The following is a 67,244-nucleotide window of genomic DNA, read 5'->3' as shown; positions in this document are numbered from 1 at the left end:
AAAGAGAACCATTCTTCCCCTTTCACATAACATCTAGAAAAGACAAAACAAAGGGGAAGGGAGAGCCACCTCCACCCAAAAGTATTGAAGACTTGTATATGACTGACAATTTATGAAGCACTGTGTTGGATACACTTAATAAATTCACCCATAGCAGGTACATTCTACTGTCAAAATACTTGCAGGAATCTTACCAGAAACAAAATCAGTGTATGTTAAGAGCAGTAATATCGATAGCAACAACAGCGTTTAAAAAGAATTAAATAAGCTAAGAAAGGGTTCAAGAAAACCCCATAAACAATGCAGACAGGTATTGTAACATATAGGGATAAAAAAAAAAAAAAGACTGTCGGAAACTTTTAGAAAGTATTATAGCACTATAAAGTACTATATAAAGTAAAAGTACTATATAGAAGGTACTACAGTACTATAAACTATAGCACTTTAGTACTATACTGCTGCCATTGTACATCTCCTTTCATTTTAAATGCTCTGATACTGGATGAGTTAATTTTTGTGTTGCTGCATTACAAATGTAGACCCTTAATACAAACCCCGGCTGACAGTCAGCAGCAATGCTGACTCACAAGTTAGCAGCTCCCTCCCCTCTGCCTCTCACTCCTGTTCCCACCCTGTCCCCTACATGGGGCCAACACAGCCCGACCAAAAGGTCGGGTCAGGGGCTGTGCAAAAGCTAGGCCAACAAATGCACATTTATCACTGCAAGGTGGTAAAACCATTTGGGTAATTCCCAGCTCCATAACCTTGGGGTGATAGTTTTTGGTGCAAACACAAATGAGGAAGGCACTTTCATAATTTATTTGATGTTAAGTTTTCTCTCTTTGGCACCGTACAAAGACCACTTTGAAATTGATTTGGATTAGTTTTCGGAAGTACAAAGTATAATGGAATCTTTCAGATTTTTTGGCTCTCTGCCTAGCACTCTTCCCTACAGAAACAGCATGCCTTGGAGGGACAAGCTCTGGGAAGCAGGAAGGCACGTATGCCATACTGTACTGAGGAGTCTTGATAAGAAATAATGCCTCCTGCTCCCTTGAACTTTCTTCCTCTTAAAAGATCACTAACAACTCAGCATTTTAATAAAAATTTAAATACTATCATCCTTCAGTACATTATTTTTACTAAAGCATGAGTTTGGCTGGATAGACTGCTCAGTGATTGATTCTTCTCCAGGGCATGAGCAATTAGGGGAAGCAGGGCTGTATTTCTATCTCAGAGGTCACAGACACTCCAGATCAGGAAAGAGCACTTGACCTGGGTCTGGCATCTTCTTCTGGGAAACACTGAGGAATGGACATGCATGAAAGTATTGTAGTACCCAGGGCGCATGATGAGATTATAAAAAAAAAAAATCTATTTGGAATTCAGATTAATTATTTAAAGAAAGTTGTGTGAATGATAACTGCTGCCTGAGAAATAATAAGAGAAAAGGATATGCAAGGAAATAAATAATTAGGACTTAATAAACCCATTTCCTCTTGAAGTTTTTTATTATTTTTTTGAAACAGATTACATGTAGCCTAGCAACAGACTATGCAGTTGTTAAGAAACAGGAAATTGTTATTAAGCAGGCTGTACCACAAGAACAGCAGCATAACTAAAACACCGGACTATGGGACCGGTGGACTACCTAACCAAAAAACTCTCTAGACCTTTTCTTTGAGCCGCATGTTCTCCTCTGGCCTCAAACCCGTGTTTTGGGTGGGGCCCCTTCCTGTTCCAGCACCCAGGGTTCATAATGGCACGGCTTTCCTTTTCCTATTACGGTATTTGTAAAATAAGGATGACAGTCCTGGACACCATTTCCACAGAGTTTCACCCAACCAACAGAAATACCAAAAAGCCCCCTGCCTTAATAAAATAACAATAATAAAAAAAAGGGACTAACAATGATCATAGCTATCACAGTATGCCTAATGTATGGGAGAGGCAATTGTTTCGTCTGCAGACTACGGAGCGGACATTCATATAGCCCGTCACAGCTAACCTCCACTACTGACAACTGAACTTCCAAGCAGTTGTACCGCAGGGCACAGAAAACCCCATTACTGGCATTGCAAAGCCAGGCTTTCCAGTAGGTACTAAGTCAACTTAAGACTGAAAGTTGTCCCCAAAAACTTAATTTGATCCCCTTGAGCATTCCCATACTACCTATTACGTAATCATTAACTGCTTTCCCCCTTTGTTCTGTATTCACAGAAGTCGGATGTTTGCGTCCATTTACGTGCCCTTAAGTAGTTCAGTTTTCCATTTATGTGCTGCTAAAGTAATTCAACATGTACGGGAGAGACAGCGCCTGCTTTTTGGTCTGGGCAACAGCCCAAACAGCAAAAAGCAGCTGGGAGCAACCAGTATGCAAGTCCTCCTTCTGACCTGCGGCCTTCATCAGAGGCATTCACCTAAAACAATAATACCTCTGGCCCCACACCGGACCTGCAAGAGGCTTAATCCCCCTCAATGAGAGCAGGCTTAAGATAAGTTAGCTTTTAAGGTCTAGCAGTGACCACAAGCAAACATATTTTCAAAGATAAACAGCTGAGCCAATTTGGACAGATTTTCAGGGGACTACAAATGCATCTTTGTATTTTAAGCAAATTCCTAGTGCTTGTTTGAAAGCAGGAAACGCCAGGGTAGTTTGAAGAAAGGCCCACAAGAATTTACTGTAAGCAAGTAGCTTTTGCAAATTTGTTTCCGAAAACACTAAAATTAAGGTGTTTTTTTTCTTTTTCTTTTTTTTTTTCTTTTTTCTTCTTCTTCTTCTAGAAAGAGTCAGAGAGCTAGCATGGAAGTTGGAGCCAAATTGCTAGGGCATGGTGATAAGTAAAAGATAACACCACCTTACCCTAGGAAGCATCAGGTAAGCTTTAAAGTAGGACTGTCAATTGAAAACATAGAACAAGCATCTCTCTAAATAACCTCTCAGTAAATATAGCAGAAAAGTGACTTTTCCAAGAATAGATACGAATACAGAGGATAAGCAGAGAGCAAGAATGCTGGCAAATCAAATACCAATTGAATCAGGGTGCAATCTATCTGCAAATCTACAAGTATAACCTCAGTGTCATTTCCAGACAACAGTGCACCTAGTTTTCAACAGCACGGAAATATCTAAATATCTTACTAACCTGGCAATTATAACAATGGGTGGAGAGGCTAGCACTTCTTAAGTAATCTCCTTACATTCAATTACAGGAAAAATACTTACTCAATGCTCCTTGGTTATTGAGAGCAAGCCAAATGTTATGTGAGAATTGGCAGTATGCCTACAGCCAATGTGCAAATTCGGGACTCAGTGTTTGTTGTTTTCTAGTGTCTGTCCTGCAGTTGTGTGTAGGATGTTCAGAAACAACCCAGAGCACTTATCTGTATCTAGATCCATCTGATCACTTACACTGACTCACATGGTTACTGCAAAATAAACTATAGCTTACAAGGTATGGGTGTTTGGGGAGGTAGTTAAGCAACAACGGAAACCTGAGTGAAAAATAAATAAGTAAATAAATTTGTAGACAGACAATGGGCCCCTGGGTTTCTTCTTTATTGAAGGTGGTGTCAGAGAGAAGGTACTTAACAACCCTCTACAAGAGATTTTTCCAGACTTCTGAGGCTTCAACGCCTTGACAAACCCAGTCTCTACAGCCCTGAGAGGAATCTCACCCAGAGACTAGGAGAAAGCTGAGTGCTGTTACCCGTAAGCCTGAAGGTAGTCATCACACAAGTGAGGACAGTACACTGGATATTTATGATCACTTTGGTTACCTTAGAACACTTTTGTAAAAAGAGCTTACTCAAGAAGAAGGCTATTATCTGCTCGTCTACAATTTCGCAGTAGAATCCCTCCTTATGCAGTTATGAGGATTTGTGGTATTTTTGCTACAATACCTTTTGTACAACAACATGAAGTCGGTCTTACAAAGCTCACCTTTGCTACACCATGCCCACATCCCCTTGGTTCTGCGGCTGAGACATTGGCACCTGTTTCTGGCACCTCAAATACCCACAGGTGCAACTTAGCCTTCATAATACCGTATCTGTCAGAAGACAACATACGAAGCTAACGGTTAGCTTCCAGAATGTCAAACTAAAACTTCAGCATTTTTTAATGTATGTTCAGGTGTGGAGAACTGGACTAACTTTGTGACCTAGCAAAGTAAATGTCATGCATGATGAAATTTACCTAGCTAACACAAAATGAGGAAAAGAAAAAAGTTCAAATCAGGTTGCCCTGAATTCAGTGGAACTCAGAATAGCCCTTAATGATTTCAATAGTAAGAGATTCTTCTCTGAAATTGCTTTCAGGGGACAAAACAATGCTGCAGAGACATCCTACACGTACACATTTGATTGCTCGTAGGAGCATATCACCTTGTGTCTTGGCTCACTAAAAAGATGAGTTTGTTGAAGTCAAATACAATACTCACAGATTCATTAACAAGCTAACCAGGCAGGCTAGAAAAAAAATAGTATCACATACCAAGAAAAAAAATCACTATTTCAACATACTGTTTTTAATTGCTTTATCTGGGAAATAGTTTTCAAATCTCATCCATTTGCCTCATGTTATGGTTAGAAGCGTATCTACTGTACATAGACACTTTTTTACTAAAAACAAAAAACATTTTCACATACCCACAAGACTAACAGTAGGTGGTAACATTATTAACTGCAGGACATAAAAGTTAAGGCTCTTTTTGACCCGAGAATACCCGTTCATTCAATTTGACCTATGTGATCTGTTACTTACATGTTCTCAGTACTCTTACTGCTCAGTCACTGTAAGACTTCACAAATTTAGCCTAATTTCTCCAAAGTAGGAAAAAACAAACACACCAAACAAACAAAAAAACACAAAACCTTGAAGATTTATGAGTATTGTACACAGGCAAATCACAGAATGTTAGGGATTGGAAGGGACCTTGAAAGATCATCTAGTCCAATCCCCTTGCCAGAGCAGGAAGAAATGTTGCTTTGCTCAGGAAAATGATGTTAAAGCAGGCTGCTCTGAGTAAATAAACTGTTTCTGATCTGCTGCACCTGTTGGTTACTCTGTAAGTAATTGATTAGTGGGGAAAAAAAGGCAAAACTGATTGTGGTAGCACAAAGTGGGAGCTTTGGAAATATTTTCAGCATATGACTCAAATGTATGTAAAACTTTTTCCACTTCCTAAGTTTCCATTTGTGATCACACCATGCCCCACCATTTTTCAAGTCACTCTTTATCACCTGTACAAACACAGTTTAAACATTATCCAAAAATATATATTGATTGCAGTGTATTATCTTCTTTGGCAGAAATTCAGTTGTTTGTTCTTTTATTTCTTCTTTATTTCATCTCTGCTATAGCATTCTACCCTTCATGTTCCTCTGTTACAGGCCACAATTGGCATACCCTCTTCTTGACAAATTCTACCACTATATATATATATATATATATTTCCCCCTGTTGTTTTTATACTTTTCCCTCTGAAATTTACAGATTCTTCTCTCACATTGTTTCTTCTTTATACCTTTTCCTGATTGTGTTCAGCCATTTGGCATTTCATTTAATTTCATGGCCAATATTTCAATCTCATGGATATCCAGGGATCTCAATTTGATTTTCTATTTCTTTGGCTCATAATAGAAAGGAATTTATTTCTTCTCTTAAATATCTGAGTAAACTTTTATATTAGGACTGCAATATTGTGAGTAAATTCTTATATTAAGTCTGCAATATTGTCAGAGTGGCTTTCTTACAACTACCTGCTACTTCCACTTGATTTTTTCAATAAAAAAGATATTTTGTTCTAACTCTTACCTCCTTCTCCAGCTGCAGTTAAAGACTACTTGTTTAGTTCTAATAGCATGCTGCTTTCAGGTTGAACTGAAACAGGGTAGAGTCATACGTGTTATTCTCTTGCATCATTTTTATGCCAATACTGGCATTTTCCTCGCTTAAGAATTGTGTAACTGCGCGGGGGAATCAGGCCGTATACGTCTAGAGTAAACAAGCTGCTGTCCCAACAGAAAAAAGCGTGTAGTGCTCCTGAAACGAGGGACCATAACCAAACACACACGATCAAAGTTTCTGACAGTTAAATAACAGGACCACAGCTTGTGAACTGGGAACTGCTTATCATACCAGCGGTGGAACAGAGGTAAAAACAAACAAACAAATAAATAAATAAAGCTCTTTGACATAATTCTTGAGTTTTGACATTGACGTTAAAGCTGCTCCCCTGGCTGCAACGTGCAAAATTCAGCAAAGAAGTCAAAAGTGCCACCTAGCGCCCTCCTCAGCAAACGCCAGCTGCCTTCCAGGGCTGGAAGCGGGGACCGCAAAAAAGAACTCGAGCAAATTCCGAGGCAGGCGTAGATTTAAAGCCAACAACAAGAGGGAAGAGGAAGAAAAGGCGATTAGTTGGTAAATCGTCTAGCTCACGGACCTTACCTTCAAGGTGCTGAGCAGTCAGTGCGGATAACAAGGGTGTTCTGGAAATGAGCTTCTGCACCTGAGCCAGCGTGCACAGCCCCGTGTTGGGGCTGGGGCCTTGTGTACGTGAGGTCTGTGAGCAATGCTGCGGCTTTCCATGGAGCCGTGATTTCGCCTGCTTGCTTGGATAGGGCTTGGCAGACTGGGCCTCTTGGACCCCTGGTTATCTCTTGCTTTGGAAACTAGAGACTCTCATAAAATAAATAGTTTTCTGTACGTAAGACAGAGGGAAAATAAAATCTCATTAAAAGAATATAAACCACAAAAGCTCTAGAAATAAACATTTAGAATAATATTCCCTGGTGATGATAGGAGGGCATATCCTTGCTATTAATCTACTGTACAGAATGCTTTTCCATAACTTACGGAGCCTGTGGTCGCTTAGGGTGCGGTGCTGAGCAAGGTGCCAGGGTGCAGCACTGCTCCTGCACCTGAGGCAGAGGATTCTCAGCACAGAGACACAGGTCAAGACACATCAGACCTTTTCCCACCTGCTTAGCTAAAACCAAACACAAACATACAGGATTTCACACTTTATTGCATGTTTGTACTTGGATTTATATTAAAAAAGTTTGCTGATTGAGATAAACGTTTGTGGTTTTCACCTCTGCTACACAAGGGCCTAGCAAGTGTACAAGGAGGAGGAACGAAGGTCCTGGCAAAGAGATTGTGTGGGGATTCTCTTAAGGCACACAGCTTGATCTTTATTTTTAAAATCAACAACAGTCTGGAATAAACACGACAAAACCACCTTTGATGGGTATGTGGATGATGGCTCAGCAGCAGCCCTGCAGGCCCAGCTGAGGAGAATAAGCTATATATTCAGAGGACACCAGCAGGATCTCTGTGTGTTTTCAAAGGTTCCCAGTTTTCAGAAGGAACCCCAACTACTTGCAAAATAGGAGAAATGAAAGCTGCTATTTTAAATAGGGAGAAAGAAAGAAAGTCAACACAAGGGTTTCAGCACTCAGCAGCAAGGGAGGGCTATTAGGCAGCACAGAAAACATGGGGCTCTGCTGCCTCTGACAAAATGTGGCTTAACAAAGGACAGGTGGGCCAGTACCCACATACCCACCTCAGCTGCAGTGGGTTAAGCCCAGACGCTCCCCTGAGCCTTCTCCTTGCTCTCTCTGCAGGCTCTGTGGCAGCGTGTGCACAGCCTGTTGGTGGTGTCTCCACTTTTATTAAAAGCTTCCTGCTGGAATGAGGAGCAGTCCATTTTCACAGGCCTGTATAGATAGATGGGTGCTTATTTTGAGTGGGGCAGGGTGCGAGATAAACAATTGCTTAAACATCCATCCATGTGAACACAGGGCACTGCCACACGGACAATGTTCTTGCAAACAGCACTCTTACACGCAAGTAAATGCTAAACATAGCCAAAGCAGTCCCCTTTGCAAAGGGATGGTTTTGAACATGGAGCTCTTCAGTGATAAAGCACTGCCCCGACTGCAGGGAGGCATCTGCAGTTCCTGTTTTGGCGAGATGAAGATGAATAGGAACAAACACCCCTTCTTCCTCAGCCCTGTGTCGGCCCTTATCTTTGAGGTTTGTAGGCAGAGATTTCTTTCCTAATCTGTTGTATTCTTTTTTTAAAAAAAAAAAAAAAAGAAGAAGAAGAAAAAGACAAATCAGTTCCATTTTCCAAATGAGAAAGGGATTTAGGTAGGTTAAAACCCAGCAAGCTGGAAAAAAAACTTTTTTTTTTATTTGAGGAAGGAAAAAAAGAATGGTAAATCAGAGAGGAAAACATACAAAAATTAAAGTGATGTACTGTAATGGAGTAGAAGGCTTGACTATTGCACATCATTCATGGTAGATTTATTTTACATTTTTAATGTAGCTTCTGCAGAAGCTGTATCTTAAGCCATATGTATGTTTTAAGATTGAAGTAGCAATTATCTACTATGTTCTGTGAAGTACTATTATCTATCTGCATTGACATTTTGGTGATACTGAACACAGACAACATTGGCAGCAGCCACACAATATATTCTCCATGTTTTAATCAAGGTATTTTTATGACAGTCATCCTTTCCTCAAGATTACTTCTGTACCTGGGTTTACTGTTGAAATTTTTAGATATGTTAACAGCCTGACTGGGAATGCAGGAAAAAAAAAAGGACAGTATCGTAACTGTTTCAAATAATTGTGCTCTAATGCTAGTGACATCAATAGCCTTAGACATTAAAAAAAAAAAAAAACCTTAAATACCTGTTTCCATCATCTATGAAATAACAGAATGAACTTCTAGTTGTTTTTGCTGTTGTTGTTTTTTAATTTGAAAAATTCAGATGGATTATCCATTACAGAAGGAATCCATTACACGTTCTTACCCAGAGAGTTTTGATCATCAAAAGTGAAGGATAACCGCAACTGAGATATTTTGTTTTCCATTAAGCTGCCACCTTGCAGCCTTTGGGGGGCTGTAATACAGACAACAAGCTGCTTTGGCTCATTTGGGGGTGTTATAAAAGGGCTGCCTAGCATGGATCTGACACAGAGGAAGAGTGCACTTACATTGCTGGGATGTAAATGACTGGGCTAATGAAGGCTGTGTTAGAAGATTTCCTGGGTACTGGACAGGCAATGGGAGGGAGACATCGAATAAGCATCTCTTCTGAGACTTATGGCAGCATTAGCGAACTCTTAAGAGGATACTTTCAGGGGTTACAGAAAAGCCAAGTTACAAGCCATGAAGTTAAGTACCAACAAACTGCTCCATCCTCCTACCGCGTGAAACAGTCATTCTGCTCCAAGGTGCCTTTAAGACTTGTAGGTTAGTAAGTGCAGGCAATCTCTGTGCTCACAGGCTTTTACTAGCCCACATTAGTGACAGAAACTATTTGAATTGCTTTTTACTCCCAGCACTGCTGCAAAATCCAGTCTGGAGACAAAGTGCCATTCTGTTTACTTTTATGCTTCACCAAAGTTTATGATTAGCAGTCTGTATTTGTAGAAACACACAGAACAGGCAGCACAGATACCACAGAGGCGTAATGAGCAACAAGTCACAGAAAACGTTACCGAGGCCCAAATTTGCTTTGTATTTTTTTCCTTGTGACATCTTCAAAAGGGGGAGTGAAGCACAGGCACAGCTTTGTTTGTAGATAGCATTTAATGCCTATGGGGAGAAACATTTTTGTTTATAAAAGAACTTATTTGCTTTTACAGTTGGCAAGACTGTGTATGCACCAGCCCCTCAGAGCTTGGAAGAGTAAGTAGAAACTTTGCAGGAGGATTACAGAGAGTCCCCTTTGGCAAGTTAAAAGGATAAGCTCTTTTAAAAGTGTAAAACACAGTTTCATTACATATAAAATAACATTTACAGGAGCTCTAAGAGTGCGACTGAAAATGAAACTTCTTGGAATTGATCTCACATCATGTTGCATGTTTCGTTACTTTTCTAAGTAATACATTAATTGTTGTACAGGCATATATGGACCAATATTTAGCCCCTAAATCAATAATTGGCCAGGACCAGTTGACTATTTTCAATGCAAAATGGAGTCAGACTAGGTAAGAGAGCAGAAGGGAGCAGCCTGTGCACACACGGCAGGAAGGTCACTGGAAACTGTTGAACCATGATCAAAGGAGTTTGATATTTCTGCGTGTGCTGCGTGCAATGTGTGACCCTTCCTGCAACTCCAGAGAGCAGTTCCAAGTTTTACGGTGTTCTTTCTTTCTTTCTTTCTCTCATTCTCTTTCTTTCTTTCTCTCATTCTCTCTCTCTCTCTTTCTTTCTGCAATAGTATGCATTTTGAGTTAAATGGAGGAAAGAATATGTTGTGGTTATGGCTAGGTCACAATATGCTCAGTTCAGTTCCTTCCTCCCAAAGTCAAGCAAATCATTTACCTGCTTCAAAAACCAGGAAGAAGCATGTTTCCTTTGATTAAGCCTAAAAGAGGTATTTCTATTATCTGATCATTAGACTCATAGCTCTGAATTCAAGGCTACTCTGAGTTCAAGGCTACTGCCACTAAGATCTGCAGCAAAGGTCTCTGAGCCTGCTGAGCCAGCTCCCCTGCAGCTCACATGCTCTGACTCCACCCTTCGTGCTTCTTCTACTCACTCACATAGCCCAGGCATCAGGACCAGGTGCCAATCACCACATTACATGTGAGCTAGGGGTTTCTGTGGCCTTTCGGGAAAGTCTCTGTCCCAGGCAGTCTGTAAAATGCAAGTGTCAAGAAGCAGTCCCCATGGTCCTCAAAGGATCCTCTATTTCTGTAAGAATAAACCTGCTGCTGAAGTTTTTGCAAGGTAGGTGAGTTACCATGTAGAGCTTTTTAGATCAGGGTTTTAAATGACCTTCCTAGTTTTGGAGGAGACACTGGAAGCACAACCTGAACTTGAGCCTTCTTTGGACTTTGATAAAAGGGTCTTCCCCTGTGTTGAACCCGGTCCAAATCACCTGAAAAGTTTTAACATCCACAATCAAGAACAGGGCTCTAAAATCAAAAGAAAGGTTTCAACGATTTGAAAATACGTATTTTCTGTAACCCTCTTACCTAGAGAAAGGAGATAAGAGGAACAAAACTCTGTGGTTAACTGAGTGCTGCATTTTCCATGCCACCTCCCCACGGCAAGTGTCTGCCTCGCCTTGCCCAGACCCAGGCCTATGGATTCCACTCACCAGACAACGACAGAAGCAATAGCTACCTACAAGCACAGGGTCACCAACCACATTTTTTTCTAATATTCTTTACACCAAACTACACTCGTGACTTATCTGCAGGTGTCTAATCTTCACCGTATGGTAGCCCAAAGTTCTCCAAGGGCTTCTGCTGTGGGGCTAAGCACTGGTGGGCAGGCAGCGAGGCGAACCCGGCCCCAGCTCCTCCAGCTTGCTGTCGCACTCCTGCTGGAGCCGAGGCGTGTTTCTGTCAAGGAAGCAGCTGTGGTTGTTCTCAATGTAACAGTCTGCACCAGCAATTAAATAAAAGTAAAATTTATTTGGCATAGGACAGAAAAATAAGGAGAAAAAAAAATCACATACAAAATAAATGTTAAGCAGAAAAATATTCACAGAATTTGATTAATATTTTATAAAAAGCTCAAACTTTAAGCATCTGATAAAAAACAGTACTTTCTGCTCAGCCTGTGCTTGAAGTTATGTTTCTCTTTCATAGTCTTGTGTGGCTTTGGAGGTCCAAATTTAGAGTGCCTTCCTTTTCATGTATGGCTTGATGCTAAAGAGCATTTATCACAGACTGTACTTCAAAACGGCAACATGCTGACGCGTTATTCCCTCGTTCAAGACATGCAGTTTCCTTTTAGCCTACCTACCTGCTGCACACTCACTAAGAACATATACGTGTGTCCTGCTTCTGCTGGGTATCTTGAACACTCCCCGGGCTGCCAGTGCCTCGGGTTTACATCTTAACTAAACAGCCCAGGCCGTTTCACCTCACAGGCTAAACAATCCCCACTTTCTCTAGTGGACACAAAGAAACTTTCCATGAATTAGCTTCGCTTAATGTGTTACTGAGTATCTTAGGCAAGAGATTCTCCTTATTTTCTGGTGAATACAACTTGAGAGATTAAAGTTGATATAATATATACTATACACAGTCAATGTACCGCCACAACAGGGTGTTTGCACCTGACTGCGAGACAGCAGCATTCGTAATACTGCCACGTGCTATTACATACACGGTTTGTATCCTGATTTGTGCTCCTGTACCTTCAGCCAATTGGTTTTATTCTCTGAACACTCTTCTCCTTCCCTGAGTCCTGCAGGTGCGGGGCCCTCTCCCCTCTCTAGGTCTCTCGACATTTGACATTGAAACAATCCCGGTTTGATCATAAAACTCCATCCACTCTTTGCTTCCAAGGGAAGAAGTAACCTTCCTATTTGCAAACTTCTGCACAGAAATATGTTGTCTTGCAACGTATGTGAAACGCGATAGCAATTTAGTTCCCTCCCCCTCTGCTCCAACAGGGACCTGCTTCTACAAGTGCCACGTAAACAGTCGCTGCTGCAAGGACACACTGCTGTCCAGCTCCTTCAGTGACCATTTAAGGAACTTCTCTAGTAGTTCAGTCTTGCAGAAAAAAATAATTATTACAATCCTTTTAGTGTTGGGAAATGCTAACTTCTAAACAAGAACCTTGTAACCTTATTTAAGAAGTAGTTCATTTACAGAAATACATGCTTCCTGAATCACAAGCTGAGTTTCCTTTAACAAACTCTGAATATGAATCACTGTGACCTCTTCTCACAGCGGCTGGTGCAGAAAGTCGTAACAGACATAACATGTGCTTTTCTTACAAAAATATTGAGCAGAAAATACTGTCACGTGGTACAAAAGTTATTCCCTTTTTATTTTCTTCGTTGAATCAAACAAAAAAGAACATCTGTGGCCATTGTCATGCAATGCAGGTCTTACTGATGAAACAAAAAGATAGTTTTCAGGTGTGAGTGTTTATAAGACAATGACATTAAAACAAAACCAGTAAATCTCATATGCAAGCAGTGAATCAAATTCGGTCTTCAAATAACCTCTGCAACCACGCTGAAGGCAGCTGGGCTGTACAGACAGCGGTGTGAGACACTGGTTTTGGGAGAGGGGTAGGTTTCCAGAGCAATACCAACAACGGATCGTGTATTGTGTAACCGGTACCCACTTACATCTCACCTAAGGACTGATCTAATAGTCTCTCCCCACATTCAGCTCAATCAGGAGTTAGCAGACTGAGCACATTACAACAGCAGGACTTGGCTCAAACTCTGTGTAATGCTACTATCAGCACTATTTACATCAGGACGTGGAAGAACAACGCCTATTAATTTTTCTAGTGAGACAGAAAAGTTGACTAAAAGTCATAAGGCACCACTGGATCAACCTGTTTTGTATTCTTCTCTTTTTAAGACTTCATAGTGAAATAAATACTTTAATACTGATCATATTGTAAGAAGCTACTGATACATGAAGCAATACATTGCAGGTAAAATGCTGCATTGTTCTGGAATATATCTAGGGAATTTTATAGCAAAAGATATAAATAGTCATGTTGTTGTTTGGTGAAAAAATACCTCTTTCTGCATTTTTAAGGCATTTTACCTACATGACAAACAGCCAGAAGAGGTTTCTATAGAACAACAAAGTGCTAAAAAAAAAAAACAGCTCTGGTTTCTTGGCTTGTTGACTGAGGGCTTTTACACAACATATTTTAAAGTGAGATTGAAGCTGATTTGCCAGGTCTTTGGTAATGGTCCAGAACTTCTGGTCAGCAAATCTTGCCAAAAAGATAAATACAGGATATTCTGAATGATGCAGAAGGCTGGCAGAACAATTGCAGCTTTTCTTTGACTTGAAGTAAAACAGTCATGCTGGAAGCAGGTAAGTTACAAAAAATGGTAGAGCTTTTGGATTTTTTTTTCTTTTTTTTTTTTTTTTGGCTGCATAGCTGTTTGGATATTAATAAGGATTTGGTAGGTCAATGTATTGAAAATATTGGATTCTTAAATTCAAAATGTTGCTCCTCATAGTTGTAAGTGCTTCAGTTTAATAACATGAATACAATAATTTATCCTTTAAGTTATTATTCTAAAAATCTTACTTGGACTTCTATTCACATAATAATATGCCAAAGAGACAGGCACTTTGCATAGTGCATATGTTTAAGTGACACCCATAAAATACATACAAATTCAGTACTGAGCTAGCCTTGATCCCAAGGTGCACCTGTCACATGGAGGTCCCACTAAGATCTGTTTAAGAAACTCTTACAGCCACGACCCTGCAATTAGATGTAGATACATCCCTGCGCCTGCGCATTGAATTGCAGGTTCAAGACCATAAATAGTAACTTAAAATATGTCCTTAGATACAAAAATGTAAAAACTGGTACGTAATCAAATGCTATCACAGCTAACAAGATTTTGTAAACAAATACTGAAAAGGCCAAATTAACATTGATCTGGCCAAATCCAGCTCTGCCTCATGCTCTTCATGTCCAGGTGGCGTGGCAGGGATGGTCTCCTCCCTCCGTGCCCACTAAAAGGGCAAAAAGCCCCACGCGCAAACACTTCAGTGGGGTTCAAACTCTCTTCAGCTACATTCCCTGGATTTTCTAGGACTGACCTCATTCTAGCATCAGTGTATACTTCGGATCGTATCTCCCACACTAGAGAAACACTTTCTTAACTCACATGGCTTGTTTTTCCTTTTTTTTTTCTTTTTTTTTCTTTTTTTTTTAGCAATACCCTGTGAAACATGGCTGCTGATCCAGGCTTAGTAGGGGTCCCAAGGAGTATGCTGGAAAAAAACTGTTGAGGAGACAGAGGAGAAGTTTTTCAGGGCTAACCTTCAGAAATCCAATTAAAAAAGAGCTATTATTTGGCAATAGTTCAAATTCAGAATGATAATCTTCCTCTAATTTCCAAAGGCATTTTACATGCATTTAGATCCACTTACAAAATGCACTCACTCAATGAACTCTTTTCTCAAACACAGAATTCAAAAGCCATTAAACATCTTAACCAATTGTCACAACGTTAGAATACTTTACACTTTCTTCTATTAATGTAAGCCTTGCAGCTCTCTGCTGAGACTTGTTTCAGCAAAGGTTGAAAGGACAGGCTTCATGGTAAACTCAGAAGGCCAAATCTTCCCATTCCTCTTGAACCAGTGCAGACAGCAAATTTTGGAGCTCACGCTCCGACTTGCGTGCACAAACCCCAGACCTCCTTCACTACATCAAAGGGCTTTCACTTACACACATTTTTGACCTCAGCTGCTCTGCTGTAATGCAAGTCAAATACAATCTCTCTGAGACTTGTGACCTAAGCCCCAGGAAGCTTTTAAAGTCAAAAACCCATCATTTAATTGTACCAAAGAAACAACTGGAAAGCAGTCTGTGGAGCGCTGGTGTTAGCGATGCTTTACAGAAAGAAGAAACAACTACAATAATTGTTGCATTTGCACTAAGGCTACTTCCTGAGGACTCTTTGCGGGTAGTCTCAGGCAGAGGGTATTACAATAATCCAGGACACGGATGACTGTGGGTTGGTCCACATCAAAGCAGGAAAGAATTAAGTGACTAAAAACGTAACGCTATTACAAAAGGAGGAAAAAGTTGTAAAGAAGACATTTTCATGCTGATGAATTCTTCATTTGTGCTTTTCTTTGGAAGATTCTCTGCAGATAAAAAACACAGCCAAACACAGTCCATCCCTGGGGCAGGATGTGCCATCTATTGTATAAAATATGATTTGCTTGGCTAAGCTGAGGTTAAAAAGACTTAGGATGAGCTCTCGGTCCCCACGTAGTAGGAATATGGCTTGCAGAAGCAGTTGGGCCAGGTCAGGCACACAAAGCAGGATCCAGGGGACTCTCAGCTACATGGTATTCCCTGGCAATTGGTTTTTAAACAGCAAACAGATTGTACTTGATGATTCAAATAATACAGCCACTGTACCCCAAATGAATGAAACAGCTTTGTTCCAGCTCTTGTTAAATTCAAAGCCAGACCTCCTGTGGAACTCTCAAGGGGACAGGGCTGGACCCGGTAAGCACGATGCACGAATGTTGCGCGTGGTCCACAAAATGCCTTTCCTGACAGCCTGCAGCATAAGCAAACAAAATTCATAGCTTTGAGCAACTATAGTTCATAAGCTGTGTCTACTACAACTGTAATAGACACTGAAGTTTATTCCAGCTGACAAGCCAAAAGTGGAAATAAAGCAAAACAGACAACTTTCCAATGATGTGGACAGGAGAGCTGACTCGAAGGAAACCTTGTGAAACAGATGTTGCCCAAAGATGAGCCAGAACCCACTTCACCTTGGTATAGGCGGAAGCGGGGGAGCACCTCTTTCTTTTCGTCCAGAGCCACCTAAAAGAGAAAGAAAGATTTTTGTGTTACTCCTGGCTTCCTTTAATATTGGGAGTTCACATCCAAGCCATGAATTGAGGTGAAGATCTACTCATTTCCTTGTCTAACCATTTTAGAAAATACCTTTGTAGAGTTTCTGGTTAGTTTACTAAACAACATAAGAACCTTGAACAGTGTAAAATAAAGTTTTTAACTAACATTATCTCCTTAAAAGCCTGAAAAGGATACATACTTCAGTTCTTAGGCCCCTTCTCAAAACAGACTGATCACTCTTATTAGCCTTATTGTTTTATGTGAACACACACAGTATCAGTGCTACTTGCAACACATGCAAATTTCAATGAAAGTGGCAAGCGCTAAACTCAGTAGCATTTCAAAGCTCTTCATGTATTTCCCAATATGAAGATTTTCATTCCAAACTCCTGCAAGTAAATATAAAAAAGTGCATACATTTCTTTGCCTCTCCTTGTGGAGAAATAGGAATGGGCAGAAAGCTAAGTGCACAAAGTGAAGGGTCAGAGACTAACAGGAATTTCTGCTCCAAACCAAAACCTCAACATTTGGAAACAGGAGAGACAGAGAAACATCTGAGTGTACAGATGATTACAGGATGACTATGAGCCACTGATGTGACCGGTTGTGAAAGAAGTAAATTGATCCTTGGGTGTACCTGGCGAAATACCACTAATGGTGATAACTAATGGAAACATTTATGCTGCTATAGAAGACATGGCCGAGACCTCAACTGGAACAGCACGTAACACTGATTGGAAAAGACAAAAGCAAACTGAAATGTATACAGAAGCAACACCAATGATCAGAGAAACGGAGAACTTAGCTTGGAAGAAGAGTGTAGTACATCCTGATTTAATCAACTCGGCAACCCAGAAGCTAAGAGGAGAGTAAGACTGTTGTCTTAAAAAATAGTAGGGGCTTAACATGTCAAGGAAGGAGGATAACTGAACTCAAGGATGATGTTGGCACACAAAAAAACCAAGTCATACATGGATTTGGATGGAGAATGAGAAAAGTCCTAGAACGGCATTCCAAGAGGAATAACAGGGACAAAAACAGTCAAACAAAAGTCACAGGTGAAGCTGGGATTTTGCAGTTCTGCCTGCCTGTAGCAGAAGGGAGCTGAATATAATATCAGAAGTGGTCTCTTACAATACAAATTACAACTTAGAAACCAAACAATCCCTCACCCAACCTATCCCAAAATACAAGCCTAAGAGAACTTATGCCTGTGAACCTCTATTTAAGCTTTTTCTGTGTGGTGAGGAAGGGTGTGAAAAGGCTGTTGGAGAAGTTTTCAAATCTTAGCATTGAATATCTTCCCCATCCACGTTGTTAATAGGAGGATACGCTGAAATTCTAATACCAGAAGTGGAACAAACTTACCTCTGCTTTCATTTCTTGCTAATTTACTGGGATAACTTCTGTTCACGGGTACATATGGCTCTGGAGGTGGTAAATCAGATATAGGATGAAAAGAAAATCTGCTTTCCCATTCATCTGAAAAACAAACAAACATGCATTTTACTGGTTACCTTTGTGATACAGCTTCAGAAAATTCAACTGATATTAATATCATGTTTAATACATGTTTTATATTGCAAAATGCTTAGATAACTGAATATTGAACCAGCATCCTACTGGGAAGTCAGGGAAGATGATGCTTTAGGTTAGTTTAAGAATGAAAACTCTTAATTAACTTTAACCGATCATTTAGCCAATGTAATGCAAAATCACAGATCAGGAAAATGGCCATCATTCTACTGGTTTTTGTTTTTAAAACACGTATATGTGTGTATATATATATGTGTGTGTGTGTCGTATAGGAAATGCACAACATCTACTACACCAGAACAGAATTTTGTTTCTGGGTGTAGAATTTTCTGATATTCACATTTTGTTGATAAACGTAGCTCAAAAGCATAATTAAAAGCATTCTAACTTGCAAGGAGTGTTTTTTTTTGTCTCTTAATTTTTGTACAGGAAAAATAAAATTTTGGGGCCACTAAAATAGAATGTATGATGACAGAAAAGCAGTGTCAAAAACGGCAAAATACATCAGTACCTCTTGAAACTACTGGGACGCTATTGACGTTCTTATTGACTGTATAGAACTGTAAAGAATATATAAAGCTACTCAGTTTCTTCATTAAATTGTCAGGAAAAGTATTTTTATGTAGCTCTGTTCTGCACTTGAATTTGGATGCCCAAGTGTGGGCCATCTTAAACTTTGTCATTTCTTCAGTTGGCTGCTTCAGGACTTTGCAACTACAACTTTCTTGCGATATTGTTTAATTTTATTGCATAATGTAATGAACAGCTGAGTAACTTTTTTCCCAGCGGTTGAACATGTGGTTATTTGCTGGGATCCAGTTTTTCTTATGTTTACTCCCAATGGTTGCAATTACAAACCAGCGTGTAAAGGAGCTGCAGGTTCTGAACCCTGCAAATGACTTAGGCAGGAAAAAATGTGTTTGAGACCCACCTGCCTTATCTGATGTACAAAGATGGTTCAATAGTGTGGGTTACAGTTTTATTTTCTGCTTGCTTTTTCTAACTTTATAAATGTCAGAAATACAAATTTTGGCCTTCCATAATTAGCTGAAAGCTGTATCTGTCCTTTGCGAATAGAAAACAAAAACAGGATGAATCTTTAAAACCCATCTGTCTTGGACCTCACCTTTTCAATAAACAACAGCAAGAAGAGAGAAACTTGACATTTTCAGCACTGTTCTGACAATTTCTTCCATTCCCTGTTTTTCAGCTTTAGGTTTTTGAGTCATCATCTAACTTGTTCTGACTTACAAAGAGTCTTAGTGTAGCCATGGCGTGAATTCATGTTACAGTCAGAACAATCCCCTTTGGCCTTCTTTATGTATTGTAGGAAAGCCGAACATGGTGAATGCATTTCTTTTTCTTTTTTTTTTTCAGGCTATTTTTCAAAGGGTTATTTTTGAGCTTATATACTGACAAGTTTGCAGTTCTGTCTTACGCATAACTTATTTACTCCATTCGTACCCAGCAGGATTAATCAAGACCCACACGATACCTCTGCGGACCAGAAATTCAAAGCTTGCTTTAGAAACAAGGCCTCTCCCCCAAACCTTTTTTGCTGTGTTAAGGCCAAAAGCCACCACACATTTTCTACCGAAGGCAAGTAACTGGGAGCACGGCTTACCATCGCCCGGATCCTGGAAGCCGTTTCGGAGTGCTGATGAAGGTGGCGGTGGTGGTGGCAGGGCTCCCGATCCCGGCCGGTCGGGGGGAAGCGGTGGTCGGGTTCCACCTCTCTGGTTCTCCAGCCCGGCCCGGGAAGGCAGCTGGGGAGCAGCGGGCAAAGCCCTTGAGGTGCTTCCATTCCTGCTGATGGGAGGAGGTGGTGGGAGGGGGCCTGGGGAGAGAAGAGAGGCAAGCACACAAATGCTGTTTACACCGAGAATTGTTCTGCCAGCGGTAAGCTGCTGCCTGCGACCCACGGCCTCCCGCTAACAGGAGAGGGCGGGCTGGTTGGGCCCCCAGGGTGAGCGTCCCCCAGAGCCACCTCCCTGCTCTGCAGGGCTCCCTGGGGAGCTCACGCCGGCTTGCAGAGGAGCACGGTATATCTAACTTAAACACACCTCAGTGCCTATACTCCCCTTGCTCTCAGGTACGTTAACCTCCATAGAGGGGCTGCTCCTTGAAGCCACTTTTGAACCCCTCTGAATGACACTGGCCACGATGGCCAGCGGTTACAGCTGGAACCCAGGGTACCGCGGGAGCCCAGGCCATACTGCATCACGTCTCCACGTGCCCTCATGAGGCAAGGCAACACGGAGCAGAGGAGCTCTGCTGCCTGCACAGGCTCCTTCCCCACCGGGGTGGTCCCCTGGGGGCATCACAAGCAGCGCTGTCAGTGGCACACCGGGGATTCAGCCTGGGGGCGGCAGCGTTAAGCAGCGTGGTGGCATCAGCGCTCTCGTTTATAGATGCTTGTGCCGCATGCCAGTTTATTCCTGTAGCTGGAGCACATCCACCTCCCGCTAGGCTGGAAACAGACCTCACACGTAGACTTGCATTTCCAGCGTCTGTGCATCGGGGCGGCTGGCAAGGCGACATGAAGGCAGAGCCCACATAGGCAGGGGAAAGGTGCTTCTCCCAGAGGCGCCAGTAAAGGAGGGCAGGCGAGATGCTGCTGCCAGAGAGAGAGGAATCCCTGCCTAGGGCAGGAGGAGACTAAGCGGAGGGTGTGGAGGGCTGTGCACGTCCAAAGGTCTCGCTACCTCTCTGCTTGGTGCAGTTGGGCAATTGACCATTATGTTCATTTAATGAAATGCTTCCTTGTTCTGATGAAATCTAGTTACAGATGTGCATTTTGAAAAACTTCCAAAACAGTTTTGCTTGCTCTCTCTCTAAACGTACCTAAACCCCGTGATATATCTCAAACCGCTGCAAAACAGTATTTACATTTAGAGTTACAGCTACAGCTTCCTTCTAATTATGAAATCAGCAGAAAAGTAGCGCAGATTTACCAAAATCTTCTGCATTAGGAAAGAGCCAAACAGGAACCTCCTGGAGAAGCAGAGGCCATCCCAAGAAAAGTTCCTGAAACATCTGAATAATCACAGCTGCCCCCTGCAGCTTTGATCCACACTCCCCAGCCAAAGGTGACAAGGTTCCTCCTGTTTGTCTGGGGCCCGGCAGGCTGTGCTGGCACGGTGCCCCCATTTTGGCTCAACGGGCTGACGTGCTGCTCCTCTTAATCCAGAGGATGGAAAGGCAACTCCACGGAGCTTCCCTGGGCTGCTTTCCATGCAAAGCTTCTCCCTTTCCGATGCTACAGGGCCTGGCTCTTTGTGCCTCGATTCACTCATCTCCAAACAGAAAGCCATCGAGCATTAAGGGTCACGATGCACAGTTCTTGAAAGTTACGAATGATAATTATCAGATGACAAAATAAGTGATGAAATAACTCGATGGAGACAACTCTTATTTTCAGTCTCATTTGAAATCTGCACACAGCAAGTAATGACAATTAGTCATGCTGTAGCAACTCCCACTTAACACCTGTCAGATCGGTCTTTTAATAAAATAATTTGTATTTTCCTGTAAGCGTGCGTGTCTCCCAACACGTAGAAGGTCAGGCTCTGCAAACCTCCGCTCGTGACAGCACTACCATTACCTTACACCGGTTGACTCAGTAAGGTGAATGCTGTCACCGAACAGAGGCTGGGTTATACAGGTGCCCTGCGTTACAGCACGTAATGGGCAACCCTCTGCTTGCAACCCCTTCCTTATCGCAGAAATTGTAACAGAAACTGCCAAGATCTGCCCAAGAGCATGTGAGTTAGCAGGTGGGGCACAACGGCTTTCCTTGAGCCACCACGACACCCACAAACCCTCATTTTCCATTACAGAGTCCCCCGTGCGCAACAGCATCGTTTCTGGCACCTGCGAATCAGAGCTGGCTGGGAAGGTGCTGCCTCACCTCGCACAGCCTAAAACCCCCGCCGGCTGGGGCCCTGGGCGCTGGCTCACGTCGCATTTGATGCGAGCGCTGACACCGCTGGCTGTGAGGCCAGGCCAAGCCACGACGGCCAAAGTCTGGGGTCACCTCCCGCTGCACAAGGCCAACAGCCGGTGCCACCGCTCGCACCCGCCGCTCGGCAGGGCGCTGCCACCCAAGGGTGCCACGCAGAGCACCCCCCGCACCTACCTGTCCGGCTCGGGGGGTCCCTGACGGGCGGCGGGGGCCTCTCGCTGGGCGGGGGCGGCAGGGGTCCGGAGCGGCCGCCCGCGGTGCCGGGGGCGGCGGGGGGCACCAGGGACAGGTTGCGCTGGGGCAGCCGGGGCATTTCGTCGCCGCCGGCGGGGCCGGGCGGCACGGGGGGCGGCCCCGGCCTGCTGGGGGGCGGCGGGGGCGCGGGGGCGCCGAGGGGCGGCCGCGGCGAGGCGGGCACGGGCGGCTTGCTGTTCTGCGGCGGCGGCGGCGGCAGGGCGGCCTCCCGGGCGGCGGGCGGCCGGTGGCCGGCGGGGGGCGGCGGGGGCGGCGGCGGCGGCTTGTCCTCCGCCGGCCGGCCGGGCGTGGGCGGCAGCGGCGGCCTGCCCGAGAAGGGGGGCGCCGGGCCGGGCTGCCGCAGGGAGCCGGCGGGCCCCGCGCCGCGGCTGCCCGGGAAGGGCGGCGGGCAGGGCCCGAGGCTGGGCTGGCGGCTGACGGCCGGCACCGGCGGCGAGCCGCGGCCGTGCGGGCTGGAGGCGACGGGCCGCGGCGTGCTGGGCACCGGCGGCGGCGCGGCCTCGGGCTTGGAGCCGGCGTCGGGCCGGGGCGGCGGCATGCGGCTCCTCAGCGGGTCGGCGGCCGGGCTCCGCTGCCCCGACGGCGGCCCCGGGAAGCGCGGCGGGCCGCCCGGCCCCGCGAAGGGCTTGGCGGCGGCAGAGCGGGCTCCGGGCGGCAGCGCGGGCGGGCGGGCGGCCCCGGGGTCTGCACGGGGAGACAGAGAGAGAGAGGGCATCAGGATCCGCGGGGCGGGAGTTTTAAAGGGTGTTTTACGAGTACCGTCCAGCCAAAGGCACCTCTCGGCCCTTCCCGGTAGGTGTTAGCTAAGGACACGGTCGTGTATGTCAGGGAGAAGGCAGCCGGTCTTGCACTTGAAGAAACGTTCTTCTGTTGTGCCAGGAACTTTTGCATTAGTACACGCTCCCAAAATAGACTGTGACACAATAGAAAATACCAGCTCCGAGAGCCTCTTTTGTACGAATGTGCTGAAAAATTACGTTGGTCTATAAAACATGCAAGACTCACAACGCTCTACGGCCCCTGTTGCCCAGTCCGCCTTCAACAACCGTGAAATGCTACGTCCTTAGCTCTAGGAAACTCACTGGTCCCAGGTCTCTGTTGTTTCAAAGGGCACGGGGCTTTGGGCAGCTGTTTTGCCAGCTCAAAGAATACAGCACATGTCCTAGCCAAGCCTCCAACTGCAGCGTGCGCACCAGCCAGCTGGGGTGCCTCCTGCACTCCCAACGTGGTAAATCATGCTGGTGCGGAGCTGGCACAGATGTACTTTCCAAATGGAAAGGAGACCCTTTTTCCTGGTGCACAAGGGAGAATTAATAGGAATCCTCTTGTGCTCCCCTCCAGTCCTGCACACCCCCAGCCAAGGCAGAACCTAGTCTGACTGACTGCTTTGCAGGCAGCCACTTGACATTGCCAAGACCTTTAGTTTTCATTAGGAGGAGGGGTGGAAGAGTCTTGCTTCTTCATAAAATCTAGTATTAAGAATAAAACAAGATTCAAGGTCAAAATTTCATTTCCTAAGAGCCTAACATATCTGAAGACATACTTAATCTCAGCAGGTAATTTACTGCTGTAGCATGAAGGTTTTAATAAGTAACCTGCCATTTACTTGTTTGTGCTGAAACCGCAAGGTCTTTCTTACCAGCATCTCGACTCGCAGCAGATCTGAGCTTTGGCATTCCCGCTTGGAAAAGGCCTCCAAGGCCAGGTGGTCCACCACCACCGAAGCTGCCACCACCGCCGCCACCACCAAAACCCCCGCCGCCGCCACCGCCACCTCCACCAAAGCCACCACCACCTCCACCAGGTCCTTTGGGTTCTGTTGGGAAAAAAAAAAGTCCCCCGTGTTATGCAGGGAAGCGAGGCTGATCCTGCAAAGTACTCTGAGTAGAGCAACACTTGTAACTGGGGAAAAAAGGACAAGCTTTCAAAATACACAAGCAAGCCTTTGTTCAGGTTGGATCATCACAGCTACCACTACCACCACTATTGCACCATGGAAGAGGTGGCGCAATAAACATAGCTACTGAGTTTTATTAAGCCACCACTTTCCTTTAGTCTATTCTGGACTGGAAAGCAGAGAAACAGTCACTCTGGAGAATTTGGAACTGAAAATGGATAGGGCCTCTGAGAATATCATGTTCTCTTTCTTAACATCGATGTAGCTGCTTTCTATTTCTTCATACCTTTGCTCTCATCCTTCACCTCCATCTCTCCATAAGCAAATTGAAAGACAGAGCAAATGAGGAAAATGGGAAATTAGAAAGGAGGGAGAAGGCAGAGGCATTCTTCCTCTTGGAGGCATCTCTGGTGATCACTTCTGAGAATACACAGACCTCTGTCACTACTGATTTAGTTGCAACACATCTACTTATTTAAACAAAGCCTAGTGGGGAAAGAGATTTCCTTTCTGATTACTTTCCTGTAGGTCCAGAAATGCAGTGATATGATCATAACCTGCCAATTTTCCCAATAGGAAGGAACTACTTTAATCAGTTCCCTCCTTCCTCTCCTGTTTTTCCTCTAATATCAATATTTTTGCTGTGACAACACTGGAGCACTAAAGGCAGAGTTAAAGCATTTCCACAGTTACAAATACAGGGAAGAGCCCTGTTTAGAACATCAGTGCAAAATGATCAGGCCCACAGGTTGGGATATCTGTGGAGATCAGCTCCCCAGTGACAGGGCTACATGGCTGAGGATCAATTGCTTAATTTCTTGGCATCTCGATTTCTACAACTTTGGGTGGGTAAAAATTTCACTGACTTTAAAGTAATTAAAACCTGTAGATGAAAAGCACTCCTAATAATCCCACCCAGAAAAAAAGGAGGAAGAATGCGTTCATGGGGGAATGTTTCACATGACCCTTCTCTTTTCTTAAGCATGTTAGCTCAGTTCGGTTCTGACTCATATAGGGTGTGAACCTCTGGAGAAATGCTGCTACTACGTTTTAGTCTTTCATCACGATTTGTTAATTCATGTAAACAAGATAATAGGCCACATAATTTTAATCTTACCATTTAGCCCTCCTTTAAACTCCTTAACTGCTTTTCTCCAGCTCATTAGATTAGCTAGAACGTGTAAATTTGATTGCAGAGATGATATTCAAAAGTTTAAAGCTAGGTACATGGCTGGCTGCCGAACTGTGCCTTTTTTTTTTTTTAAATTCTTATTTGGTCACATTCCTGTTGGTGTTTCCTTCTTTCCTCATCGTCTTCCCATCACAGTCTAGCCTATAATTGCATGGCTGGACCTGGACTGAGTTGTATCACATTTGCTAATCGGTCTGTGGAAACGTCTCCTCTCCCCGGGCAATAAGTGCTGTGCTACCACCACAGCAGGCCTTTGTCCCTTATCCGTCTCCTGTTTCCCTTCCATCTTCCCGATGCCTTTGCTACGAGGGCTTTCCCAGGCTCCTCTCGGCACACACCAAGGTGTGCAGTGAGGCCCAGCGGCAGCTCAGCTGGACGGAGGCCTCTCCTGCACCAAGGCCTGCTGAGGTGCCGCACCATGCCAGGGCACCGCGGGGCAGGCTGAGCAACCAAACCTGGCCAAAAAGATACCAGCCCTGAGTCACCCCTGCCCAGCGACACCCAGCTGGGGCTTTGCTTGATCAGCACCAGGTCCTTAAACAAGCCAATGGTGCCATGCCAAGTCTGCCTTTATTTTTGTGCACTTTCTCTGTGCTGTCCTCAGTCCTGAAGGGGGTTTGCCTGCCTGAGCCGCTGCAGCTTCTCGGCAGGTCTCCTAGCAGGGTTGGCATGGTGTTCTGATTTAAGTGACTGTGAGAAAACAAACTGCTTTATGAGAGTAAGCAAACAAATTGACACTCACACGTCATAAGCAGTACTTGATTTCTCATGTGACTTAACCCATGAAGAACAGAATTTATTTTTATGCCAATTCTGGGCATTTTGTTTTACCCGCTTCTCCCATGTCAGTTAATCTGACGACAGCTAAAACAATTTTCTGCATTCAGACACATAGAACCATTAAAGCATACAAAAACACAGACACGTAGGATCATACTCACTGTCTAGAATTGGAGCACTTCTGTCATTAGTAACAGTCTTCTTTAGCTTTTTTCCTTTGGTAATATCAGATAGCAGAGCATTTCGCCCCGCTTGTTCTGACCTGCTTAGGGTTGGCTTTTCAGTATTTGCCTGCAAAATAAAATGAAAAATGAGGAGGTAAAATAAACCTCAAGTTCCAGCTACAAAGTTCTGCTCAAATACGGTAGTTACCTGAGACCTAAGTTTCTGCTTTAACAGCACTAGACTGGGTAACCTGCCTTATCTGGTTTTGTGAATGACGTTATGAGTAGCTGGCCTTCTCACTGACTTGAGGCCCCGAACAGTGCTGCTACTCTAACCCACACAATTCAGTGGAAACACAACACTTTTTTTTTTTTTGAATATTTTTGAATTCAAGAATCTAATTTCTGAAAGCCAAAGTACATCTATGGAAAATTGCCATTTTGTAGACTGAGTAGTCTGGCCCTGTTCAATCTGATTGCACCAAAAGATGGACATTCTTGAAAGCTGTAGTGAAACTCAAACTATACAAATTCTGGATAACTCAGAAGAAAGATGGAGTTTTAGATATACACACGTGCATGTATATATGATTTCTTCTACGAAACGGTGGTTCCTGAAAAGTTTTCTAACTTATCAGATCAGTGTCATGGAAAAGTCCTGAAAGGTGTTGAGAGTTGCCACGGAGGGACCAAGCACAGAGCTGGTATCTTGCTGATGGTGGGCAGTGAGGGAAAGACTCTTGTGCAGCAGGGCACAGCCCGGCTTATCTGTGTAACCATCTAGGGCTTTGGTATCAAAACGGTTGAGTACTTTACAACAGCATTTCCAGAAGCCTTTCTTTCTTGTCTGCCCGTCAGAGCAAACACAGCCCAGGGCAGGCTTCGTTCCAGCTTAGGCTGATTTAAGCCAGGTCCAATGTAGTCTCACCCACCACGTTGTGCCAGCAGTGGGTCTCGTACCTTTATACCACAGGCTGGCTGAGGGAGCTATGCTGGTTAAGAGCTATCCTTAAAAAAAATTTAGGATTTTAGGGATTGTATTTTGCCAGCTCAGGATCTCTGAACCAGTTCACCACCAGGTCATATAAGTATTAAAGTGGAACAAGGGAGAAGGTGAGAACACATGGCTGGAAAAAAGCAAGGGGAGAGCAAGACTTCAGTTCCTCTGACTTAGACAAGCTGTGCCTCTCCACCCAGGATCCCTGCACCAGATCAAACCACCAACATGGGAGGAGGAGGAAGATGGAGAGTGAATGTGGCTAGAGACATGCACATGGGCGCTGAAAGGGAATGAAAGTAACGGTCCCTCTTGCAGGATCAATCAGCTGTAAACAAAATGTAGGAAAGCTTTCCCCAGATACCATACCCACCCTTGTCATCTTGCTGCATGTCTCTTCCAACATGACAAGCAGCAATAGAGGACAGTGCATACTGTACATCCACCTTCTGTAAAACTTACCAAGGCCAGCGTTGGGGGTGGAGGGGGAGCGGGAGGGGGAGGCACAGGCATGGTGGAAGGCTGAGCTCCAGCTGATCTTGCTAAGAAACCTGCACAGCAAAACACAGAAATGCAAAGACCCAGAGATTATTAAATCTATCACCTTTGGGTGTGCTTTCTACTCAGCTACAAACAAACCCTGCATCAAACAGGATTATCTACTCAATTTTCTAGGACTAAGTAGTCTGTGAAAAGCACTTCATGTTTCATCGTATGGAAAACAGCTGCATCCTTAAACAGGCACTCCCTACATGATCTCCATAGCCAAGCAGACTCACAGACACACACATCTAGTTTTGCATTTTTGTGCCTTGCCACAGCGAAGAGTATGCAAGGATTGTGTGCATGTGTGCAATATGGTTACATGCAACAATAAACAACAAAACTGAATTTTGTTTAATCCAACAATCCTGTTCCCATGGAAGTATAGCAGGATAATCCCACTGCTACACCACCAAACCTTACTTCAAGAAGGCATCGTCTCACACTCAAAAAGAGATGCTGAACTTTTGAAGCTCTTAATTTGGTGGAATATAACACTGCTCTACTATTATGGGCAGGGTGGAACTGCAGACCTCTAGGGAAGACCCATGCTTCTTCCCCTCTCCCTGCTTGCTCTGAAGGAGCCAGGCTCCATCGCCACCTCTGAATGCACTTTCCTCCTTCTCAGGAGCAGCAAAGGCAGCCATGCTCAGAGCACCTTCCCTGGGGAGGAGAAGCAAGCAGGCAGCCTGTCCTCAGCCGCCAGCTGCTGCAGAGGGGAAAGCCTGGCGGCCAGAGACCAGCCTTCCCCAGCTTCCCTGTCTGAGACCAGGCTCCTGCTCTTTCCCACCCCAAGCAGAACTACCTTGGGTAATCTGAGGACAAGCATACGTGAGAGAGAAATTCAGTGGAACAAAATATTAAAGAGAGAAAAAAAAAATAAGCAAAGCACTAAAGCACTGAGGATATATTTTTTTTTCAAGTCAAAAGGGTTTTTTTCCGGCACACTGCTAGTTGGAAACGTGCCTAATGGAGGGTCCAAGGTTCTCCTAACGGTGCTGTGACATTTCAGCAATTTGGTGCGCTGTCTGCCTCTAAAAATGCTTTTGCTTCAAGAGACCTGCTGACGGGCTCGGCCTTGCTCTTGTGCAGGAGGCGCGCAGAGCATCCTGCCATCAGAGGCGAGGGCCCAGTGGCAATTAGCCACTGTGTGCACCGTGTTTACACGTGGCAGGTCAGCGTGACAGCAATGGGGGTTATTCTCCAAATAACGCCACGCTGATGTCCCCATTCGGTTGCTTACAAGAATACACATCTCTCACTTTCTGAAGTCACTTAATTGGTTTTGAGAAAACTAAGGAGAACGGTAGTAATGCAATCTCTGCCCGATCAGCTTCGTGGTAGGTACAGCATGCTTCAGAGGTTGAATGAACACCAGGAAAACGTTCAGAATGAAACAAAATGGCCCTTGCAGTTATCATCTGAGGTGGGCCCCCACCTACAAAGTCTGTGATACCTCTGAGATGATCTGTGATAGGTGTGTTAGAAAAAAAAATGGTTAGCAGTACAGCTGTATCCTGTCAGATGCTCAGGCTTTGGCAGAATTAGAATATAGATAATAAAGCCACACCAAAAACTGCTGAGCTGCCTTCCTGAGATGAGAATGCTTAGTCTCTAAAAGGAGACTTTAATGGATTTCGTCTAAAATCTTGAGAGAGAAAAGGGCTTGGAGAGGAAACAACCACATCACCCCTAAGTCTAGCTGACTAGCGAGAAAAAAAACAGGAGTTCAGAGTGGCGCGAGGCATTACCGCTATCTCTCGCGTGGCGAGGTTTTATTTTCCTCTGCTGCAGAAGCTGTTGCTCTTTCCTGTTACTGAGAAAGCACGAGCAGAGCAGAGGGGAAGCTGACAGACGGCCGGACTGACAAAGAGGAAACTGTGCGAAGCCAAGTCTGCGCAGCGCTGTGCAAACACACGCACTCACAAAATCCTGCAAACCCACACACGTTTTCTCATCCACCCTGTGGGCAGTTACCTCTCCTACGAATGCGTCGCCAGAGAAGCACAAGGTTCAGATTTGAAGGACCCGCTTGAATCCGCTTGTCCTTCGCACTTCCATATTCCCAGCTCTCAGTCCTTACATAAAACTGCGCAAAGCCCCAGCCTTTCCTGATCTTAGTATCCTAAATTCAGTATTTTAAATCTGAACTCTATTAAAAGAACTAAGACTAATGCTGCTTTGTTCTTCAACTTCCTGTTTAAAAAAATAGTCAACAGGAAAATTATTTCTTGCAGCAGACCACAACCATCCTGTTTCTTAACGCAGCCTTTTCGCAGCTGCAGTTGTCTCTAGCGTAACTGTGCCAGTAAGCTACTTCACCAAGCTTTTAACTCCTTCAACTGCTTAAAACGAGAAAGAGAAACTGCTCCCTGCACTGCTTTGGTAAGAGACTGAAACAGTCCTCGTAACGGACCCTGAATCTTCTTGGGGCTCCACGTGCCAAGGGAAAAGCCCCTTGAGCAGGGAGGGTAAAGTCTGGTTTGTAATCAGACTTTTAATGAATTCCTCAGGCAGCTCGAACCTGCACGCAGCAGGTGAGCTAGCTGGTCTAGGAAGAACCTTCTCCAAAAAGCAGCATTTTCGCAAATGTTTTAACTCACCCACCTCCCTGTTTGTTAACCTCTTGCCTTCTGCATGCTCGTGCTGTTCTTTTCTCCTTTCTTTCCTTTTCACTGGGTTGTTTTAGGTCAGTTTTGTAAGGAATTGATGGCAGTGGAGGGGAAGCAAGGTAGGACCCAAAGCCTGAGCTCTCTAATGGGAAGCTGCTACCCACAGACTCACCCTGCCTCTCCAAAACCCTCCCTGCGCACTTTGTTTGCAGGGGGGCCAGAGGGAAACGGCACCGGGGGCCTCCTGCTTGCCTATGCCTTCTTCCAGAGACCTATAGTAGATAGATACATAGGTATCCATGTATACATAGAGACATCTTTCCATACAGATGTATAGTTGTCTCTCTCCAGATGTGTATAAATCCAAATATAGAGATATGCACCCAAACATAGAGATGTGCTTATATAGAAACATGTATAGATGTATATATAAATCTATACTAGCTCTGTATCTAGTTTCCGCTCTTGTCCTGTCGAGAAAGGATGCTTCTCCGACGTGCCCACAGCGATCAGCTGCAGACTACCTAACACCTCTTCTGGTATCGAAGGGTTTTCTCGGCAGGGCAGGGGTGGAAGCCAGATCTGCAGCTGCATGCCGGTCAGCTTAGCATCTAGCTGCTGCTCAGCAAGCCCTGTGGCCCTGATGCAGCTGCTAGAGGGTCTGGAAAACAGCATTTTGCAGGGCAAGCTTCTGTAGCAGGCCAAACTCGGGAAGCACTGGCCTCAAGTTTAGTGCAAGTATTCTGCAGAATTGTTTGCATGCGGCGTCCTTGCTTTGATAATTTTCAATTAAATTTTCCCAAAAAAAGATCTGCTGAAATGGATTTAATGATTTTGAGTAATTTTGGGTGGACAAATCAAGCTAAAAGCGGTAAGCAAACATAAGTTATTAAATGGGCCTGGAAGCTGCAATATGCCTTTTAGATGACTACGTTTGGTCACCCAGTAAAGGCATTGACATTCCTGCCTAGTTGTTTAGAAACGCAGTGTGTATCGCTAAATACTTGGCTGAGTCAGAAGTATTCCGGAGCCTACCAAGAGGACAGCTTTCCCCTACACAAGTCTGAAATGTGATTCCTAGGCCTCCGATATGTCCTGGAGCATATACTTCCCTCAGGAGCCATCAGGAAAAAGATAATACAGCATTAGTCAGAAACCTGCATGCCCCCACACAGAAGTATAACGCATGCGCTTGCAGAGTGAGTAAAACACACACATTTATGAAATTTTAGCTAAAAACATAAGTCATGCCACAACCTCACTCGTACTTCTGCCCCTCCCTGACTCTGCTTCTGCTACTGAGCAAAAGAGCATCAGAAACTCAAACCGAAACTGCGGCAAGAAACGGCACCACTGCCTTTGAAGCTCCAACTCACCCGTGCCGTTGGGCTGCTAGATTTTTTATCATCTATTTCTTTGATTGACATTTTGTAAGCAAAAACGAAGTCTCTCTCTGGATTCACCACTCCGAGCAGGGTAAGCCTGCAGGAAGACCAGTAAAGCACTGTACAGGGACAGTGACCCGGGGCTTGTGTACACAGCGTAGTGCTGAGGCCGGCCCCAGGGACCCGCAGCACCCCCTGGGCTCGAGCCTGCATGGTGCTGGGCTTGAATCCTGCTGCTGCTTCACTCGCCGCTGCTTTGCAGGATCTGTGTTTTGCACAGAGATGTCCCGGGATGCTAAGTGCAGCTCTGCAGCTAGAGGGAAGCTTTGGCTATCGTCCCGTATGTCAGCAATGGACTCGTGGTTCATTATTTGCTCTTGGTCAGTGGGAAACAGCCTATTTTAAGGAATGGATGTTACGTCCAATCGCTAACAGCTGACACCATAAAATATCTGCAACAGCAACCGATCCGCCCAGTAGTAAATTTTACCTTACTGCTAACAACCAAGCTGCTTGTAACATTCAGCGCTGCAGGGTATTGAAAAAGAACTGATTTCCTAAGAACAAGTCAGGAGGAGCATCAGTACTTTGGAACCCAGTGCGCATGCCCTTGACACTACTGCCAAGAAAATGTGCAATTATCACTGTTTTTGAAAAGCTACTTGGGAAATACTATGTTTAAAGAAATCCTGGTGCTACAGCAGCAAGGATTAAAAAATGCCAGCCTCTGGGCTCCAAACAGAGGCCTAGATGACCAGAAGCAGAGCAGAATTTCCCCAGCTGGCAAACTCGGCATGGCTCCTGCTCCACTGCGCGGAGGTCCAGCAGTGGCCAGGGTCCCCGCTGCGGCCAGCAGACACGCAACCAGCCTCTTTGTGCGTGCTCTGCATCATCTCAATGGAGCCTCTGCTGTGAGGGCAGCCTGCCTGCAGGCCACCACCAGCCCAGGGGGTGCCTCCGTGCGGCTCGGAAAGCCGCCCTGGCCAGTAGCCAGCGAGATGCCCACCTCGCCCCAGGTGAGCCAGACCAGCAGAGCTGCACCAGCAAGCTCTGCATTCTGCACGCTGCCAGGTGCAGCTGGCCCTCATTAGCAGGAGTGGTATGAAGACGCTACGATACGCTACACATTGTGACAAGGGCTAATTTCATGGAAAAACCAAAGCGCAGGAGTGACACCGCGTACATTGCATTCCGCAAGCAGCCCCTTGCTCTGCCAAGCCATCCATAAGCAGCACTAAACTGAAACAAGTTTGGGGCATTTTGGATTTAATTTGGTACCTCAGAAATCTTCTCAGGAGCGTTACAAGTGCTAAAAAAAGTGACATCTGACGTGGGATGGACAGCGCGAGCTGGAGTGCAAGCGCACAGTTTGCATGCAGCCATTTCAAGCCGCTTCGAGGCTCCCCCTCTTACAGGCGTTGAGTCAGAGGCAGACAGACAGCTCTCTGTGGTTAATCATTTCCTGCATGATTAATTTCCAAGCAGAAAAAAGAGGAAGGAACAAACAACTGCAGAAATAAAATAGAATTGATAGAACTCAAGGGGAAAAAAAATGAAGTCACCAATTAAAATGCTGATTGTCCCTCTGTGCAAAAGTGCCCAGCTCAAAAAGGTATTGATTTGGTTCGTTCAGAACGCAGTGCTTCCTGCTAATGAAAGAAAGGAAAATTGAAAAAAAAATCTGAATTTGAGAAAATTAGGCTAGATTACCAAGTACATTAGTACGGTAGCTCTCAAAACAAAAAGGACAACTAACTAAACATGTTACAAAATAGTTGAGAAACAGTTTAAAATCTTATTTTTTCCCCACATAATAATAATAATAAAAACAGTTCCATACAGATGAAAATATTTTTTCATGTTCAACAGAGTAGAGAACTATGGAACCATTTTGAAAAAAAAAAAGTTACCGCGATGCCTTGTGAAACCCGCTCACGCCCCTGTGGGCTCCCCTTCCCCTCGGTGTGCCCGTGCCACCAGTACGCGCCTGCGTCCCCCCCCGGCCGTCGGGGATGTGTGCACCAAGGGGGTCAGTGCAGGGTGCGGAGAGGTGTGAAGGAGAGCTTCGGGGGATGCTGAAGACATCCCACCTGCACAACACCGTGTCAGTAAATCCCACCTGGAAAACGTCAGATATTTTTCTTCTTCTCTTTTTACTAAAGCGAAGGGTTAGTTTCTAAACAAATAGAAACTTGTAAATGCCTATAAATAGACAGACGGTTTTAACCCCCCTAAAGGGTTCATCAAGGACACCAAGGCCAACCCACTGCAGCATGAAGCTACCTGAACAGACTGAAGAGGAATTCCCCTAGACGGTGAAGAAAGAGCATTTAGGAGCCTCTCTGGGCTCAGCCACACACACGCACAGGAAGGCAAAGCCTCTGACAGGCACTGCAGCGGCCCCACAGACGCAGCTGAGGCACTGGAGGGATGCTGTCTGTCTGCCCTTTGCTCAGCTCTAGCAGGAGAGCCCGGGTTTTCCTCCTCTTAACTGCGATAAAGGAGGAAAGTGACACCTAAAAAGCCACTCCTGGTATTTCTGTGTCCTTTAACGTCAACGACTGGTCTTTTAAGAATGGTTTCAGGCTGAAACTACGTTCTTTTTGGTGCAGGGATCACAAGACTGCGTGGCCCAGGAGAGGACACCACAGTGGTGTGAGATGGCAGGTTTTCTCACTCTGCCCCGAGGAAGCTGTGGTAGCAAGAGGAGGCACTACTGTTTCACCTTTAAAGTCACTCGCAGAGAACTAGAGGCCCAAAAGGGAGACAGACAGAGGAGAAGTTACCATGGATGCATGAGGCCCAGGGAAATTCTGGGGAGATGCCGCTGCCAGAGAGAGGAAGCCCATTTTATCCGGGACTTTCGCATTTCAGAGAAACTCTCAGCAGTACCCAAAATGAGCAGTATGAGCACGACTTTCCACCCAGACTGAGAAGTGCCACCCCCTGTGCAAAAAAAGCTGGGGCAGAGAGCACCAGCCTGCAGGACCGACTTGGGCATGAGAGCCCGGAGGTGCCCGGCGGGCGGGCACAGGACTGCAGCTCACACTGGGCAATTCCCCCGGGTCTTAAAATCCCCTCGGTGCTTTTGATCTACTTCTTACCGTCACAGGAAAACAGTAACAACGCCCGTTACTGCCGTCAGTGGCAAGTGAAATGCCAGCACACAACCGCAGGATGCCGAGGGCAGGAGCAGCCCCGTGCGCTCGTGGCCCACGGCAAGCTGTGTCCAGCAAGCCTCCTCTGTCAGAGGCAACCAGGAGTTATACTGCAGAAATCCAGCGGTGCTGCGTCCATGGAAAATTACAGCTAAGAACTAGGCCACTGTGGTGTCAGAATGCTGTTTTAATCCAAGTATTTTAAGAAGTTTTTTCCTTCTCAGTGACATATTTTTCAAGATATGTGGAAGATCACTGGCAGTGGCTAACTGTGGAGGATGGCCCCAGTCACCACTGTAGTCGGTGCTTGGAAGAAAAAGCAGAGCTTTTGGTCATTTTAAGTGTTTGGATGTTGGCTTGAGAAAAGCTGATAATTTCAGAGTGAATACAGTATAGCAGAAAGTACATCTCTGAAAATAGAAATTGCTTCCACCCCATCCATGCTGCTCTAACTTCTTTCAGCCAGTGCTTACAGAAATACTTCCGCCCGCTGGGACTCTGAGGGTTGGTTTCCACCCCAATGAGGGGACCCTGCCTGTGAAGCAGGACCTCAGCAAAGCCGCCTGTGCTTGGAGGGACCCTCACGGCTAACCTACAGCAAGCACGTGTGCCCGTGTGCCACCCCCAGCAGGAGGTAGAGCCAAACGCCGTGAGCACACCCCCAGTTACAGGATGTGTCCCAGCAGGACACCGCCTGCAACCCTGCAGCCTCCCGCAGCTCACTCCCTGCCAAGAAAAGGGAAGCCTTTCCCCTCAGATCCCCAAAAAGAAAAGCCCAACAGCAAAAAGCTTCTGTTCCGGGCAAAAGTGATGCCTAAGGACCAAGCTGCTGGTGTCTGAGCTCTTACTTCAGCTGTCCGGAGCGCAGTTGTCTGCAGTGTTCAACCACCTACCGCCCAAAACAGCTTTAGGTCACCCCAGATGTCTGAAACAATGCAGAAGACTGTATTATCCTCGGGACGCTGCCCAACACAGCAAATGCAGGATTCACCCAGGCTCAAGGCAAGCCTCAGCACAGTCTTGAACAAAGGGCCCCTTGTTTTGGTGCTGCAGAGGGGCTATAGGGACAGCTTCTCCACTTAGGCACAACATACCCAGGGGAACAAGGATCTGACATCTCTCTCCATCGTATTTCCTCACCTGTTCTTCCTTGTGCAGATTTTGTGTTCGCAAAACACTGTTCCTATAAGAAAGTTCAAGAGCTCCTCTCCAATGGGACTGCTTTTTCCAGTGCCTCGCCTCATTCCTACGGAGGTGACCGCTCAGTGCCACGGGGCAGTTCAGCAGCACACACTGAGCTCCGCAGCTTTCTCTCAAAAACTTTAGCAGCCTCAAGGTTGAAGAGCTGTTGGTAGGGTGGACAGCCTGGTTCAGAAATTAAGGTTTTATCAGAATTGCCTCCAGCTTCACTCAGCCCTGAATCAGAAGAAAGCACGGGACTAAGTGATCCACCTGAGGAGCAGGACTTCTGCCAGCACCAGATTTGTGAGCATATCCTCACCAGGCAGTGCTGCTCAGCTTTCCGACATGGGAAAATAACTTCCTCTCACATTGGCTTCCCTGCCTTTCCATCTGAGCATATATAGCATATTGAGCTCTCTCTCTCTCTATTTTTTAGGATGCTGCAGGTCTGACCACTTGTTTACTTTGTGGAGCATGAAAGAAATTCTTCCATTTGAATCAAATTGACAGAAGTCTGCAGGACTTGTTTTCCCTTCTCCACCGTTTCATGGTAAAACAGGCCAAAAAGTGTCAGGAATTAGGAATTAGCCTGAATGTTTTCTTGGACAGCTGAGCTGTTGCAACTTTGAGCCAGCATGGAAAGAAGTCACAGGAACTCAGTTTGGTGAGAGAGCCCCGGGATGTTCCTGGGGGACTTCTGCTGGCCACGGCTGCCCACTGGCATGCCACGGGTGCCCTCAGCAGCGGAGGGCACAAGCAGGGGGGCTTCTCTCCCTGCTGACCCCGAGGCTGGGCTGGAAGGCGGCTGGCTGGAGGTGCAGGTTGTGTGGTGGCAGCTCCAGGACACCCCAGCGCACCCCATCCCACGCCCAGGGCACGGCAGTCGCAGCGCTGCGACCTGCGTAGCTCCGCTCCCGAGGCTGCCCTCGCTCTGAGCAGCAGGAGGACAGGCAGCCGCAGGGGAAAGGAAGGATCTTACTACAGCAAAGGCACATGGAAAAGGAACAAGGATCTCACGCTGTCAGATTTTACTTCTCCATAGGCCTAAGTCTAGAATTCAACTGGCTTTAGTTTTCCAATAGGCTTTTTAAAGTGTTTTCTTCATCGCAACCAGCTAAGTCTTACTAAACCTGCAGTGAACTGTGACTGGTCTGCTACAGCCAGCATCTATAAAACGATATTAAAATGGTGACTACCTCTAAAGGGGAAATATCTGAGGCACATCAGGGCCAGGCATATGGAATCAATTTAAAACTCTGTTTTCCAATCCCTCTCTCTTGTAAATATTGCAGTGCTCCTATAAGGATGTTGAAAAACTACAGTGTTCGGCGATTAGTTCAGATTTCACATCAAAAGCCCAAACAAAAATCTAAGCGGCCGGGGCAGTCAGCAGGGAAAGACAAGCACACAAGCAAGAGTGCATTAGAGTTTTTACAGCCCAGGTGTCGACATGAATTAGAAGGTAACTCAAATACCTGTCATTAGAGGAGCAATCAAAGACTGATCTGTCCAGAGTGTGGGAAAAACAAAACAAAGCACAGCCCCAGATCTGCGTAACGTAAGGCAGCCCACTCAGCCACAGACAGTGCAGAAAAACGAACGCTGCCCCAGTGCCAGATTACCGTCAATAAAAGCCTCTGTTCAGTGTAGCAAGCCCCATAAATCAGTTTTGTGAGAAACAGGTGACCGGGTCTGGTAGAGATTTTAATTAAAAAGAAAAAAAATATTTTCCATCCAGAGAGTTAATTTTGGATGAATGTGAAGCTGCGAAGTGCTGAGACTCCAAACCTCGTTTAAGATGGGTGGAGTTGGAGAGTCTGATTTTACTCTCGTTACAGTAAGCGGAATGGCTCAAGCCAACTTTCAGAGGGGGCTGGATGAGACCCACGGCACCTCATGACTGCTGAAAGCGTTTGAGCTGATTGGGATGAACAGACCTAAAGATTAAGAAGAGCACACCCCAAGAAGTCTGTAGACTTTCTCTGCTGTGCACAGTCGTGCACTGTAGCTTGGGGTTAGTCATGAAAGAGATCATTTGTGAGGCCGTGAATCACATTTGCACATAAGTAATGCATTTGAGGAATGTCGCAGTCAGCAATCCAGGTTCATGTTGGCTCCCACAACACCGTCTTGTGGACACATAAGGCTGGTGGGGCAAGGACCACAGCCACAACTTGCACAGAAATGCCATCGCTTGAGTTTGGCACCGCTGGCATTCTGCTTCATCAGTCTGGGAAGAGCAAGCTTCGAGATGTACTCTCATCTGCCTCAACAGACCGAGACCTACCAAAAAACCCCTTGTAACTTTCCCTTTGGGCCCCGCTCACAGACAACAAACTGAAAAGAAAGTCACACCAGACCTTACAGACTGACTAAATACTAAATGCGGACTCATTCTGCATATGACTTATATCCCATGTTTGCACATCTTTTCTGACCTCTGATGCAAAAAGCATTTGATCTGCCATTTAAACGCTTATTTCAATAATACAACTATGGAAAGTCAAGTTCCTTGTAGACTCTGCTGGGCTGTTGCAAAACAATTGCTCTTTTCTAATTCCCAAGGGGATTAATGAAAGTTTGCAAAGCAAGGTAATAATGGATTATTTTTTTTTTTAGGTTATTAAGGTATAAATGAATATATATAAAAAAATATACCATTACTTTGAATACGTAAGGGTTTTAAGTATTTACTACGATTGGTAGTAGTAAGCCCCCAAACCCTGAAGCATTCTGAAGCTGGGCAGTGTACACCGGGTATCTGCACATTCAGGGAGCTGGATGACCAAGTGTCCATTTGCACAAGCCATCAAAGCAGCTCTCAGCATCCGTTCTTGCTGGTTTGGAAGAGGGCCTCTGCCCTCTGAGGTTTGGCCTGCTGTGTACTTTGTATTAAGTCTCAGAAAGCTTTCAGATGGGCTGCTATGGTTTCAATAATTACTTTAAAAGGTTTTCAGCAATATAAAAACAAATCTGTGGATGGGACTTCAAAATCAGGATGGAAATAATAAAAGGGAGAGTAAAGTGAAGGCAAAAAATAATCTGAAATAAACAGGGTCTGCTTTAGCAAGCAGTCCCCCTGTCACCTCTTCTGCATGCTGGAGCCAGCCTTAGCTCACCCCAAAGTAGGCGGATACTGGGGCCAAAAGGTGACCATCTTTCCAGAAGGGTTTACAGAACTTTAAAAACCATGTCCAAAGCAATAAAAACAATAACAACAACAACGACCAAAATAAAACAAAGCCCAAGGTGCATTAAGGCAAAGAGAGACATTTGAACTTTCAATGTGCTACCCTACAAGTTTTGGGTTGAACTGGTTGCATTTAAAAACGCCAAAGAAAAGCAAAGGTGTGACTGAGAACACGCTATTTCAGGTGTGAATTTACATGCTCACTTAATATTCTGTCAGTACTGGCAAATGATGTCTCACTCTAATCCATTTAAAAACAAGTCCAAAATGTTACATTCCTGCACCATCAGATTATTTGCTTGGCTGGAATCCAGCAAGAAACTTCTCTTGCAACTCATTCCAGAGAAGCGGATAGAAGAAGCAATACATTATTGCTATTAAAATATTGTACGATAAGAAAAGTCAAAAAAAACTTTACATGGCTTGTACAAAACTAACAGACCAGGTAACCGCTAAGTAAAGTACATTTAAGGTTGCCATTATCTCTGTATTGTTTAGTTCTTCGTATTAGATAAAAATTCTACCAAATCAGACCGTCTTTTTCTCAATAAAAAAAGCAAAAGCCAACAACATACGTTTTATAGTATACCCATATTCACTGTGTAAATCCCTTGCCTTTAAAATCAAGCTTTTCTTACTGTAGTAATAAAGTCTATTTTTTTTTATGTGAGTAAAAGATGTATCAGATTTACTTAGCTGATATGAACTGCATTAGTTTCACTCCAAACCTACAGAGACCTGAGGAAGATGCAGTCCAAGAGTAGTAATGTGAATATGCATGGTAAATGATGAGGGCTGCTCTAGGAGTAAAGCAGCCTACCAGCAGGGCAGAAGGAGAACTCTTCCTCCTGCGATACTGAACCCATCACGTGCCTTGCTCTGAGCTGGCCAGCACTTCCCTGCCTCCAAGACCGGTTACTGGACAAAATGAAGGGCTACCAAGTGGAGATACATACAGAAAGCACGCAGAGGATCTCCTGCTCCATACCAGCTTCATGGGAAGAGCAGCTCCAGAGAGAATTAGTGGTTTGGTGACTGCCCTGCGGAAGGTCACCCCCAGTCCAGGGGCCAACCTGGGGGCTGGGTGGAGGAGCAGAGGCCTGGAGACACCCTCACTGCCCGGCCAGCTGGGAGATGAGCTCCAGATCAGCCTCGTGAATTGAAACCACATGAGGGAGGTGGAACGGGAGGACTGGTGTTTATGGAGATCGCCTGGCAAGGATCCTGAAGCCCTGGGCTGCTATTTCAGATTCCCATTCAGGGAAGGACTGGTGGAAGGGCAGACCTGAAATTCTGCCTCCTCTATTCGCCTTTAGTTTGGCTCTGTGTGAAGCAATAAAAATCTAACCCACAGCATGCTGAATACCTCTCCATGCATAATAGGAGTGACCTTAGCTTTCAGCATCTGAGTCTGCGTGTGTGCAAGTCACCCGCAGTGCTCATGTACTGCTCCTCTCACCGACAGTTTCCATTTGGTGCGATCTGGAAAACATCCTGAGTAATACAAGGATGAATTTCTCTGTTAAGTATTTCCAATGCTGCCTTCTGGCAAGAAAAAATGTCAAGAGTTACTTGGAAAAGGAAGGTACAGCTAAGAGATGTTTCAATTACTGTATAAATAAGCTGCCAAATGCAAAGAGTAAAATCCAGGCAATACTAGTAATTCTTCGTATTTATACCACCATAAGCTACGTGGAGATCAGAGTATTGACCAACCACAACTACATTTTAATTCACTTACTGGCACACAGCTTTAACAAAACTAACTCAAAATAACTTTGAAAAGCCATTTTTACACACATCTTGGAGCTCGGTCTACTCTTGCAGCAGGACTTTACTGTATGCAATAAAGCCCCGTGAGGTGCGATAACACTGAAACAGCATGTTTGGTGTTTACACCTGGCACTTTAACTGAACACTCAGCCTTGACATTGGGATTATGAAATTTGCACATATGCACCTGGGTACTCACAGGAGACATCTGCAGTGGATGATGCCAGTGTAAACACCCACAGCAAGGGCACACAGTTATGTTGTCTATACTTAACGTTTTCCTTGTCCAGTTAAAAGCCCCATAATTAAAGATAGTTTCTGAAGATTTCATTTATGACATATGCTTCTCCACTTATTTTAGCAATTTAATAGATGACAAGGTACACATTCTGTTTGGTATCATTCTGTGGTCCTTTCAACTCAGAGCAATTCTAACGTTACATTAAAGACCAACTCAGACTCTGAATTCAGATTTCCTATTTTACTTGGAGAGGCATTAAAGCCTCTATTTGTGTTTGTTGGTATAGTACAGTATTCAACAATGTATTTTCAAAAAAAGAGACAAGTAGGAAGCTAATTTTATATCCTTTCAAAATCTGAGACATGCAGAGACTTCTATCTCAATCGGGATTTCTATTTTTTAAATAATGATCAAAAATAATTTCAGTTTAACTGAACTGAAATTTTATTTTTTTGTTCTTAGGAGTGAAAATTTCAGCAGAGCCTACATTTGCTGTAGGTATTCAAAATGTTTTTTAAAAGGTAATTTCAAAGCTTTCTAATTTTGAAATTTAAAATGTGTGCTGAATTCACCTTCGATCTCAGGAAGAAAAATGGTTTTGATGAACCGATTGTTTTAATTTAAAAAGCATTTCAATAAAAAAGTCCTGAAAAACAATAATGGCAATCACTAACTTTGATATCCAAAGATAAATTTTTAAACTTAAGCATCTAACTCCTATTTATAGAGTCTCAGGCTTTCATGCTCCACTGCTGCACTGATATGGTGCTGCTGACCCAGTGCAGAGCTGACTGCCCGAATCCATCACCACCTGGTACCGGCAGGGACATGGGCTGCGTTGGTGCCACTGGTGCACGAGCAGGGGGCCCCAAGGTCCTGTAAAGGGGACTAGTTTAAAGCATGGCACAAGTCAAACCAAAAGCAACCAAGGACAATGAAGTATAACACACCCTTCTGCTCTCCTCCACATCTCCGATTACAGAAGTCTTTGCTCCAATTTATTTCACTTTGGAAACAACTTTTTACAGCTGCAGATGGCAAACACTGAGCTAGTGAGTGAAGAAGAGAAGCTGGAAAGAACGATTATTAATGGATTCTGCCAAGAAATAAAGGCAGGACAACGTCTTTCATGGATTAATGGCAAGCACTAGCCAACCCTCCCCCAGACTAAGAGGAGGCGTGCTCTACAGCACCCTCCTGGGAAGGGAGCCGCATAACCTGCTGCAGCATCCCCATGGGCCACAGCTCAGCACCATGCTCCGTTTGTGAAGCTGCCAGAGCCCACACATGTTAAGGAGAGCCTCTGCCCAAGTCACTGAAAGCTAAAAGAATGCAATCTCAACCTACTGTCTGCGGTGTATTTTAAATATTTCTACTCCAGCCGTTTTCCATCACCTCCGACAGCCAGGCGCTCTGACGCAGTGAGTGCGCTCAGGGCGAAGCCTCGTGCTGGGCCTCAGGGCGCTGCGCTCCCTTCACGTGTCGGGTCGCATCTGGCAGCCGGCGCAGGTCCCTTCCTACTCTGGTGGATGTGCGAGGCAGGTGGCTCTGCCAGAGGGCCGAGGTGAGATTTTGCCTGCCCTCCCCAGGACCAGGTGCCCCCAGGTACAAGGCCAGCACCTCATCTCCTTCCTAGCAGGCAGCTCTGAGCCCACCTGCTCCACAGCCTGTGCAGGAACCCACCGGGAGCCCTGGGATTTTAGAGGCAATTTGCCTCCTTGCAAGAGTAGATGTAGCCAAGCTCCTGTTAGTATTGAGAATACAACTTTTTGCATAGGTAGTAGTAGTTCGGTGCTGTTTGATCTAAACCAGTTTGTATGGCATACCGCCCCCATGAAAAAAACATCCCCACAAACCCAAGAGCAGCCACATACCATCATTTATCACTTGTGTTTCCTCTTCAGAGCATACTTCATTAACAAGTCCTCTTACTCCACATGACTGTTCAAATTCATCCTCACTAATGCCAATCTACCAAAAGCTCAGAGGAGAAAACTTCAGGCTGGTCTGCTCAGTGCAGCTGCCCTGACACAACAGGTATTGGAGGCTGGCAGCCAATTTCCCTTTTAATTTCTTTGTAATAAGAGTGGCTGTCCCAGTTGTTAAACCCTAGGTAAAGTTAGCATCACATCTGTTGAATCCTTTAAAACACAGTTGAAACCTTGTTCAACCTGACTGAACGGTTTGGCTAGCTTACACAGGGCAGAACCAAATTGGGTTTATTTTAAGTAAGTTTGGAGACTACATTTAGCATATGACAGACTGAAACATGACTCTTACCATCTCTGTTTCCAAAATCAGAATTAGTAATTAAATGTAGAGTTAAGAACCACTGCAAGTTTGAGGCCATAAGCTTCCAGATAAAAAGCGCATTTTTTCAGAACTGAGACATAAGAAACTCAGAAAAAAATACATCTGGATCAAATCCACAGCTGGAAGGAAGCTTTATGTTAGTTTTATCAGGTCATAAGACATTATTACTCTCATGAAGTCTACGGTCTCTTTTCAGCTTTGGTCCTGATGACCAGTAGTCTTCAAACAAGTGATATTGCAGGGATCACTGTTTTCTTCTGTATCTGTCAACGTGCCCGTTTCACAGGCCAAACCTGCAGCCAAATGCTGTTTCAGGTGAGCCCTGACGCATCAAAACTTGCTATTAGGAAATTCTGTTCAACGCAGATCAAATTGGATTTGCACAGCCGGTGTGCATGTAAAGTTTGCCATTAGTACCAGAGTTTTTTGATCCATGATAAAAATGAGCTGTTTGCTGTCTTCCCACAACTATTCGCCCAAGAAAGCAGCACAGCCTAGCTTTTCTGGTCTCCCTTTCACACCATGAGCAGACCGGGTGTTTACCTCACCAGCTACTCTTGATAACGCTGTCACAGTACACAGCATAATGAACTTTATCTGGTGATGCTCAAATGAGAAAAGCAAAATTTCACGTAACTCAGGAGCAACACGTACCTGCCCTCTCTGTACCATACATATGAAACTGTTTGTTGCCTTTAAAATAACTAACCAGATTTCATCAATAACCAGAGAAATTTAAAGTTACTGCCAACAAGGAGACTGAAATACAGAATGACAGGCTGGAGGAGGGCATCTACCCTTCTCCTTCCTCTGAGGTACCATTGATGATCTTTATACCATTCCTGTCAGGTATTTATGTCTTCTCTTCTCAAAAATCTCCAGTGAAAGAAATTCTGCATATCCCTCAGTAATCTATTCTAGTACTTCTTTAGCCTTACAGCTAGCGAAGTTTTTCCAAGTACCCAATCTAAACCTCCTTTGCTGTAATTTCATCTGCTATTTCTCATTCTATTTACAATTGGTGTGCAGAATAATTTATTCCCTTCTTCACAGCTACCCAAAAACTGTTTACATGTCCTTCTGACCTCCTCTTCCTTAGGACAAGCAATCATATTTCCTTCAGTCGTTCCTTCTGGGCTGTATTTGTTCAGCCTCTGAGCACTGTTGCTGTTCCTGGGACGTTACACGATCCCACATTGTCACATTGGAAATGTAGGATGGAAACATCTTGATCTCAGTATTGTGTTATACGTTTCTTTGCAGTATTCACTGTACTAATTTTAAATCAAATATAAACGTTAATTTAAAAATATTTGTATTCTCCATATATGCAGGTCTCCCTTCTTCAAACAGGTAATCCTTTCTAACCCCCGTGTCCAAAGAAGTATGTTTGGCTACTGAGCCATCCATGTTGTACCATCTTTTTCAGTCCTCAAACATGGAATAACTAGTATTAGGAGGCTTTGCACCAGTCCTCATCCTGCGGTAGTTCAGAATGCTTGGTTTGAGTTGTGTGTGGAGCCACAAACTAAGTTTGTCAAGTCGTGAGACTAACTCCTCCCTCGTTCATGTCCCAGCCCTGGCACCCAGATTTCTCCAGGCTGTGGTTTCCGAAGCAAGTGCAACCTAAGACAGTTACACCTGACATTAGGAAAGGAAAGGTGTGCCATGTCAGATCACAATGGTAAACCAGCATTGCTATTAATCCTACATGGAAAAGAATTGGTTTTGGAAAAAAAAAACCCAAAACTTTTTTCACAATCACCACATTGCAAATAAAGACACCTTTAATAGTATTGATGAGATGGCCCTGTGCCTTCCAACTGATATAGGCCTTTTATAGCTGGGAGATTACACGTGCTGCAGACCGGTTTCCCATGCCACTGCGCATGCAGTAACACCTCCCCACTCCCATTGTCCCCCCCCATGCAGACCCTGAGGGCTCTGTACCTCCTCAGCAGCTGGAGAGACGCTCGGGCAGAAGACGAGGCCTGGCAAATTCACTCCAGAACGCACTTGCTGAAGTTAATTAGACACAATAACATTTCCCAGGACGTACATTCCTGCAAGGAAGAAAAATACACCATTATTAATTGCAAAACTGAAATGGTGGGGACCATGGAGCCTAGGTATGTAACTGCTGGACACTTCCTTGCTTAAGTAGAAATTCTGCGTGAGAAACTGGCCATGTGTAAAAAGGAAGCTGTCTCCATCTAAAGAAGAAAATGAAAGGCAAATACACCATTTGTTCTCCTAGTATCATTTGCTGAAGCCAAAAGGCCCAATTTGTTTTCAAACAAATTTGAGATAATAGCACTGACTTCAGCAGAGCATCGTAAAGGCCAGTATAAATGGTGGAACGAAAGCAGAAAAGCCTTAAAAACATACGTGGATGGATACAGAAGGAAGACTGAATGGAGCTGTCTACTGTGCCTCTTAAAAGAGCCATGGTTTCCTGACCAGCTTTGTAGTAAAGAGATTCCAATAGTTTAGGCTAGAGAAAAATGCATACAAAAGCTAAAACAAATAAACTAAACAAAAGTAAAACCAACCTCCTTCAACCTCTAGATGCTTTTAACAGCTAATTACAGAAATGATTTGCAGAACTTGCCTTCGAGTGAGGGGGAGGAAGGGGGAGGGAATGGCCAGCACGACATGAGAGAGATGTGCTGCAAATGATGTCTCAGCAAAAGACACCCTTGTCCATTCGAGGTACTTGACAATAAAAAACAACAACGTGCCTTTAACAATCCAGTCAATTTAAAGGAAAATGCAAGAACGGTGCCCATTCAGCATTTTATGGGTTTACTTACATTGAGAGATCAAAGTCTCCAGACTCCAATTCCTCACTGGTACAAAACCTGTGCCTGCACTACGCGGTGAAATGAAACCCACAAGGGGATCCTGCAATAAACTCTCTGAAGCTGCCTGTACAGTTCAGGTTTGCGTTAGCTGGCGTTACAGATTTTAACTCACATTTTCCCCTGCAGAGCAGGACAACGTAGTGCCGTGGATCCACGTGCACTGGGGACACGAAGCCCCAAGAGCAACATGGCGCAGCAGCTTTTGGGGAGCATCACCGGCTGGAGGTTTAGGTGGTGCTGTGTGCATTCTGTTTTTCTGTTTATTTGCAGAATTAAGGCAAATTTAAAGTGGATTTCATCTAACTTTGAAGCTATCTCAGACTTACAAAGATTTACACTAATACTTCCCATGGAAAAGAAACCTAAAGGAATCATTAAAAAACAAAAAGCAAGCAAACAAACACCCCCCCACCCCCCAAAAAAACCAACCAAAAACCAGAAAAAGGAACGTTTCTTCCGTAGGTGTTACGAACATGTCCACACACATACAGCCAATTCCCCTTCCTTCCCAACTTCAGTAAAAGAGCAGTTTTTTTCCTGAGCACAGAATTTGTCCCCATCTGGTTCCATTTTTTACTATTTTCTTCTTTTGGTTTCCTTCTCTCTCATTCCAAGCCATATTTATTTCCTTTTGTTTAGTCTGTACTCTTTATTCCCTTTCCTCCTTTTGCAGATTTCTTTTTAAATTTGTTTGGGAAAGAAACACTCTTGCCCTGGCTTTCCTAACACAAGCTGGTGCAAGGGGCCCGCTCCGAACCCCCTCTCCTATGCTCTCCCCCTCCTCTGTCAGTCCTGGCTGGCTGAGCTTGCTCCTGGTACACGAGGAACAGCAATGGGCTTTATTTATTTAGAAAAGTGTATCAGTTTATTTTTGAATTCACTTTCAAATACCAAATATATTATTTACAAGCCATTTTATTTAGCTTAAAACAACTCCTAATCTGTACGAGATGAGCCACTATAAAGCAGGATTAGGCTGAAATTAAAATGTCTGCAGTTGGATTTTACTAAATTGGTTTTAAATCACATTCTTAGTTATACAGCAGAGTTGAGTTTCAGAGTTGGGGGTTAGAAACCCTAACAAAGGAGAAAGACTGATCTGAGACAGAACTGTGGCACTCTGCAAAATCTGCTAGATTTGCAGAAGCAGAGGAGCCCGGCTAAGGCTCTAGCCTTGCTTTTAAAACTCCAGAGCTCAAAACTTGACAGCCGGCTCTGCAAGGCTGCTATTTCCAAATAAAAGCATCCCTGCCCTCAGCCCGGGCTACACTTACAGCGCTGGGCTGGGTGCAGGGTCCCTGCAGCAGGACCCATCCCCGTACTCAAACACCGGCCTCCCTGCAGGGCTCGCCCCGCATTGCAGTTACCGCTGTGCTGCCCGGGAATGCTAGGTGCTGTCGCAAAGGATGAAGGACCATGTTTTTGCTGAAGTTCATATGCACAAGAGGGAAGAGGAAAGATTTTCTTTCATTCATATTCCCCAGATCTTTCCCATTAGAAAGACAGAGACAGAGAGCTGCTCAGTTAACCTTCCACCACAAGCTGTATTTCAGAGTCCGTAACGTGCTACTAAAATATTCTGCATTTTATCCTCTTGAAGTTTCTTTTTACCATTCCCTCCAACTTTGCATTAAAAAATGAATCACAATTTTCTTGCAACATTTAAAAATAACAACCGTACTTTTTCTGTAGGAATACAAAACGTACACCCCACCAAACACGCTCGCTTTGAGAGCTCCAAGCGCTCCAGCACCAAACTGGTGCTGTTTCTTTCCCAACACAGTGGGTTTCCAAGCCAAAAAGCCTCCAGCACAGAAAGGCGGAGATGGAATTCCTCAACAGACGTTGTAGGGAACGAGAGAAAACCTTACAAAGAGACTGCACCAGTAAAATCAAACAGAACAGTTAGAGAGTCAGCACCAGCCAAAACAAACAAAACAGATTTCTCACTGTAATCAATAGCTTTAACCTGTGTTTGAGAAAGCACTTTCTGGTATTTATTAACACTGAACCCTTCTATGAAACATCCAGACCTTTTGCTGATTATATGAGAAACTTCACCCAGTCAGAGAAAATTTTGTTCGTATTTCTAACCGGATTCAGCTCCACGCTGCTGTTGTATAGCAGGGCAGGCTCCAAGCTTCTCACAAACCGGGCTAACTCAGAGAAAAGCTTCCTACTTTTACCTTTGTAAGGTCCTGCTGCGGAAGCCCACCTCGCGCACTCGCTGCTAACACGACACAAGCCGTGCTGATGGCTTTAGCCCCCGCTCCACCAAAACTCAGTGAAAAAACATACGCAGAACCCCTGTAGGATGGTTAAAAAGACATTTATAAAAGACTAACCTGTGCTAGTTGAATACGTTGTAAGTCACCCAGCTCTGAACTTCCCCAGTAGCTTCGCTCTTGTTTCCTGTAGAGCTGCATGTGACACCACACTTCCTTACTGCACCTTGCTAGACTTGCTTCATTTACTTTTTAAAACCAGATGAAGAAACTCGGTCCCCTCCAGCATGTTTAAGAGACTTCTGCTCTCATGTTGAACCATTGACATTTCTGCATAGCCAGAAAGAGTTCTCCTCTGTTTCTTTCTGAGTCATCACATGATTCAATGGCCCTTTTTGTACTATTTCTATGTATTAATACCAAACCCTAAATGTGATTCTATTACAGCATTCTCAACTGCCCCCCTCCCTCTTTTTTTTTTTTTTAAAAAAAAAAGAGGAAACAAATGCAATAGTGGAGAGTGCAATTACACTGCAGGCGTGGGAAATTTCAGTTCAAGGATATTTGCTTATCAGACTTTGAGTGATAATGTGTCAATGTATCTAGTTTGAATAGATGTAGTTATTGACAATTTTTGAAACGTTTTTCATTTGAATGTGGCAACACTTTTCACAGGAGTTTGAGTCCTATGAAAAATAGGACTTTGGAAGAGTAAAGAGTCTCTTCTCAGCAGCATGCATCCATGTAGTGTCATCTAATGATGGGCAAACATAGGTCATGAAAGGAAGGACGGGAAAGTCATGGATTAGATGAGTACGCTTACAGCATTAGTCAGTAGGTGGTATTCTAGCAGTTTTTTTTTTCTTTTAATTTAGAGACAAGTGAATTCTGGAAAAGCAAGCTAATCATCAATGGTACCAACACCAGAAATACAGCGACAGCCTGGAGAGGAAGCTTGAAGACTATCATGAGCTAACCTCAGAGAAGAGGCAGACTGGAGACAGCAGAGAGACACAGCTCTGCTGGAAGATGTTTCTTAAGCATGCTAAACACCTCAGCCAGCCCAAAGGGAGGAGGAAGCACTTAAAAATCTCCCCTTCAGGGAGAGCTGAAGCAACAAAAGCCAACACCTGGGGCACCGATTGGCCTTGCAAGGGCCGAGCACAGGCAGGGCGGTTACACTGCAGCGTGGTTTGTGTGGAGACTGATGGCCAGCACGTGTGCTGGGGCACGGGCTGGATTTAGCTGCACCTAAGCATGGGTATGAAGGACCTGAAGGCAGGAGGAGCACACACAGGCCGTGGTGCTGCTGCGGTTTGGGATGCCAGGCCTTCAGCAGCAGCACTCGCCCCTCCACAGCCGTCCTGCCGGCACCGCTCCTCCCGCAGGCCTCGGCCACCTCAGGTACGCTGCCACAGCTAGTGCATGGGCTGCGCCACGAACCAGGGTGAGGAACGGGTCTAGCCTTCACAAGTCAGACAGACTCCTTTCCACCCCCTTTTGTAATCCCTGGTAGCCCCACTCTCAGCCAGCAGGGGACAAGCACTAGCACGAAGCCGCCTTCGCTGTCAGCCAGGCTGTACACAAAACCACAGCTTACATCGAGAAGCGAGAGCAAACCAATGCACAATGCTTCTGTGCACACTCTTTGGTGCATTTTACGTAATTTCTACGTAAAGTAAGAGCTTTCCACTGAAAATGTCCATCTTTTAAATCAAACTGTGCTAGATACACGAGTGCTGTGAGCAGCCTCCCAGTGACCACCAGCCAGGGGTCACCTTCTGGTCCGCTGCCTCTGGGCTTCCTGCAACTGCTTGCTAGTCAACCAACCAGCCCAATGAGCTCCAGTGACTTTTATTGGTGGGCTAATCTGACCGACCCTGAGGCAAAATGAGTGGGAATGACGTGCAGGACCCCTGCTCCCCACAGAGACGTGGCAGAAGCGCGCTGTGGCAAAGAGGCAGCAACAAACAGCGGGAGTCCACAGGCAGCACCTGCCTGCTGCCGGGGTCACCGGCTGCCAAAAGCTTTGTGCTTGTGCTACACCCACGCAAGGAACACCCCACCTCCCCTGCAAGCTGGCAGACACGGTACGAGACACTGCCCAACAGAGGGACAAGCTCCGAACAGGCGAGGATCTATTCAGTCTGACAAGGTAAGACCAGTCTAGGACTGGTCTACAAGATGGATGCTTCTACATGAGACTTTTTGGGCACACACACGCCTACTTGTGCACGCACTCCTGAGCTTGCGTGGCCACAGGATGAGCGCATGTGCAAGCACACGGCCGCAGATGCACCTGCTCTGCCCCGAGTTACCATTTTGTGCCAAGTGGCCAGAGTGAGGCCAGGGTATTATTTACACTGGAAGACACTTGAGAGCACTGCGAGATGCATGCAGCTTAAGCACTTTCTGCCGCTGAGCACGCAGAGACATTATATGCCGAACCGTAGGCTTCAGAGGCGCTGAGGGGAAGTTGAAGAGTTCAGGAAGTCACCGTGTTTGTGCACAACACACTGCTTCATTGTGCTTGTCTTCAGCTGCTCGCCCAGCCGCTCCTAGGCTAACAGTCGTTGCTGACAAGAGCCGGTTTATTTCTCTTCTTTTCAAGGGGCTATATTTACAAAGTCACTTTTAAAGTGCTAACTGCTGTGTGAGGATCTAGTGGCACATACTGGACCACGCTGTGCTTGGAGTTCCTGATGGGGCAAATGTAGTTTTATACTTCCCCAAATACCCCTCTCCAGGTTGTTCAAGATGCAAGGAATTAATTTGCTGAGGGAGCACCTCACAGCCACCTCCTTTTAAGCTACTCCCAAGCAAAATGTCCTCTGAGGGCATCGCTCCAGCTGGAGGCACCTCACTGGGGGCTGATGTCCTTCAGTGGGGCCACACGGATGGCACTGCGGGGACACCCACAGCAGCTGTGTGGTACCTGGGGGATTTGCCGTGCCCGCGCAGCCCTCATGCAGCTGGATCCGCTAAGCTTCTCAGCCCCTTGGGCCACCACAGACACTGAAGGATCTATCGGTTCTGACCACAGACCATTGCTACATGAAAGGAGACATCTGAAACCTGTCCCCCGCACACCAGCCATTTATTTCTCTGTCCTTGTCACAGATGAGGCATCTGCTGACTGGCACCTTCTGGAGGACTGTAGTCTCTCTGGAGTTTTTGGTAGCAATCTTGGGTGATACGCCAATGCTTGTAACTGATGCTTGATCTCACCTTGTATATTTGCAAGACAAAACCATTTCTTTATCTTCCGAGTGGAAAGCCCACCCGAAGCTCTTCCCCTCACATACCTGGGTAACTAATGAAAATGTGCCACTGACATTGCGGATGGCACAAGCTGTTTATAAGACTGTAAATTGATTCCCCCTCACTTGCAACTGGATCAAACGGTGTTTGATTTACAAATAAAGGACCACCCCAGCAGCAATAATAAGTTGCACAGTGACCTGACAGATGAGCTACACCAGGATGTTAATGGCTGCGGCTGTAGGGCCATTTACACAAATAATTTGCTGTCTTGTGCTGGCTGTGGGGGTTAGAAAGCAATCACGGGCTCTGAGGTTTTGGGTTTAGATTAGAAACATGCACTGCTCTACTTCAACACATTTGATGATTCTGGACCAGGTGATGCCAAATGCCATCATTCATTCAATCCCATGCACGTCACTTGCCTTAGAAAAACATTTATTCGTTTTATGGAAAGCCACTTTGCTCACTGATATGGCTGTGTCTAGAGCACACACAAAACATACGTTGTGGACACACATCTCCACGCAATAGTGGATACCGTGAGGAATGCTTTCTATCTGGTACCTGTCACCAGCAAATACGAGCAATTAACATCTCAGCAATCCAGCAAAACAATCCATACTGCTCCTGACCTCAAGCAGGCACAACACATGCAAGCACAAGAGTACATCATTGTATGAAGCTGCTAAAACACGACCACAAAACTCCCAAATCAGCTTGCCAAATCGCAAGAGCCCGGCACTAATACAGAGGTGTTCAAACTTCAAAGCAGGAGCACAGTCAGCAAGAGTTTGTTGAAAGAATTACAACCAGGCATGGAAACTGGGACTTCTCAGTAGCATGTAATCCCTGCTGTTTCCATTTCCTCTTGCTCATTATCAGCACAGACGGGGGCTGAAGATTAGTAAACAGTGGGTGTTTAGGGTGAATTAGAGCATGTGTGATATAGAGCTCACTATCCTGGTGGCATCAGCGTGACTTCGCAGAGACATAAATATTTAATGTTGCTCACTATGTCTTTTCAGAACTATGAAATATTAACATGCTTCTTGGAGGTAACAATGGTGGGGGAATCACATCAGATAAAAAAAAGAGAATCTGTCTTAACCTTCAGCCAGGATGTGGACAAAATCTCATCTTCAAAATGTTTCTGGCTAACGTCCCTCCTCTTCCCCTTCTATGGTCACCTTTGCGTGGAAGACGAAGGGCTTTTGCACAGCTCCTGTCCTGTCTGAAACCAGGAAAAATAAACCCTGGGACAAAAACCTTAACACTGAGAATTTTCTTTCATCTAAATGCAGAAAATAAAAGAACTTCCAATGAAATCTTTAGAGGCTTCCAACCAGATCATGCACAGGATTTTTAAGACCATTATATCTAGATGTTAAATGCAAAAGTAAGCAAGCAAACTAGTAACACTACCTGAAATGATTTAACTGTCCTTTAGACATTTACTCTTCAAGTGGATTCTCCTCTCTTTCCTTCTCTTCTTTGCTCACTGCTGTAAGGAACAGTCTTAGGACAGATATTCTCTGATTTTAGCCAAAATCAGATTGGTTTGGTGTCATTTTAGGCATTAAAAATACCATTACCACATGACCAATTCTAACATAAGAGCAATTACATCCTTATATCTTTTAGTAATTACGAAGAGGAATCTGAAAGGTCAAAATAATTAAGGAAAGAGCAGAAAACAAAATTAAGTCTACAGAAAACTAACAGCTACGTGCCTATGAGACATTACATTTTTAGCAATCACAATTGGTTTAAGCCACGGGCTGCCCTTTCAGAGGACAGCCACGTAAATAAAAGTCATTACTAAGGAAACGTAATATACCTAGAAATGTCTACATATTTCTTGAGTGAAAACAGCTGAATTGACAAACCTTGCTCTGAGAAAGTTATTTGTCTGGTTGTTCCCCCAAGTAGTATAGATATCAGACTCCAAAAGAAGAGTCCTGCAGTGCGCCCTTAATTATGATAAAGGAATTGTAAGATATGTTTCTAAAAAGATAACTACCCTGGTGGAATTCTCTTCATATCACTATAGATAATTCAAATAACCTTAATTTGTTCACAGGAACAAAAAAAGGAACTTCTGTTAAAACAAATGTTACCAGTGGTTGCTTATAATACTTAATTTCACATAATACCTAGTTTCTTAATTTGCGGCCTTCTTACACAATAAGCTTGAGACATGGTTTCTCTTCAACTTGTTCAAAGGATACGGGATTACTCAGATGCACAAACAAAAACCATTTGCTATCTTTCAAAGAATATTTCCAACAATTTTTGCTCCGTAAAAATTGCCTCGCTATTTTTCCGCCCCCTTTGTATTTGTTATACCTTGCCAATGGCATGCCTAGTCTCTAATTATCTTTTTCAATATATGAACACTGCAATGATGGCGATACTAAAAGATATTTATTATTGTGCAATTTGTCTTTCGCTATTAACACGAGTCTCAAAGTTTATGAAGCTTCAGGTACAAACAATATGATGAAGAATTTTTATATACTTAGTTATTTCAGTAGAAAACACTGTTTTTAAAACCACAGTTAAATTGAGTAATACTTTATATTCAAACTTCCCATCAATATTTGTGCACACACACACACAAGAGAACAAAGCTAAATAAATCTGCACCCTAGCAATCATGACCTACCACAACAGCCACACATTTTAAAGCCACAGAAACAGCATTTATTGACAAGACCAGTTCTCCACCTGATACAGACACACAGTTTTCAGCTGTTACTTCTGTATCAGGTCTGTATTTTCTTTTAAACTGGAGAACCTTTTATGAAAAGCATCTGATCTAGTGTCTGTAACTAAAGGAACCTGAATGAATTGGAGCTTAAACTATAAATTACAGATTACTAGAAGGCATGACAACTAAACTAATAGTTAGTAATATATTGCTATTATTCTGAATTCAGGATTCTTACCATTTATAGAATTGATTTCTTTGGGGGATTGTCTAATCTTTTTAACTGCAAACCAAGCCCCTCTTTTCTCCATTATCTGTTCAACATGTGCAGTTGTGAAATTTGAGCAACTAGATTCATTTTCAAAAAAGTCTGCTACTCTTGTCTAACCTATTTTCCCTTTTACATCCTGAGCATTCATACTGGAAGCACTGAAAATTTGTGATTGATTCACTAGAAAACAGAAAGGGAGCAAACTAGAAGCACGCTAATACAGGAGTACACATTGGCATGATTTCCATGGAGTAAGAAGAGCTGCGTACCATTTTAGAGTAGGAACATCCTATCCAAAGTTCATGTCTTTCTTTCCTTTCCTTTTTTTTTTTTTTTTTAATGGAAAGTCCCAATCAATGAGAACTTTAGTCCATTTTTTACATTTTTCCCATGGGTGGTATATTCCACATCAGGAATATCTGGACGCTAAATATAGACACAGATCAGCTTCTGTACATACTTGCTGGGTGATTATAAAATAGTACCAGCTCCTCTGCTGTGTAATGGATGAGATCTCTTATTCCTTGTGTAGGATCAAGTGCCAGCACCTCCACACTGAGTGGAGCTGTGCCTGAGTAAGTTAAGATCAGATCAGGTGCGAAAATGTTTTTTTCTTTCATTAATAGTTATGAAAAAGAATATTCTCCCAAGAATAAAGAAGAGAAAGGGAGGCTCAGTTTATGAATATGTATACCCACTGCCCGCTGTATTTTCATTTAATTATCTGTGTTGTTCCTAAAAATTAGGAGAGTTTATTGCTATGAATTCAGAGAACAGTAGTCAAACTAACAGGGAATCGAGAGGCATCCAGACTACAGCCTCTGCGACAGAAGTTCCCTGCATACTCGGGGAGGCCAAGTATTGATCCTACACCTCACTCACACGACGGGCAGCCACAGGGTTTGCATCCAGGCTCAGGCCACTGTGCCCAGTGATCCCTGGGCATCAGGGAGTAGCTTCAGCCCTCATTCATCTTCTGGCTGCTCCATGTCGGCTTCCAGCCTGGAAGTCGCTCAACAGTGTTTTGACCTTTGCAAACCTCAGATTACCAACTTGTTGCAATTACACTACACTAAAGCAGCTCACCAAGTAAGAGGGGCTGGGTTTCTGAAGCCTTGGCCATGAAGGTCCCCCTTGCACACTTGGGAACCAGCAGGCAGGATAAGCCCTCATGTTTGCAGGCTAAGACTGAAAGCGGGGACAGCAGTTCAGTGCTCTGGCTTGAAACAGCAGAAATTCCACAGAAGAATATAACTGAACTTTTAACCACATTTCAGTCATTTTGGTCAAGCCCTTCAGTAGAGCTGTTTGCCTGGGTCCCAGCACAGCCAGCCCGTTACGGAGCAGGACTCACAGGGGAGGCGATGCTGCAAGCACCAGCGCACGCTGCGGGAGTCCGAAGGTGCCTCCACATCCACCTCCCCGCCGCGACGCACTGCCAGCAGGAGCTCGGTACAGCAGCTGTTATACAGGCTGTTTATTCCTGCTTGAGGTTTCACAGCGTTAACGGTTCGGATTTAAGTAAACTTCGTGACATATTTAACTTCGGGTCTTTTGCTGCTAAGTGGGACAGTTGTTGTTCTCTCAACTTCTAATGAGAAAGCTAGTGCACTGCGCTGCTCTTGGGAATTCTGGTTTTGAAGACCTTTGATGGTCCACAAGACTAACTGCTTCCATAATTAATATTCTGAAAAAGTAATAAAAACATCCCTAATTTTACACCAGACAGGATTCCCTAGTGACAGGGTCTGAGATCCTACACTGACGTGCATTATAGAAAATTACAGCGCTACTGGGATCACGTGCTCTGTTGAGAAATGAAGAAGCTGGGATCCGAACAAGCCAGAATTAAATACAGAGAAGTGAGACTACAATTTGTGAGAATTTTACTGGACACAACCAACATTGCATCAAACATTCCTGCAGATGCATTGTTTTTGCTTTCCCCGCCCCCCAGAACAGTCACATCACAGTAACACCCCCAAACCCCTTGAAGAATGATGTCAAGGGTGGTAGGAGGAAGGAGTTATCCCACCTTCAGAATGGGGATTTCCAAGAATAAGCAGCTGTCTCTGCCCAAGGACAGAGGAAGGACCTACACACACACACCCAAGGGACGACAGCCCAGAGGAGCCCAGGAAACATGAGCCCTGACCGGTCTTGCCCCAGCACTGCTGCCCCGCTGCGACCTTGGTCCCATCAAGGGTAGGATGGGACTGAGGAGCACACCTACATGCCATTTTGTGAATTTGCTGGTTTTATTTTTGTGTCTGTTCTCACTCTTAGCTATGTGCACTAGGAAGTGGCAGTGGGATACTTCCTTATCTCTAGATAAAGGGAAGAAGGTGAAAATACACTGTGTTCTTTTTACTTTTCCTTCTGCAGGGTTTTCCATTGTATTTTTATTTGCTTCTGTCCATAACTGACAGTGGAAGGCCTTGGGAGCTGTTAAAGGCTGTGGTATACAGCATCACGACCACGGTTTCTTTAATGCCTAATCAGTCTCACTGATGAGTGAACAGACCGTGAGCAAACATATTTGTGAGAAGAATAAAAGCTTTCAGTCTAAGCAAAGAAGAGCAGTGTTATACCACTCTTACTGTAAACAACTGTAAACTCCATTATTGCTCCTAAGAGGAAACTTTCTTGGGGAACTTTCAAGTAACAAAAACCAGAAGACAACACTGACAGTTCTCTCCCTTGGAAGCACAAAGTCCCTCAGTGTTCTCACTTAAGTACTGCGCGTGATGACATCCAACTGGGTTTTACCCTGCAATTCACTTGCATTATCAGGGATGTTCTGCTGAACAACTGGCACGCTGTAGACGAATAAAGGAGGAACTTGTCCAGTCACCTCATGCAGTTTGTCAGTTATAGAGTACTCCATTTTCTAGTTCCCTATAGCAGCTAAAGTTAATGTCTTCCTCCCTACTCCAGTCAGCATACACAAACACATTTTTAAGGACGTCCAAATAAAATAAAGTAATGAGTTTTGAAGACACTGATCCTGTAAAGACCTGCTAAGAAGGGGAAAAGCAGGCGATGAGGAATTAAATAATGCTCTGATTCCACTTCAGAGGCCAAGTAAGTGGAAGCATGCAGCAACCTCTCAGGATAAGATTCTTCACTTTGAAAAGCACGATCTTATTATAGAATTTGAAATTAGAACTAATCCAAAAAAAACACATAACCTGTTTGAATCTAAGTATCTTTTTGGAGTACTTCTAAAGCACCCTTAGAACTTCAGAACGCCTCTGAGTTTCTTGCAGCCACTGCCACACCAGTACTGCTTCATCTCAGAAGGTCATGCATACTGCTGCTGGACTCAGAAGACAAAAACCATCATTTACATCCAAGGGACACAGGCCATTTTGATTAATAACGATCTATTTAAAATAAGTTGTGCTATAACAAGGTTTCTGCCCCTCCCTAAACCACCTAGTTAGAACAAATGCAGAAGTTGAATCTGAAAAAACAGTAGGAAAGTCCACAGGAGAATTATTTCCTTGTAGTTTGCTTCTGCCGAGTATTAAACAGAGTTCCGGGACTGTCTCTTGCCATTGCGGAATTTCACGATAACTTGACTGGAAAACTTGTACTCTACTATTTCAAAGTAGTATTAGTTTGGGGTGGTTTGAAAGTACAACCTGCAGACAGAGTTTGTGATATTCTGGTAGGTGCTGCCTCTGTGGCCTCTGATGAATTTTATTCTCTCTAACAAAGTGAAGTATTTATACTTGAATATCTTCCTTCCCAGGGTATTGCTATTATTTGAATTTGTCCAATTGGAAAAGAAAGTTATTTTTTATTGGGCATTAAGCAAATGTACCCTGTCTTAGAGGTCCTAAATCTAAGACAAATGACTATATAAAAAACAAGGAGCATCTGACTGAATAGATACACATAAAAAGGTCAGTATGTGGAGTCATACAAACCCACTGTGTGCATGAACAAGTGGTTTGTTTACTTACAATATATACAACACACACAGAATGCCCTCTATGGTTTACATTTAATACTTCCTTTAAAAACTGTTTTTGTAGCTTCAAATGTGAAAGTAAGGATGAAAATTCTCTACTTCGTCTTTTCATGCCGGGGAGGCAGGGAGCTTTTGGTAGTATGTTAGGCCTCCTGTGTTGTCCACAGGAGGCTCTCAGACACCAGCAAAGGGACTTGTAAGTGATGGGCTCCAATCTGTAAAGTTTACGATGAGCACAGGCTTGGTAGGATCTGACAGATGAAGTTCAGCTAGCACCAAGGATGTTTAGGCTCAGTTCTGCAGGGACTTTGTAGGAATTATGCTTCATTCTCCTATGCTACAATTAAGGTTCCTCATGTGTTGAGTAAATCAGGGCCTGAGGAGAGCAGTGACTGAAGTGACTGCTGTGGGAGGACTGATGAGTTGGTGAAAATTGAGAAGAGGACTGCAGAGCTCAGTACTGCATGATGCCGTCCATGTTTGCCAAGCTGCGATCTACATTGATCCAAAAGGGTGTTGAAACAGTACCCTTGAGTTACTAGCTGTTTTCTGAGGAACATTTCCTCAGGTAGGAGGGGAGGGAGAGAGTAACCAATTACCCCCTGCCTTCAAGAAAAAAAATAAAATCTTACATCATCATCATAACAAAGTTACCCTGCTGATGCTAGTTACAAACCAGTCACCTTTCTGTGGCAGTCCCTGACTGACCCCAGCCTCTTAGGGCCTGCCGTGCTGCCCCAGACACCTGCCCTTCCTCGGGGAGCAGAGCCATTTGGGGGCTGCTCTGCGGGCCCACCATCCCGGGGCGAGGTGAGCTGACAAGGCCCCGTCCCTGATCTCACAGCAGAGGTGGGAGGGAGGTCGCTGATCTAGGGCAGCAGCTCTCAGGCATCACTGTTCGCATAGCTGCTTTTAAAAAGAGGAAATAGCAGAAAGAAGACAAGGGAAGCTCAGGCAAACTCCTCTTTGGCCTTCTTGAAAGGTGCTGAGGCACAGCTTCAAGCCGTCAGGTGCAGAGGCTGCTGTCTGGAGGGACACCATATTTCCTGGAACTCATTTTACCTTCTTAATTCCCAAGAACAAGTATGTTAGAGATCACGTATTTTGCACATTTCATAACACTGCACTCACCCCTTTACAGCCTCTCTTGCCTAGGGAGATCTTTCAACCAGCGGAGGAGAGAACAAGACAAGAATCACTTGAAAACAAGACCAGAGCCTGGATCAGAGAGCTCGTTACATAGTCTATGACTTAATACCCAGCACTACAGGGGATTAAGTTTGCTGTATTCCCTCCAGGTTCAGCAGGAAGAAACTCGTGCTGCTAACCAAATCCCGCAGTGCGCTGACACAGCGTTACATGCCCGGGGGCAGCACCCGGCTCTGCCAGCCTCGGGCCTCCTGCGCCAGCACGCCCTCCTTCACAGATCGGTCCCTGGCTGAGACACCTCAGGTTCTCAGCTGTCCACACTCCTATTTTAAAGGAGCTTTTTCTAAAGTTTAAGACGGTTTGTTGTACTCAGCCATACCACTGAGCATAGCTAGTTTGTGCTACATCTCACAGCACTCTCACTTGCCTGCTCCCATGCAGGCGGCACAGCACCCACAGCTATCTCCGGAGCAAAGCTGCCCGGACAATTCGGCTCTGTGTGGCTGGCAGGCTCAGCTGTTGGAGGGTATCAGCCTGACACAGCTCTCCTCCAGAGAGGCAATACACATGGATAACTGGACAACAGATTGTTGTGACAATGAAACAACACATTATCGTATCTAAAGTCTATGACTTAAAGGATTTCCCAACTTCCCGTGCCTGCTGATGCCCTCTCAGTATTTAGACAGCCGTGTCAAGCACGTTACAAAACCAATCTGTTGTGGCAGTGAATAAGCAATGGACAGATCTGCTGAATGATGCAAGGCTCCACTGACTTTTAGTTATGCTTATGTAACCCAATAGTTTCACAGCTGCTAATAATTAGCAGATGACCTGCATAAGTGCTAGACAAATAGAGAGAGATGGAAAAGGAGAGCCCTGCTTCATCACTTCAAAAGTGAGCTAGCAAAACAAGAGTAATGATTTTGCTTTTTGAATCTGCTATTTTGTTTTTCCTCCTCTCAACAGAATTCAAACAAACACAGCATAACGAATTCAGCATAACTTATAAGCGAAGGTCTGAATGGTGCCTTGTTCATAGCATTTGGATTTGAAACACAGATGCAGTTAACTCACTGCTTAACTCATGCTACTCTTTAAAATGCTGATCTGTCTTCTCAGCTTCCATATTTTTAAAAGAGCTTTAAGTGATTTTTATTTTTATTATTTTTTTTAAACAAAGAGAGATTCAGGCTTGGATTCAGTGTACAACTTCTTCTGCTCTTTTCCTCTCTAAAAAATAAGAGATTAATTGTTATGCGGCAAACTGGGAATAACATCACTTTCTAAAAATTTCCTCTGCAGCTCGTCTTTATTTCACCAAATTCTTTTCCAGATCTGATGTTCCCAGTGTTTCCCGAGAGTCAATGCATTAAACTGTTGTTTAGTACTAAAAATCCTTATGAATATGACTGATAAAGAAAAAAAAGTAAAAATGATGTTTTGGAGTGTAAAAGCAGTCCCTATTGCTGATTGATCTGAAAGTGGTTGAGTAGGGAAAGGACATGCTTTTAAGTTTAAAGACGACATCTTTTAGCTACTACAACACTAGTCAGGAGATTTACGATCCTTTCCCAGCACTATTACTGACCTGCTGCTATGGGACTTCAGGCAAAGCTATTTCCCCACGCTATGCTTCTCTATTTACTCTACTTTTTGAAGTCTTTATTCAGACTTCAAGGCCATTTTTGGACGTTTTGAGACCACTTATTCCCAGATGTTCTGGGGACAGACAAAGCAGCCATGCTTAAGAAGCAGTACAGAAACAGAGCATGCCATCAGCTGGACCTCACCTAGTTCCTAGCTGGGCTAAGCAGAGCAAAAGCAGGCTGCTTGCACCTTGTCCAGGTGAGTTTAAAAAACATTTCCAGAGAAGGACAATCTGCAACCTCTGCACAACCTGTGCCAGTGGCTAGCGACCCCCCCCCCCCCCCCCCCAATGGGAGACCTTGCTGGCAATTTTTGTAGGAAGCAGAGGAATGCAGTTACTTCCTAGGGCTCGCTTCTGGTGGGTTGGGGCTCAGGGAAGTCTGCTCCACTCTGCCTGTTCCTCACAGCAGAAGGATTTCAGCATTCAAGCACAGCATTCACCAAAAACATTAAAAAGGAGGAAGAGGGAATCACCCCATTTCCTGAAGTTATCGTAAGAGAAACATGCGCAAACTATTTGGGGTTTGCTGAAGTTGCTAAGAGCATTTATTTAAACCTCAATATTATTTCCCACTGAAAAATATCCTGTAGTTTCTTTAGCAGGAGGAAGATGCTAGCTTAGCTCAAATGAAGATGAGGAGAGCCTGCTCACGAACACACATGCTGTAGGCCAGGAGGGCTCCTCACACGGACTCAGCCCCAGGAGGGAAATGGCAGGAGCTACACGTGCTGTGAAGCAATTGAAGATGATGGGTGCCACGGGAGCAGCTTAAGTATTACAAAAGTTTGCTCCTGCGACTTTAAAGGAGGTACAAGATGAAACATTTTAACTCCACGGTGTACTTATGTGTGATTAGAACCAAATGCAGAAGACTCCTGAAGAGGTTACAGCAGAGTTTAGTGTTACAAAACAGACTTTCAAACCACTCCTTGGGCTTCCTGCTTCTCTCCTTCCAGGAATAAGGAAACTTTCTATTCTGAATACCTTTGATCTCTCAGATTTAGATGAAACTGCTCCCTCGCTGCTTGTGTCTCCAGCCTTACAGACGTTGCACTGATCTTTGTGCACCGAGCTGGATGAGACCCAAGCATAGCTGCTCTTTCAGGCCTGCAGGGCTGAACAGCAGCAACAGCATCTGTCAGAGCCCTGATGTTCAGGGTTAATTCCACTGAAAAAAAAAAAAGAAGTCATCTTTTCATGATTCAGACTTCACTTTCAACTCAGCAGCGGTCGCATACTGCTTGGAAAGAGTCACAATAGAGTACTAACAGTTCACTGATTCCCTTCCCCTTCAGATATCTAGATATATCTATACCTGGGGCTGATGCTACATGAGAGCACTAAAACACCATCATACTAATCACTGCAAGCATCCGAACTACTTAGAACAAAACCTACTAAAACATGATTCTTTATTAGTTTTTAATAATCCCTTTTCTAGGCCATTTGCCAACTAACAGTTCAGCAGTCATTATTCAATAACATACAGATTTTCATGTACATCTTCGAAGCAGGTCGCTAAATAGTGAGCAATTGTTAATTGCACACTCAGTGGCACACAAAACAAACAGCTGCCTTGACAATTTGTGGCCACTTCCAGCATCCTCATCTTTGGTACGACCCAGATCTGTTCTACCAGAACAAAATTTACTTTCTCACCATATAAAGAATGTTCCCTCCACAACTCACACACAGCTAGAACCATGGGTTTTGAAGTAAGATACTTGACAGCCCTTTATTATAATGGATCCAGTTGACCGAGTATTATAGTGCACCACACGAAAAAAGAAAAAGCATCTGCATTAGAGCCAAGAATAAGAAGCCAGTAGAAAGAACACAAAGGCATTTAATTAGATTTGAACTTTTACAAGACTTCATATTGTTGTGAAGCAGCCACAATTAAAACATGTTTATGTTGGCAAGAGCATAAACTTTAAAGAAATCCCCTCCTTGCCATGGCATCACTACTTCTCATAGTTCTAAGCATAAGTCCACTATCCAGATGGAGATTCAATGCAGTTAAGAGCATAGAATGTTTCTAATGTCTTTACATAAAGACGTTTTGCCAATGCATATTTATACACCCCACCCCCGTACAACATATGTGCCTTGAAAGGAAACCTATGAAATCCTGTCCTCATGTCACATTTATCAGACAACACCAACATGCCCTCTTTTCTTCCTCCAAGAAAAGCTTGATGTTTATATAAGCAAGGCAGAAAATTAATAGCTGTTAGAACTTTATGCACTGTAGGTAATAAAGAGTAATATTGCAAGGCATTTTCTTCACAAAGAGGTCAGTATTGCTCCCCAGCAGCCTCTCCACTGAGAAAGGTCTGGAGAGCACCTGAGGTAAAGGTCATGTGCACTGTTACAGGTAGGAAATTGTTCCTTTTATAGCTAATAATATTCCAGTGGCACACTTTCAATCCTGACTACTGTATCAGTAAAAACAAATATCCTGATGCAACTTTGTGGTAAATCTGGGTTTCTCAAAAAAAAAAAAGAACAGCTACAGCACCCATGTATCAATGCTAGGCCTAAAGATGGCCCCTTGCTACCTGATGCTACACAGAGCACAATGCCATACCATAACAAGTTAGAAGTGCAATCGCAGTGGAAATACCAAGGCAGCAGCAGAAGCTGGAGAGCTTTGAGCACTCTCGAGGCAGGGGGGAGGCAGCGCAGGCTGGAAGAGCTGCTCCTCCTCTCCTCCCGCCTTTCTGAGGGATTTTAACCTGGATGGCTGAACCTGTCAGCAGCACGCCCCACAGATAACCAGAGAGGGTTGCTTGGGCTGCAGCACAGGGCAGGAATGGGTGAGCAGCTGTAAGACATGAAGAGGAATGGGGCTGGAGGCAGAAGGCCCTCAGCTCTCCTAAGAGCAGCACAACTGCACCTCCAGGGCACAGTCCCTGCCCCAGAGAGACACACCACAGGGGCTGGTGTGCCTCTGACTGCCCCTTACTACTCTTCCTGCCAGCCAAGGGAATGCCTTTTTTGTGTACAGCGTGAAGAACCACACGTTTGACAGGCATGTGCTAAGGGCAACATACTGCTTGAGGTCAGAGGACACTGAGGAGCCCAGAAGAGCAGGGAGGGGAGAAAGACACACACAGTACCAGAGGAATTAAAAACAGCGCTTTCTGGAGGAACAGTAACTCAGAATAGATACAATCTCATTTTTAGGCTCTTTGCTCTTTCCCCAGCTAAACAGACTCCGCAGGCACATAAGAAGCGTGTCCTCTCCATTCGTTGCCTTCTGCTCTTCCTGGATCGCCCCGTGCCTGCCCTCCCCTCACATGCTCCTGCTGCGCAGAGGGCAAAAGCACTCCACAGCAGCTGCATTTCCTCCTCACGTGCTCCCTCCCTGCCACTGCTCCAGCAAAGGGGGAAACCACGCACCAGCAGGGTCCTCCTCATGCTGAGCACTGCCAGGGCCAGCGCAGTCACCCAGCGCTTCACCTAGGCCGCAGAGCCGGGGACACCTTTCCCTCAGAGAGCCACGCTGCCAGAGCAGGCTCCTCTGTGCCAGCACGGCCATCCCTCGTGCCCTTCTGTAAGGCACGGCTCCCCAGCTGGGCACCCTGTGCGTACAGTGTGGAGGCACTAAGTAACGGGACAGGACTTCTCCATGTGGCCTTCTACACCCCCTGTGCCTGGAGGAGCTGGCAGGCATGGAGAAATAGAGGGGAAAAGTCAAAGCAGGCAGGGGCGAAGGGCATGAGTGAGGAGCAGATCACACTGCCCACCCTCTGGAGGCCAGGAAGACTGAGCAGAGCTGCTCGCTAAGGCCCTTTCTTTGAGGAAGCACCACAAGAATAAAAAAAAGCAATTTAGAGTTACCTCACAGTGGATTCCTGAATAAGCACATCCTACTTAGCGGCAGAAACAAGTTCTGTATCACTTCTGTTTTAGTTAGGAGGCCTGAGCAGGGCACGCGGCAGGAGCTGAAGAACACACACTGCCAGAGAAGGGACACAGTCCTGCCCCGCAGGAGATGTTTTTATTGAGAGACGAGGAGCAGCCATCAGCACACAAAGAGGGAAGGCTAAGACCTTAAGGCTGTTTACTCGAGGTCTGCAAACCCAGCTCCTTCGGGAAGCCCCCGAGAGCCAGCTCGGGGGGGCAGAGACCTGCTCGCGGAGCCTGCTCCACAACACCTAGCCACAGGGCTCACCCAACGCCCGCTGGGGATGGCAGCACCTGCTGGGCTGGGTGCCACACGTGCTCGGCGCGGCTCTCCCCACCCACCTCAGCACCGGGAGGGATCCGGTGCCACCAGCCACCTCCACGGAGGCCGGGGCAGAGGCACAGCCCGGGGTGCACCCGGAGGCCAGGCCTCACCCAACACCATCCCCTACCCCGGGGAAAGCAGGAAAGCCAGGGGGAAGCAGGGAAGGAGGGATGCCAGCCCGGCCAGCACAGAGGAGGAGCGGGAGCGGCTTCGGGAGGCAGGAGCGCGTCCAAGCCCGAGACAGAGGAGTCTGGAAGAAAACAGAGAGAGAGAGGGGGGACAGGCACGAAGCGAGGCTCAACTCCCGGCTCCCCGAGGGGCACCGCGCCGCCCCTTGCTTACAGCGGGGCGCCGGGGGGGCCCTGCCGCCTCCGGGGGGTCCCTGCCCGGCGCCCCCCGGCCCCGTCCTTACCGAGCTCCGTCGTGCTGCGGCCGGCGGCGCTCCAGCCGCTGCGGCGGCCGGGGCATGTTGGGCCGGGCGCTATTTATAGCGGCAGGAAGCGCCGCGACGCGGCTCTGGGGCGCCGCTCCCCGCCGCCCGAGAGGCTGCACCGGCCCCGGGACCGGCCCCGGGCCCCGCAGCGCTGCCCGGTGCCCCCCGGTGCCCCCCGGTGCCCCGTGCCCCGTCTTCCCGCGGGGCTCAGCCCGGGAGAAGCGGGGCAGCCCCGCCGCGGCGGCCAGGGAGAGGAGGGCAAAGGGAATTAAGCAGCGGGGAAGACGGAGTTGTTTTGTTTTTTATTTTTTCCCTTTAAGGTCTGCAGTACGCAGAGGTGTGGGAAGGTCAATTACCCCTCTCCGCATGACGGCCCTAAAGGGAGTTGTGCTTCTTGCCTCAATTAACTCACGCAGAGATGGCTTTGCCAGACAAGCGATACTCTGCTTCCTATTCCCTCTAACCGTGATTAAAATTTCTAGAAATAAAACTTCTGTTAACGTCTTTGGGACCAGTGCTGAGGTCTAGAATGGAAAATCATGCCCAAAGTGCATGCTTGGGCAGATAGGAGGGAGTATGGAAGGGCAGGAGGGCTGTGTGCTGGGCGTCTGACCGGGCCAGTAAATTTCACCCTATGTGCTTTTTCGCAGGATTTCACGTTTTGGAGGTATTTGGATGCTTTTTGTTTAGTCCCTGCAAGAATGTGGTCCCGCTCAGCAGCTGCATAACGCTGCTGTCTAAACCAGATGAATGTTAGGGACAGGTGTCCCAAAAAACTTAAATGCATTCTGGATTCCCTTGTAGCAACATGTCGCAGCAAGGTCAAAGACTGAGTAATCTGTGTGCTGGGCTAACCTCTTACAATTTACTTTTGTGTTTTATACTAAGACATTACCAACTGCAACGACA

The 67,244-nt window shown here is 45.1% G+C and overlaps 1 protein-coding gene across 4 annotated transcripts; it reads right to left on the bottom strand.

The window, feature by feature from the left end:
- Positions 1–11,433: 11,433 nt before the first annotated feature.
- WIPF1 (WAS/WASL interacting protein family member 1) lies at positions 11,434–66,490 on the bottom strand. 4 transcript variants are annotated; one of them, XM_066999774.1, is made up of 9 exons: positions 66,315–66,490; positions 45,503–45,615; positions 27,618–27,706; positions 26,156–26,285; positions 23,765–23,941; positions 22,045–22,809; positions 19,531–19,743; positions 17,739–17,852; positions 11,434–16,337 (listed from the first exon to the last, which is right to left on the bottom strand). In XM_066999774.1, exons 3-9 carry the CDS (start codon positions 27,666–27,668, stop codon positions 16,282–16,284), a joined length of 1,506 nt encoding a protein of 501 aa, XP_066855875.1. In that variant the 5' UTR covers positions 27,669–27,706; positions 45,503–45,615; positions 66,315–66,490; the 3' UTR covers positions 11,434–16,281. The 4 variants fall into 4 exon arrangements, with proteins under 4 accessions (XP_066855875.1, XP_066855878.1, XP_066855879.1 ...); XM_066999777.1 differs by lacking the exon at positions 66,315–66,490 and adding an exon at positions 48,762–49,107; XM_066999778.1 differs by lacking the exon at positions 66,315–66,490 and adding an exon at positions 48,603–48,713.
- Between the last annotated feature and the right edge of the window lie 754 nt (positions 66,491–67,244).

This window comes from Anser cygnoides, chromosome 6, assembly GCF_040182565.1.
Source record: "Anser cygnoides isolate HZ-2024a breed goose chromosome 6, Taihu_goose_T2T_genome, whole genome shotgun sequence".
Taxonomy (NCBI): Eukaryota; Metazoa; Chordata; class Aves; order Anseriformes; family Anatidae; genus Anser; species Anser cygnoides.
The sequence above is the reverse complement of the archived record's forward strand: the minus strand, read 5'-3'. Positions and strand labels throughout refer to the sequence as shown.

What these genes read in the sequence shown, in the direction of transcription:
- WIPF1 (XM_066999774.1), bottom strand. Translation starts at nt 27,668, where the DNA reads ATGCCTGTGCCTCCCCCTCCCGCTCCCCCTCCACCCCCAACGCTGGCC. An exon ending in CACCCCCAACGCTGGCCTTG is followed by an intron (nt 26,286 to 27,617) that starts GTAAGTTTTACA and finishes TTTATTTTGCAG; the next exon opens with GCAAATACTGAAAAGCCAAC. An exon ending in TGCTGCGAGTCGAGATGCTG is followed by an intron (nt 22,810 to 23,764) that starts GTAAGAAAGACC and finishes CTCCCCGTGCAG; the next exon opens with ACCCCGGGGCCGCCCGCCCG.